Below are 72,089 nucleotides of genomic sequence, written 5' to 3'. Positions count from 1 at the left end.
AGTGTGTGTGTCACAGTGTGTGTTTGTGTAGCAGTTTGTGTGTGGTAGTGTTTGTGTCACTGTGTGTGTGTGTGGCAGTGTATGTGTGTGTCACACTGTGTATGTGTGTCAGTGTGTGTGTGTGTAGCAGTGTGTGTGTGTGTGTGTCACATTACAAGTGTGTGGGGGGGCAGAGTGTGTGTGTGTTTGTCACATTGTGTGTGTGTAACAATGTGTGTGTGGGGGGCAGAGTGTGTGTGTGTCTGTGTGGCAGTGTGTGTGTGTGTGTGTTTGTCACAGTGTGTGTGTGGGGGGCAGAGTGTGTGTCACAGTGTGTGTGTTTGTGTGGCGCTGTGTTTGTGTGTCACAGTGTGCGTGTGTGTGTGTCTGTCTTTGTGTGTCGCTGTGTGTGTGTGTGTGTGTGTCTGGCACTGTGTGTGTGTGGCTGTGTTTGTGTGGCTGTGTGTGTTTGTGGCAGTGTGTGTGTGTGGCAATGTGTGGGTGTGTGTGTGTGTGTGTGTAGTAGTGTTTGTGTCACAGTGTGTGTGTGTGTGTGTGTAGCAGTGTGTTTGTGTAGCAGTGTGTGTAGCAGTGTCTGTGTGTGTGTGTGTGTTGCAGTGTGTGTGTGTCACAGTGTGTGTGTTTGTGTGTGTGTGTGTGGGGCAGACTGTGTGTCACAGTGTGTGTGTGTCGCAGTATTTGTGTGTGTGTTTGTGTCTGGCAGTATATGTGTGTCACAGTGTGTCACAGTGTGTGTGTCACAGTGTGTGTGTGTTGCAGTGTGAGTGTGTGTCACAGTTTATGTGTGTGTGTGTCACAGTGTGTGTGTGTGTGTGTGTCTGTGTGTCTGTGTGTCGCAGTGTGTGTGTGTGTCTGGCAGTGTGTGTGGCAGTGTCACAGTGTGTGAGTGTGTGTGTGGCAGTGTGTTTGTGGCAGTATATGTGTGTGTTGCAGTGTGTGTGTCGCAGTATGTGTGCTTCACAGTGTGTGTGTGTGTGTCACAGTGTGTGTGTGTGTGTGTGTCACAATATGTGTGGGGTGCAGTGTGTGTGTGTGTGGGGCAGAGTGTGTGTGTGTTGGGCAGAATGTGTGTGTGTGTGTAACAGTGTGCCTGGGGGGGCAGAGTGTGTGTGTCAGTGTGTCGCTGTGTGTGTGCATGGCAGTGTGTGTGTGTGTGTGTTACTGTGTGTGTTACAGTGTGTGTGTCTCTGTGCATCACAGTGTGTGTGTGTGTGTGTATCAGTGGGTTTGTGTAGCAGTGTATGTAGCAGTGTGTGTGTGTGTGTGGCTGTGTGTGTGTTTGTGGCAGTGTGTGTGTGTGGCAGTGTGTGTCACAGTGTGTGTTTGTGTGTGTCACTGTGTGTGTGTGTGTGTAGCAGTGTGTTTGTGTCACAGTGTGTGTTTGTGTGGCAGTGTGTCTGTGTGTAGCAGTGTGTTTGTGTAGCAGTGTGTGTCACAGTGTGTGTGTCTGTGTGGCAGTGTGTGTGTGTTTGTCGCTGTCTTTGTGTGTCGCAGTGTGTGTGTGTGTGTGTGTGTCTGGCACTGTGTGTTTCTGGCAGTGTGTGTGTGTTTGTGTGGCAGTGTGTGTGTGTGTGTGTCACAGTGTGGGTGTGTGTGCAGTAGTGTGTGTGTGTGTGTGTGTGTGTGTCACAGTGTGTGTGTGTGTGTGTGTGTGTGTGTGTAGCAGTGTGTTTGTGCCACAGTGTGTGTGTCTGTGTGTGTGTGTAGCAGTGTGTTTGTGTAGCAGTGTGTGTTGCAGTGTGTGTGTGTGTGGCAGTGTCACAGTGTGTGTGTCTCTCTGTCTTTGTGTGTCGCAGTGTGTGTGTCTGGCACTGTGTGTTTCTGGCAGTGTGTGTGTGGCAATGTGTGTATGTCACAGTGTGTGTGTAGCAGTGTTTTTGTGTGGGAGTGTGTGTGTGTGTGTGTGTGTGGCAGTGTGTGTGTCACTGTGTGTCTGGCAGTGTGTGTGTGGGGGGCAGTGTGTGTGTGTCACAGTGTGTGTGTGGCAGTGTGTGTGTCACAGTGTGTGTGTGTGTGGCAGTGTGTCTGTGTGTGGCAGTGTGTGTGTGTGGCAGTTTGTGTGTCACTGTGTGTCTGGCAGTGTGTGTGTGGGGGGCAGTGTGTGTGTGTCACAGTGTGTGTGTGTGTGTAACAGTGTGTTTGTGTCACAGTGTGTGTGTTTGTGTGGCAGTGTGTCTGTGTGTGTTTGTGTAGCAGTGTGTGTGTCAGTGTGTTTGTGTAGCAGTGTGTAGCAGTGTGTGTGTGTGTGTGGCAGTGTCACATTGTGTGTGTTTGTGTAGCTGTGTGTGTGTGTGTGTGTGTGTAACTGTGTTTGTGTGTCACAGTGTGTGTGTCTCTGTCTTTGTGTGTCGCAGTGTGTGTGCCTGGCAGTGTGTATGTCGCAGTGTGTGTGTCTGTGTTGCAGTGTGTGTGTGTGTGTGTGTGTGTGTGTGTGGCAGTGTCTGTGTAGCAGTGTGTGTGTGTAGCAGTGTGTGTGTGTAGCTGTGTGTGTGTGTGTGTGTGTGTGTGTAGCAGTGTCTGTCACAGTGTGTGTGGTAGTGTGTGTTTGTGCAGCTGTGTGTGTGTGTGTGTGGCAGTGTCTGTGTAGCAGTGTGTGTGTTGCTGTGTGTGTGTGTGTGTAGCAGTGTCTGTGTCACAGTGTGTGTGGTAGTGTGTGTTTGTGCAGCAGTGTGTGTGTTTGTGTAGCACTGTGTGTGTCGTAGTGTGTGTGTGTGTGGGGAGCAGTGTGTGTCTCACAATGTGTGTGTGTCACAGTATGTGTGTGTGTTGCAGTGTGTGTGTGTGTCGCTGTGTTTGTGTGTCACAGTGTGTGTGTGTGTGTGTGTGTGTGTGTGTGTGTGTCTCTCTGTCTTTTGTGTGTCGCAGTGTGTTTCTGGCAGTGTGTGTTTCTGGCAGTGTGTGTGTGGCAATGTGTGTATGTCACTGTGTGTGTGTGTGTGTGTAGCAGTGTTTTTGTGTGTCTGTGTGTGGCAGTGTGTGTGTATGTGTGTAGCAGTGTGTGTGTCACAGTGTGTGTGTTTGTGTGTGTAGCAGTGTTTTTGTGTGGCAGTGTGTGTGTGGCAGTGTGTGGCAGTTTGTGTGTCACTGTGTGTCTGGCAGTGTGTGTGTGTGTAACAGTGTGTGTGTGTGGCAGTGTGTGTGTGTGTTTGTGTGTGTCTGTGGCAGTTTGTGTGTCACTGTGTGTCTGGCAGTGTGTGTGGGGGGGGGCAGTGTGTGTGTGTCACAGTGTGTGTGTGGCAGTGTGTGGCAGTGTGTGTGTCACAGTGTGTGTGTGTGGCAGTGTGTCTGTGTGTGGCAGTGTGTGTGTGTGGCAGTTTGTGTGTCACTGTGTGTCGGGCAGTGTGTGTGTGTGTGTGTGTCACAGTGTGTGTGTGGGGCTGTGTGTGGCAGTGTGTGTGTGTGTGGCAGTGTGTGTGTGTGTGTGTGGCAGTGTCTGTGTGTGGCAGTGTGTCTGTGTGTGGCAGTGTGTGTGTGTGGCAGTTTGTGTGTCACTGTGTGTGTGGCAGTTTGTGTGTCACTGTGTGTCTGGCAGTGTGTGTGTGTCACAGTGTGTGTGTGTGTGTGTGTGTGTGTGTGTGTAACAGTGTGTTTGTGTCACAGTGTGTGTTTGTGTGGCAGTGTGTGTCTGTGTGTGTTGGTGTAGCAGTGTGTGTGTCAGTGTGTTTGTGTAGCAGTGTGTGTGTGTAGCAGTGTCACATTGTGTGTGTGTAACTGTGTTTGTGTGTCACAGTGTGTGTGTGTCTGTCTTTGTGTGTCGCAGTGTGTGTGCCTGGCACTGTGTGTTTCTGGCAGTGTGTGTGTGTGTCGCTGTGTGTGTGTGGCAATGTGTGTATGTCGCAGTGTGTGTGTGTGTGTGTGTGGCAGTGTGTTTGTGTTACTGTGTGTGTGTGTGGCAGTATATGTGTGTCACACTGTGTGTGTGTGTGTGTGTGTGGGGCAGTGTGTGTTTGTGTAGCAGTTTGTGTGTGTGTGTGTGTGTGTGTGTGGCAGTGTGTTTGTGTTACTGTGTGTGTGTGTGTGTGTGTGTGTGGCAGTATATGTGTGTCACACTGTGTGTGTGTGTGTGTGTGTGTGTGTGTGTGTGTGGGGCAGTGTGTGTGTAGCAGTGTGTGTGTGTGTTGCAGTGCATGTTTGGCAGTGTGTGTGGCTGTGTGTGTGTCAGTGTGTTTGTCACAGTGTGTGTGTAGCAGTGTCTGTGTCACAGTGTGTGTGGTAGTGTGTGTTTGTGCAGCAGTGTGTGTGTTTGTGTAGCACTGTGTGTGTCGTAGTGTGTGTGTGTGTGGGGAGCAGTGTGTGTCTCACAATGTGTGTGTGTCACAGTATGTGTGTGTGTTGCAGTGTGTGTGTGTGTCGCTGTGTTTGTGTGTCACTGTGTGTGTGTGTGTGTGTGTGTCTCTCTGTCTTTTGTGTGTCGCAGTGTGTGTGTGGCACTGTGTGTTTCTGGCAGTGTGTGTGTGGCAATGTGTGTATGTCACTGTGTGTGTGTGTGTAGCAGTGTTTTTGTGTGTCTGTGTGTGGCAGTGTGTGTGTATGTGTGTAGCAGTGTGTGTGTCACAGTGTGTGTGTTTGTGTGTGTAGCAGTGTTTTTGTGTGGCAGTGTGTGTGTGGCAGTGTGTGGCAGTTTGTGTGTCACTGTGTGTCTGGCAGTGTGTGTGTGTGTAACAGTGTGTGTGTGTGGCAGTGTGTGTGTGTGTGTGTGTTTGTGTGTGTCTGTGGCAGTTTGTGTGTCACTGTGTGTCTGGCAGTGTGTGTGGGGGGGGGCAGTGTGTGTGTGTCACAGTGTGTGTGTGGCAGTGTGTGGCAGTGTGTGTGTCACAGTGTGTGTGTGTGGCAGTGTGTCTGTGTGTGGCAGTGTGTGTGTGTGGCAGTTTGTGTGTCACTGTGTGTCGGGCAGTGTGTGTGTGTGTGTGTCACAGTGTGTGTGTGGGGCTGTGTGGGGCAGTGTGTGTGTGGCAGTGTGTGTGTGTGTGTGGCAGTGTGTGTGTGTGTGTGTGGCAGTGTCTGTGTGTGGCAGTGTGTCTGTGTGTGGCAGTGTGTGTGTGTGGCAGTTTGTGTGTCACTGTGTGTCTGGCAGTGTGTGTGTGTCACAGTGTGTGTGTGTGTGTGTGTGTGTGTAACAGTGTGTTTGTGTCACAGTGTGTGTTTGTGTGGCAGTGTGTGTCTGTGTGTGTTGGTGTAGCAGTGTGTGTGTCAGTGTGTTTGTGTAGCAGTGTGTGTGTGTAGCAGTGTCACATTGTGTGTGTGTGTGTGTAACTGTGTTTGTGTGTCACAGTGTGTGTGTGTCTGTCTTTGTGTGTCGCAGTGTGTGTGCCTGGCACTGTGTGTTTCTGGCAGTGTGTGTGTGTGTCGCTGTGTGTGTGTGGCAATGTGTGTATGTCGCAGTGTGTGTGTGTGTGTGTAGCAGTGTGTGTGTGTGTGTGGCAGTGTGTTTGTGTTACTGTGTGTGTGTGTGGCAGTATATGTGTGTCACACTGTGTGTGTGTGTGTGTGTGTGTGTGTGTGTGGGGCAGTGTGTGTTTGTGTAGCAGTTTGTGTGTGTGTGTGTGTGTGTGTGGCAGTGTGTTTGTGTTACTGTGTGTGTGTGTGTGTGTGTGTGTGTGTGTGTGTGTGTGTGGCAGTATATGTGTGTCACACTGTGTGTGTGTGTGTGTGTGTGTGTGGGGCAGTGTGTGTGTAGCAGTGTGTGTGTGTGTTGCAGTGCATGTTTGGCAGTGTGTGTGGCTGTGTGTGTGTCAGTGTGTTTGTCACAGTGTGTGTGTAGCAGTGTGTGTTTATTTTGCAGTTTTTGTGTGTGTGTGTGTGGCAGTATATGTGTGTGTCACAGTGTGTGTGTGTGGCGCTGTGTTTGTCACAGTATGTGTGTGTGTGTGTGTTAGTGTGTTTGTGTAGTAGTGTGTGTGTGTGTGTGGCAGTGTGTGGGGGGGGGCAGAGTGTGTGTCACTGTGTGTGTGTGTGTGTGTCACATTGTGTGTGTTGCAGTGCATATTTGGCAGTGTGTGTGGCTGTGTGTCTGTGTGTCAATGTGTTTGTCACAGTGTTTGTGTCGCAGTGTGTGTGTGTCACAGTGTGTGTGTGTTGCTGTGTTTGTCTGTCGCAGTGTGTGTGTTTGTGTGTTGCTGTGTGTGTGTGTGTGTGTGTGTTGCAGTGTGTGTGTCACAGTGTGTGTCACCGTTTGTGTGTGTGTGTCACAGTGTATGTATGTCACAGTATGTGTATGTGTGTGTGGGGCAGAGTGTGTGTGTCACAGTGTGTGTGTGGGGAGCAGTGTGTGTGTCAAGATGTGTGTCACAGTGTGTGTGTGGGTGGCAGTGTGTGTGTGTTGCAGTATGTGGTAATGTGTGTGTGTGTGTGTCACAGTATGTGTGTGTCAGTGTGTGTTTGTTTAGCAGTTTTTGTATGTGTATGTGTGGCAGTATATGTGTGTCACACTGTGTGTGTGTTACACTGTGTGTGTGTGTGTGGCAGTGTGTGTTGCAGTATGTGTTTGTGTAGCAGTGTGTGTATAGCAGTGTGTGTGTTGCAGTATGTGTGTGTGTAGCAGTGTGTGTGTAGCAGTGTGTGTGTGTGGCAGTCTGTTTGTGTCAGTGTGTGGTAGTGTGAGTTTGTGTAGCAGTGTCTGTGTGTCACAGTGTGTGTGTGTGTGTGTGTGTGTGTGTGGCAGTGTGTGTGTGTTGCTGTGTTTGTTGCAGAGTGTGTGTGTGGGGCAGAGTGTGTGTGTCACAGTGTGTGTGGTAGTGTGAGTTTGTGTAGCAGTGTCTGTGTGTCAGTGTGTGTGTGTCGCAGTGTGTGGCAGAGTGTGTCGCAGTGTGTTTTTGTGGGTAACAGTGTCTGTGTGTCACAGTGTGTGTGTGGCAGAGTGTGTGTGTGTGTCACAGTATGTGTGTGTGTGTGTGTGTGGGGCAGAGTGTGTGTGTCGCAGTGTGTGTGTGTGGGGCAGAGTGTGTGTGCATCACAGTGTGTGTGTGTGTGTGTGTGTGTGTGGGGCAGAGTGTGTGTGTCACAGTGTGTGTGTGTGTGTGGGGAGCAGTGTGTGTGTGTGTGTGTGTGTGGGGCAGAGTGTGTGTGCATCACAGTATGTGTGTGTGTGTGTGTGTGTGTGTGTGTGTGTGTGGGGCAGAGTGTGTGTGTCAGTGTGTGTGTGGGGAGCAGTGTGTGTGTGTGTGTGGGGCAGTGTGTGTGTGCATCACAGTGTGTGTGTGTGTGTGTTGCTGTGTGTGTGTTGCTGTTTGTGTGTCGCAGTGTGTGTGTTGCAGTGTGTGGTAATGTGTGTTTGTGTGTCACAGTGTGTGTATGTGGCAGTGAGTGTGTGTGTCAGTGTGTGTACGTGGCAGTGTGTGTGGCAGTGTGTGTGTGTCACTGTGTGTGTGTGTCAGTGTCTGTGTGTGGCAGTGTATGTGTGTCACAGTGTGTGTATGTGGCAGCGTGTGTGTGTGTGTGTGTGTGTCACAGTGTGTGTGTGTGTGTGTGTGTGTCACAGTGTGTGTATGTGGCAGTGAGTGTGTGTGTCAGTGTGTGTATGTGGCAGTGAGTGTGTATGTCACAGTGTGTGTATGTGGCAGTGAGTGTGTATGTCACAGTGTGTGTATGTGGCAGTGAGTGTGTGTGTCACAGTGTGTGTATGTGGCAGCGTGTGTGTGTGTGTGTGTCGGTGTGTGTGTGTGGCAGTGTGTGTGTGTCGGTGTGTGTGTGTGGCAGTGTGTGTGTGTCACTGTGTGTGTGTGTCAGTGTCTGTGTGTGGCAGTGTATGTGTGTCACAGTGTGTGTATGTGGCAGCGTGTGTGTGTCACAGTGTGTGTGTGTGTGTGTGTGTCACAGTGTGTGTATGTGGCAGTGAGTGTGTGTGTCAGTGTGTGTATGTGGCAGTGAGTGTGTATGTCACAGTGTGTGTATGTGGCAGTGAGTGTGTATGTCACAGTGTGTGTATGTGGCAGTGAGTGTGTATGTCACAGTGTGTGTATGTGGCAGTGAGTGTGTGTGTCACAGTGTGTGTATGTGGCAGCGTGTGTGTGTGTGTGTGTCGGTGTGTGTATGTGGCAGCGTGTGTGTGTGTGTGTGTCACAGTGTGTGTATGTGGCAGTGAGTGTGTATGTCACAGTGTGTGTATGTGGCAGTGAGTGTGTGTGTCACAGTGTGTGTATGTGGCAGCGTGTGTGTGTGTGTGTGTGTGTCGGTGTGTGTATGTGGCAGCGTGTGTGTGTGTGTGTGTGTGTCACAGTGTGTGTATGTGGCAGCGTGTGTGTGTGTGTGTGTCACAGTGTGTGTATGTGGCAGTGAGTGTGTGTGTCACAGTGTGTGTACGTGGCAGTGTGTGTGTGTGTCACTGTGTGTGTGTCACTGTGTGTGTGTCAGTGTCTGTGTGTGGCAGTGTATGTGTGTCACAGTGTGTGTGTAGCAGTGTGTCGTAGTGTGTTTTGATTCATAAGTGTTGCTTTTATTCTTTGTTTTTTTATTCTTGTTGATTTTTATTCTGAGAGAAGAAACTGTTGAGTGATGAAGGAAGTGTGACTTCGTTTCAGAATCTGTCTGAATTTCACTGGAAGGAAATGATGCTTCTGTTTATTGCGCACAATTAAGCCTGAGACAAACCTTTCACACAACAACCACAGAGCTATTCATACCCCAGCCTGCCAGCTGCCCTGGACCTGCCCACTTGTTAGCCTCCTTGTTAGTGCACCTGCCTCCCACGCCGGAGACCCAGGTTCGAGACCCGCTTGGAGTGGTTGTGAGTAGGACCTGGGGATGTTACTTTAGCACGCATCTGATATCCAGTTTGATCTGTTACTCTAATACACTATTCTGTTGCTTTAACTATAACTAACTTCCAGACTAATCTTTTGACACGTTTCTTACCTTCTTTGTCTCCTCTTCATCTGATGCCTGATTGAGCTCCAGGTCACTGAAGAGTCCGACCTCCTCACAGTTCCTCAGGAATCGTGTTGGAGTTGGAGTCTGATCTACACAGCACAGATACACAACACACCAGCTGATGTATGAGGTTTAGGTGGGGGGTGGGGCAAATTAAATGGACTCCAATTGCAGAAACATGTAGGAATTAGCATAAGCTAACTAGCCAGCTAAGATACACAGCATGCTAAGTCAAGCCCCCATGGTTTGGCTAACTCAGCTAGTGTGTCTTTGTCTTAGTTTAGTTTAATGTGCCTTTACATTCTTTTAGAATTTACAAATGATATAATTCACAACAAATTCAGTGAAATTAGCATTAGTCTACGTCCCCCTATTTTTTTTTCTTTATTGACCCTGTGTGCTCCAGTTAGCACTGCCTCTATTAGTGTGTCCCAAAACTTAGGGTCCATTTTAAATCACATCCACCATCTGATCACACAAATACATTAGACATGCGGAAAACATGCTTATGTTCATTTCATATTTTACATGGAAGCAAAATATCCCTGAATATTTTGAATGTGTGGTCTCAGACTTTTGGATCTCACATGTAAATGTATAAAAAAAGTAACAGATTTCTTTTATTTCCTGTTTTATTTTACTGAAGTGATTCATTACTACAGGACATGAGATGAAAACCCACTCCAAGAGACGCTGTAACAGAGCTCACATCTGGTCCAAAGGAGGTTTTTGGAACACTGTGGGATGTTGGAGGAATGAAACAAAGAGGCATGATCACCTACACCAGCCATTAGTGAGACACCAGCATAGCGCCATCCACTGGCTCCTGTGCCAGCTACTTAAACACTCCTCCTAAAGGATCATCAGATTCACAGCAAAATATTTTCCACTACGATGTTCACCCATGAGGGAACTTCTGTATATCTGTGTGCGATTGGAAATGTCTTACCTGACAGCGTGTTGTCACACTTCATGGAAGAGAACTTGAGGGTCATCTCATGCTTGTGCCTGTGTATGATCAGATGATCTTCTCTTTGGAAGCGCTAGAGAAATCAGCAGAAATGCCTGGGATGAGCTGGTGCTGTGTTCATCTGTTTCAGCAGTGCTAACACTTTGAGATAGTGCTGGGTGCCAGTACATATGCACAGGAGGAAGTGAAGTGGAGGAGCTGGGAATCCAGGTGTGACTCACCTGAGTGCATCCAGGAGCAGTGCATACATATGGCCCATCCTGATCAGTGTTCATCACTGAGAGCTGAAGAGCCTACACACACACACACACACATACACACACACTCTGCTGTCACTTTTTAATAATAATCATATAAATAATAAACAGATGTATAAAGTCCAAGTATATCATTTCAAAGACCCCCTAAGGAATGGCTGATGCTGCTCAGAGGTTTTTCTCATACACACACTGTAAGTGTGTAACTGTCATCATCGGACCCTGCCTGACCAGTCCTTCTTCTAGTGAAGCCACTATAATCCGTCAAAACCCCACAGGTGGTGCTACAGGCCTTCCAGGTCATTTGGTGGCATGCTGTAATGCCACTACCCCTCAGTGCCAGAGTGATCCTAATACAGAGTGGACTAATATGTAAGTCACTCAGAGGTGATCAGCGTTCACATTAACTACAACCACTAATGAGGCTGAAGAGCTACTGGAATGAGGCTTAGTGCTGTACTGGCTCAGGCAGCAGTCCCCTGTTTAAACCATTATTACAGCATGAGGAGCAGTGCAGACTCTCTCTCTCTCTCTCTCTCTCTCTCTCTCTCTCTGACACATCTCAGTCATCCACAAGTCTGTCTAGCCGTGACATCAAACATGCCCCTCAACGAATCGACGTTTTATTCTTTTCATTTTATATATATTGAACTCGTTTACTGGGAGTAAACTGACATCATTAGAGTCTAATTAAACTGACGTACTTTTAGCCAAATCACACCGCAGAGTGACGTCATGCTCACCGACCCCGTAGAACTTCCAGTGAGATTCAGCGTCCCGAGGAAAGTTAGATAAAACACGTGTGTCACGGATGCACCTCTAGCGACATGACAAGCGCGTTTCTTTTATACGGAATAAAATAGTTCGGTTCATCTCAGTGGAACACACAAACACACGCGCGTCTGGGAGAAGTCTAGATCTCAGACCACCTGAACGCACTGCCTTGTATAAAGTGTAGCTTATTAAAGATCAAGACTCAAACCAACGCACTTCCACAAGTTGTCTGAATGTGTGTGTGTGTGTGTGTGTATGTGAGAGAGAGAAAGAGAGAGGGAGTCTGTCTGCCACATGCTGTCACAAGTCTTCAAATAGATTCATGAGCTCTGTCCATCAGCGGACACACTCACTCAGCTGTATAACACACACGTTCCGTTCGCTTTTTTTCTGTCTCTGAATATTCCTTGTTAGTTGAGTGTAAGCAGAGTAAAAGTAACTTACCTGAACGCGCGCGCAGACCGAGACGAGCGACGCTCCTCGCGCAAACCCCGAGCGCGCCTAACTGAAACGCGATTACGGCATGATCTATTTACAGAAGCATTACATCACCTCGCGGTGACGTCACACGGGATTCCTGAACTTCTAAATCATTGCGGTCCGTTTTTTAGGAAGTGGTGGGCGGGGGTTTTGGCTCTCGAGCTCCCGCCCAGCTAGAAGGTGAAGCATCCCATTGGTCCACCAGCTCAGCGGCTGCTAGGGGAGGGGGCGTAGCTTGGTGACGCTGCTGCGCCAACAGCTGCGTTGTAGTGTGCGCGGGACAGTCCCCAATCCTGACTGGCGAACCGTGCGCGTGCATGTCTGTGTGGCGTCACAGCTTTTCCGCTTCTCCTGCTAGTCAGTGACTGTTACTATTACTGTCGGGGTCTACTCTGTGTCTCTTCTTCTTATTATTATTATTGTTGTTGTTGATAAATGACTCAGTTGAGTATGATAGTCAATAAATGTCAACAAGTTGTGATTTATGACCAAGATGTCAATCAAATATAAAGGGCCGTGGTCTAATTCATTCAAACAACTCAAGATGAAATGTCTCACATGTCACAATACAAACAGTACCAGATTCAGTGTGTGAGAAAAAGTTGGCCTGCAATTGCAAAAGGTGAAAGAAAGTAAACAAAATCATTCAAAGGTAAGAAACCACTGTCACTCAGCACAAACAATACAACATTTTGCGTGTCTTTTACATCAACACATTACTTAATTTAGGTACTACAGTACTATCCAGATGTACATCCAGATGTTCTCTTTTATCACTGGGTGTGAATAACCGGGCAGCTTTCAGACTGTAGAATGGAGCTGAGAGTGAGTGTGTGTGTGTTCTCGGCGCTCTGGTGATTCAGACAAACATAGCCTTTTTGTAGTTGCTGCCAAGATTTGAGAGAGAGCGAGCGAGCGAGAGAGAGAGAGAGAGAGAGAGAGAGAGAGAGACCCTGAAAATAGGAAAACAAGCTGATGACTCATCACAAGTCTACTCTAACATGCTAGTAGTCGTTTCCCTGGCAACCTCACAAAACAGGAAGGTGTGATGATGTCATATCAAGCCCAGTCTGGGTCTCCTCCCGTATTTGTGAGTGTGAATCATTCACAAACACATGCACTGTAACACTGGGTTCAATCCAAATGCCATGCACCTCTAGAGCTATGTACATCATCTAGTCTTATCTCATAGAGCCTGACCTGATAAAAACACAGGGGTGGTCACAGAGCAAAAACACCGGGCAGTAACTATGAGGGGCTTGAAACCTGATGACCTGAACACCACAGAGAAGATCTACATAACTCTGTGATAAAAACTCTACATTACACATAGTATAGTATAATAGTATAATGTAGTATAATATAGAGTAGTATCATCAGATTACACTATACTATACTACACTACACTACATTATACTACATTATACTACACTACACTACATTATTCTACACTACACTACATTATACTACACTACACTACATTATACTACATTATACTACACTACACTACATTATACTACATTATACTACACTACACTACATTATACTACACTACACTACATTATACTACACTACACTACATTATACTACACTACACTACATTATACTACACTATACTACATTATACTACACTATACTACATTATACTACACTACACTACATTATACTACACTACACTACATTATACTATACTATACTACATTATACTACACTATACTACATTATACTACACTATACTACATTATACTATACTATACTACATTATACTACACTATACTACATTATACTACACTATACTACATTATACTACACTACACTACATTATACTACACTACACTACATTATACTACACTATACTACATTATACTACACTATACTACATTATACTACACTACACTACATTATACTATACTATACTACATTATACTACACTATACTACATTATACTATACTATACTACATTTTACTACACTATACTACACTACATTATACTATACTATACTACATTTTACTACACTATACTACATTATACTATACTACATTACTATACTACATTTTACTACACTATACTACATTATACTATACTATACTACATTATACTACACTATACTACATTATACTACACTACACTACATTATACTATACTATACTACATTTTACTACACTATACTACATTATACTACACTATACTACATTATACTATACTATACTACATTATACTATACTATACTACATTATACTACACTACACTACATTATACTATACTATACTACATTATACTACACTACATTTTACTACATTATACTATACTATACTACATTTTACTACACTATACTACATTATACTATACTACATTACTATACTACATTTTACTACACTATACTACATTATACTATACTATACTACATTATACTATACTACATTACTATACTACATTTTACTATACTATACTACATTTTACTACACTATACTACATTATACTATACTACATTACTATACTACATTTTACTACAATACACTACATTATACTATACTATACTACATTATACTACACTGCACTACATTATACTATACTATACTACATTTTACTACACTATACTACACTACACTACATTATACTATACTATACTACATTACACTACAATACACTACATTATACTATACTATACTACATTATACTACACTACACTACAATTTTCTATACTATACTACATTTTACTACACTATACTACATTATACTATACTATACTACATTATACTATACTATACTATACTACATTTTACTACACTATACTACATTATACTACACTACACTATATTATACTATACTACATTATACTACATTATACTATACTATACTACATTATACTACACTACACTATATTATACTATACTACATTATACTACATTATCCTACACTATACTACATTATACTATACTATACTACATTATACTACACTATACTACATTATACTATACTATACTACATTATACTACACTATACTACATTATACTATACTATACTACATTATACTACACTATACTACATTATACTATACTATAATACATTATACTACACTATACTACATTACTATACTACACTACACTACATTACACTATACTACATTATACTATACTACATTATACTACATTACACTATACTACATTATACTACACTATACTACATTACTATACTACATTACACTATACTCCATTATACTACACAACATTATACTACACTATACTACACTACATTATACTACACTACATTATACTACACTATACTACATTACACTATACTATACTACATTATACTATACAACATTATACTATACTATACTACGTTTTACTACACTATACTACACTACACTACATTATACTATACTATACTACATTATACTATACTACGTTATACTACACTATACTACATTTTACTACACTATACTACACTACATTATACTATACTATACTACATTTTACTACACTATACTACACTACATTATGCTAAACTACATCATACAACACTACATTATACTACATTACACTACATTACACTATACTATACTATACTATACTATACTATACTATACTACATTATACTACACTACATTATACTACACTATACTACATTATACTACACTACACTACATTATACTATACTATACTACATTATACTATACTACATTATACTACACTATACTACATTATACTATACTATAGAACATTATACTATACTATACTACATTTTAGTACACTATACTACACTACACTACATTATACTATACTACATTATACTATACTATACTACATTATACTACACTATACTACACTATACTACATTATACTATACTATACTACATTATACTACACTATACTACATTTTACTACACTATACTACACTACACTACATTATACTATACTATACTACATTATACTATACTATAGTACATTTTACTACACTATACTACATTATACTACACTATACTACATTCCTATACTACATTACACTATACTACATTATACTATACTATACTACACTATACTACATTATACTATACTATACTACATTATACTACACTTTACTACATTATACTACACTACACTACATTATACTATACTATACTACATTATACTATACTACATTTTACTACACTATACTACACTACACTACATTATACTATACTGTACTACATTATACTACACTACATTATACTATACTACATTATACTATACTACATTATACTATACTATACTACATTATACTACACTATACTACATTATACTATACTATACTACATTTTACTACACTATACTACATTATACTACACTATACTACATTACTATACTACATTACACTATACTACATTATACTACATTAAACTACACTACATTATACTACACTATACTACATTACACTATACTATACTACATTATACTATACTATACAACATTATACTATACTATACTACATTTTACTACACTATACTACACTACACTACATTATACTACACTATACTACATTATACTACACTATACTACATTATACTATACTATACTACATTATACTACACTATACTACATTATACTATACTATACTACATTATACTACACTATACTACATTATACTACACTATACTACATTGTACTATACTATACTACATTATACTACACTATACTACACTACATTATACTACACTATACTACATTATTACTACACTATACTACATTATACTACACTATACTACATTATACTATACTATACTACATTATACTATACTATACTACATTTTACTACACTATACTACACTACATTATACTATACTATACTACATTATACTATACTACATTACTATACTACATTATACTATACTACATTTTACTACACTATACTACATTATACTATACTATACTACATTATACTATACTACATTATACTATACTATACTACATTATACTATACTACATTACTATACTACATTATACTACACTATACTACATTATACTATACTATACTACATTATACTATACTATACTACATTATACTATACTATACTACATTATACTACACTACACTACATTATACTATACTATACTACATTTTACTACACTATACTACACTACATTATACTATACTATACTACATTTTACTACACTATACTACATTATACTATACTATACTACATTATACTACACTACATTTTACTACAATACACTACATTATACTATACTACATTATACTACACTGCACTACATTATACTATACTATACTACATTTTACTACACTATACTACACTACACTACATTATACTATACTATACTACATTACACTACAATACACTACATTATACTACATTATACTACACTACACTACATTATACTACACTATACTACATTATACTATACTATACTACATTATACTACACTTTACTACATTATACTACACTATACTACATTATACTATACTATACTACATTTTACTACACTATACTACATTATACTACACTATACTACATTACTATACTACATTACACTATACTACATTATACTACATTATACTACACTACATTATACTACACTATACTACATTACACTATACTATACAACATTATACTATACTATACTACATTTTACTACACTATACTACACTACACTACATTATACTACACTATACTACATTATACTACACTATACTACATTATACTATACTATACTACATTATACTACACTATACTACATTATACTATACTATACTACATTATACTACACTATACTACATTATACTACACTATACTACATTGTACTATACTATACTACATTATACTACACTATACTACATTATACTATACTATACTACATTATACTACACTATACTACATTATTACTACACTATACTACATTATACTACACTATACTACATTGTACTATACTATACTACATTATACTACACTATACTACATTATACTATACTATACTACATTATACTACACTATACTACATTATACTACACTATACTACATTATACTATACTATACTACATTATACTATACTATACTACATTATACTATACTACATTTTACTACACTATACTACACTACACTACATTATACTATACTGTACTACATTATACTACACTACATTATACTATACTACATTATACTATACTACATTATACTACACTATACTACATTATACTATACTATACTACATTATACTACACTATACTACATTATACTATACTATACTACATTTTACTACACTATACTACATTATACTACACTATACTACATTACTATACTACATTACACTATACTACATTATACTACATTATACTACACTACATTATACTACACTATACTACATTACACTATACTATACTACATTATACTATACTATACAACATTATACTATACTATACTACATTTTACTACACTATACTACACTACACTACATTATACTATACTACATTATACTACACTATACTACATTATACTACACTATACTACATTATACTATACTATACTACATTATACTACACTATACTACATTATACTACACTATACTACATTGTACTATACTATACTACATTATACTACACTATACTACATTATACTATACTATACTACATTATACTACACTATACTACATTATTACTACACTATACTACATTATACTATACTATACTACATTATACTATACTATACTACATTATACTACACTATACTACATTATACTATACTAAACTACATTATACTACACTATACTACATTATACTATACTATACTACATTATACTATACTATACTACATTATACTACACTACACTACATTTTACTACACTATACTACGCTACATTATACTATACTATACTACATTTTACTACACTATACTACACTACATTATACTATACTATACTACATTATACTATACTACATTACTATACTACATTATACTATACTACATTTTACTACACTATACTACATTATACTATACTATACTACATTATACTATACTACACTATACTACATTATACTATACTATACTACATTACATTACACTATACTACATTATGCTCTACTATACTACACTATACTACATTATACTATACTATACTACATTATACTACACTATACTACATTATACTACACTATACTACATTATACTATAATATACTACATTACACTATACTATAATACATTATACTAAACTGTACACTATACTATATCTACAACTTTGTCTTTGAGTAACTGTCCAAAACTATTTTATCAAGTCTACTTTCTCCATGTCCTGCATGCGAAGGATAATAAAAATAAGTTAATCTATGTCTTTAAAAGTCTTCTTGTTGACAGCAGATTTCAATATTTCAACTTTGTGAGCTATTAAAGATCAATTTGCATCCATGTTTAATATCATGACAAAATATTTACTTTTGATTTCCTTGATTTTTAGAGATTTGCCTCACTTCAGATCTTTAAACAAAAGTGCTTGTATGATGAAGAGCACCTGAGTAATCACAAAACACACTTTTTAATTGTGGAGACTAAAGTTATTGAAATAAATCAGCCATTTTAAAGACTCTGGGACTCACAGAGAGAGCCAGTGCTCTGGAACAGTTGTGAATCTTCAGTGAGGTGTCCAGCTCACTAAAAGGCCACACTGATGACTAGGAATAAACCAGACGAATGTCTAAGGAGCTGCAGGCCTCAGGCTGCAGGTTCAGCTGCAGGTTCATGGTTCCACCTGTAGAAAGAGACTGGGCGAAAAATGGTATTCATTTGAGTTCAATCTTTTCAATTTTAATAATTTCATTTTATTTGTATTGCGCTTTTAACAATGAACATTTTCTCAGTTTCTCGCTTTTCAAAATAATTCTCCTATAAAAATCATCACACAAAAACGTCAAACATTAATTTTTATTATTGTGTGTATGAATGAGTGTGTGTGCCTTGTGCTATTGTCTGTCAAGGACACATCTAATCCAGTGAAGGACTGAGTATGTAATGTGCTCTTTAATCTTTTAGCCAGGCCTAGCTTGACGTCACATCTGCTAACATCTAGCATGAGCATCCTGGGCTTGAGCTGTGGGTGAGCAGATGGTTACATTTACTCCGGCTTCATGTAATGAAGTAATAAAATACCTCACACACACTGCGCTGTCTGGGAATGCATTTATCAAGTGTGTGCATCTGTAAGGATGAGGAGGAAGGACTAGACTGTGTATGTATGTTCTATACATTTTATTTATGGCTTGAATAATTTTAAAATATAAATCCATGTATACAGATGTTGTTGAAACATGTGTCCTGAGGTGGACACATACTTACACAGAAATGTGCAATTTTGCAATTTCCCATGAACATTGGCTATAGTTTTAAAATGATCATGCTGTCTTAGACAAAACCTGTTTTAACTAAAACTGTAATAAGGAACTGCATGTACACTGTATTGCCAAATGTTTTGGGACATCTGCCTTTACATGCACATGAATGTAATATGGAGTTGTCCTGCCTTTCTATTTCCACAATGTTTAGGAGTGTGTTTATGGGAATTTCTGATCATTCCTCTAGAAGCGCATTTATGAGGTCAGGCACTGATGTTGGACGAGAAGGCCTGGCTCACAGTCTCCACTCTAATTCATCCCAAAGGTGTTCTATGGGGTTGAGGTCAGGACTCTGTGCAGGACTTTGTGCACTGATGTGCAGTCATGTTGGAACAGGAAGGGTTCATCCCAAAACTGTTCCCACAAAGCATGAAATTGTCTAAAATGTCTGATGAAGCATTAAGAGTTCCTTTCACTGGAACTAAGGGGCTGAGCCCAACCCCTGAAAAACAACACCTGAACTGATTTGGAGGGGTGTCCCAAAACTTTTGGTAATATATTGTATGTTGAGTGTGAAAGAATAGACAGAGCCAGTGGAAGAGATATTCATAACAGATTGGAATCACACCACATGATATTTCCCAGTTTACTCAGATTCAACATTGACAGAACAGACCACCAAAGCAAAACATATGCAAAAGGCATATGTATTCCAGCTACCTAGAAGTAGTAGAAAAGGTGAAGTTTCCAAATGTGATAACACCTTACCGAGTCATAGATGTTGCTTGGCATGTTGCTGTATGATGTCACTTTTCTGATATTGAATTGTTTTCAACATACACTCACCGTCCTCTTTAATAGAAACACCTGTATGCCCGCTTATTTACATAGTTATCCGATAATTCAATCACGTGGCAGCAACACAATGCATAATATCATTCAGACACAGGTTGATCATACACCGGATGATATTTCCTTACAGAATTATGAAAGTGCTATACATGCAATGCTTTGCAGTAAGTCAGTATTAGTATATGTATTATTAGGCTTATCATGCATATTCTTTAAGATAGCAGAAGACCCTAGAAGATCTTTATAATCTTGAGTTCAAAGATTAATTAGATGGCGATGCACGGGACATTCCGTTATCTCTAAGAGGCTGGTTTGGACCACACCAGTGATTACAGTTTCATCTCTTAGAGCTACAACATGCATTAAAAAATATTAACCAGGCAGCAGGCAGTCATGGTGACTGACATTATTAGCAAGTAGATGGGATGATACGTTTCACAGTATTCAATTAAATCAAAGTAGAAGAAAATCTGGATAAAAGATGACCATATGAATCAAATCTTTTTTTAATAGGAATTGTGCTGCAGGGATGAACACTGTTCTCCTTCAGTTGGTATTTAGATGATGGTGGACTCGAACTGTCTCACTGCTAAAAGTGTGTACACTGTTTAATCCTGGACAATTATGATGCATATCTCTACACTTTAAACGAAACACTTTAAATGGCAGAATATGCATAAGGCTGTGGTCTGCTTATCGTGAATTATCCTGCACTGAATGTAAAATAAACATGAGACATATGAATGCTTACCACGTGTCCAAATATTACTGAGTGGGAAAAAATTACATTAATTAATAATAATAATATGATCATAATTATAATAATATTTACAGTAACAGTTATTATTTAAATGCTTTCCCAATGCCGTATGGAAGTGTTGTGTTACCTAAATGCATTATTTACAATTATATTATCAGTGTGAGTCAAATTAATCAAAACACGCACAGTTCGATTCACCCAAAGAGTCGGCTCAGTCAAGTGACTCGTGATGCCCATCAGTGAGGTGTATCGCTCACTCCTCCTCAGTCACGATCCGCCCCCTCCCCCCTCCTCCAGCTGCTCCCGCGCCGCTGCTTCTCCTCCTCTCCTCTTCCTCTCCTTCGCTGCTCCTCATCCTCTCCTCTACACCGTGGTGGAGATGGCGGGCGTCGCAGCCGCCTCGTTCTTCTCGAACGCGTGTCGTTTCGGTGGCTGCGGGCTGCACTTCGACTCCCTGGCCGAACTCATCGCTCACATCGAGGACAACCACATCGGTGAGTGCCGCTAGCTCTGTACGGCGACTAGCCTGTTCCGCTAGCTAACCGGAGCAGACGGAGGAAGCTGCCAGTGTGTGTGTGTGTGTGTGTGTGTGTATATGTATGTATGTATATGTGTGTCAGTGTGTGTGTGTACAGTTGTGATAGCAGTATGTAGAGAAATACATGTCGCCATTGCGAGGCAGTGTGTCCCAGCGTTACTATAAACATTCTTGCTAAAATTCCGCTTCGGCTAAGACTGTAACGATGCTAATTCGTGCATGTTTGTTTGTGTGCGCGCTCGCGTGTGTGTATACGTGTGTGTGTTTGTGTGTGCGCGCGTGCACCGAGGCCTGAGCCGTAATTAGCGCCGCTGCTTTCAGCTTTGTTTTGCTTGTTTATTCAAGCTGTCTGTCGTCTCGTCTCCCCAAACACACACACACACACACACTCACACTGGTGTCTGCCTGATTCTGGTTTAATGGTTTAGCTTGTGTTTATATTTATATATATATATATATATATATATATATATATATATATATATATATATATATATAAATTAAACGTGTATGTGTGGAGTCAGGTAGCTGAAGTCCAGGGAAAGTTCTGTTCTGTTCAAGCATCATATGTACTTTATATGGCCAATAAAATATTTGCCCCCTGACCATTCCACTCATGAGCTTCTTCTCCAAACTGTTCATACATAGTTTTAATCACACCCTCATACAGAATGTTTGTGTGTGTGTGTGTGTGTATATATGTGTGTGTGTGTGTGTGTAACATTACTAACTCCTGCTCCAGCATGACCATGTCCCTGTGCACAAAGCAGCTCCATGAAGACATGGTGTGGAGGTGAAGGTTGGAGAAAGTGGAAGAACTGGATTGTCCTGCGCAGAGCCTTGACTCTGACTCAACCCCACTGGAATGAACTGGAACTGGAGCATCCTCAACATCCCAACATCAGAGTCTGATCTCACTAATGTTCCTGTAGCTGAAAGATCACTAATCCCCACAGACACAATCCAACATCTAGTGGAGAACCTTCACAGAAGAGTGGAGCTAATTAAACCAGCAGAGGGAATGAACCAGGAATTAGAAGTTCAGCAAGGTCGTACAGGTGTGACGGTCAGGGGGCAGATACTTTTGGCCATATATTCAATTCAGTTCAATTTATTTTGTATAGCGCATTTTACAATGAACATTGTCTCAAAGCAGCTTTACAAAAGAAGAGAAACAGAGAAAGGGGAGGGGGAAAATGAAAATAAAAAAAAATAACATAAAAATGACTAGAAATAAGAATAGATTATTAAATTTAATTATTAAACTATTTTATCCCTATTTTATCCCTAATGAGCAAGCCTGTGGTGACGATGGCAAGGAAAAACTCCCTGGGATGGTACAGTGAGGGAAAAAATGATTTGATCCCCTGCTAATTTTGTACATTTGCCCACTGACAAAGAAATGATCAGTCTGTAATTTTAATGGTAGGTTTATCTGAACAGTGAGAGACAGAATAACAACAAAAACATCCAGAAAAACACATTTCAGAAAAGTTCTACATTGATTTGCATTTTATTGAGTGAAGTAATATTGAAATATTGAAGTTTATTGAAATAAGTATTTGACCCCTTTGCAAAACATGACTTAGTACTTGGTGCCAAACCCTTGTTGGCAATCACAGACGTCAGACATTTCTTGTAGTTGGCCACCGGGTTTGCACACATCTCACATCTCAAGGAATTTGGGCCCACTCCTCTTTGCAGATCCTCTCCAAGTCATTAAGGTAAAGACCCTTCAGCTCCCTCCACAGATTTTCTATGGGATTAAGGTCTGGGTTTGTTGCCTTGGCCGTGTGTTTTGTGTCATTGTCAGGCTGGAATATCCATCCACGACCCATTTTCAATGCCCTGGCTGAGGGAAGGAGGTTCTCTCAAGATTTGACGGTACATGGCTCTGTCCATCGTCCCTTTGATGCGGTGCGGTTGTCCTGTCCCCTTAGCAGAAAAACACCCCCAAAGCATAATGTTTCCACCTCCATGTTTGACGGTGGGGATGGTCTTCTTGGAGTCATAGGCAGCATTCCTCCTCCTCCAAACATGGCGAGTTGAGTTGATGCCAAAGAGCTGGATTTTGGTCTCATTTGACCACAACACTTTCACCAGTTCTCCTCTGAATCATTCAGATGTTCACTGGTAAACTTCAGATGGTCCTGTACATGTGCTTTCTTTAGCAGGGGGACGTTGCGGGCGCTACTGGATTTCAGTCTTTCACGGCGTAGTGTGTTACCAATTGTTTTCTTGGTGACTGTGGTCCCAGCTGCCTTGAGATCATTGACAAAATCCTCCAGTGTAATTCTGGGCTGATTCCTCGCCGTTCTCATGATCATTGAAACTCCATGAGGTGAGATCTTGCATGGAGCCCCAGACCGAGGAAGATCGACAGTCCTTTTGTGTTTCTTCCATTTGGGAATAATCGCACCAACTGTTGTCACCTTCTCACCAAGCTGCTTGGCGATGGTCTTGTAGCTCATTCCAGCCTTGTGTAGGTCTACAATCTTCTCCCTGACATCCATGGACAGCTCTTTGGTCTTGGCCATGATGGACTTTTCTGAAATGTGTTTTTCTGGATTTTTTTGTTGTTATTCTGTCTCTCACTGTTCAAATACACTGACCGTTAAAATTACAGACTGATCATTTCTTTGTCAGTGGGCAAACGTACAAAATCAGCAGGGGATCAAATCATTTTTTCCCTCACTGTATGAGGAAGAAACCTTGAGAGGAACCAGTCTCAGAAGGGAACCCATCCTCATTTGGGTGAAGCTAAACAGTAAATAATGTAACTGATTAATGTTGTTTCTACAACAGCAATCAATGGCCCATGAGGAACTATTAGGTCAGTGTAGTTTCTAAGGTCATTAGAGACACTAGTTCTTTGCTGTCACAAGCTGACAGAGGAAATGGCAGATCTGTGATGGTGTGAAAGTCCCCAAGTGGCTCTGTCCATGGCTGTCTCCTGGTCCACACAGATCCATCCACAGCATCAGTGGGCACCTCCAAGCGACGAGACTCTGACCAGGGGTAGGGCAGTGGTCACAATGGAAACTAGCAAACACTGGGAGCTCAGGAGTGGGGCCATATAGTGTCCAGGGTCACTGGTTTGATGCTGGATCTGGGTTGTGGGGTGGTGTGTGTGTGTGTGGCATGTTTTTTTTATAACACATATCACATATGCTGTCATCTTAGTAATGTCCTGAGTGTACACACATGAGCAGTGTCACACAGCCCTGCCCCTGCCCCTGCCCCAGAGTCATTACTGAAGTTATTAGAATTTAGTCAATATTAGTTGAACTTTATTTTAAACCGTGATGCAGATGTGTAGCAGCCAGACACACAGCTATTTCAAGACCTTCTGTGCACGTGCATAGCTTTCAGAAGAAGCTTTTGATTATAAATGCAGTGACAGGGTTATGAGTGTGGGATGATGAGCAGGGATTTAGTCTGTCCAGGGGATCTGCGTGACTCCACGTGAACATGACTTTGGTGTCAGTTTGAGTATTTGAAGAAAATCTGCTGGGATTTTCACACACACATCAGTGTGGTGTGTTGTTGAGAGGTCTGAGGAGAATAATGACCGGGAGAGCTGATAGGATCCTCAGCTGTCCAGCTGCAGCGTGATTGAGTATGATTATTATAGGGAATGCTTGGATTATGGTTATAAGTATAGTTATACTGAGTTCATCCAGAGCTGGTCAGAATCAGGCGGAGGCATCAGTGCACTTCTGTGTGTTTGCTTGCCTGTTTGTCTAAGCACGCAGGAATGCTGTATGAAGTCATGCTTTCCTTCTGTCTTTCACTGCATGGATTCTCACTTGTGTTTGTGTGAGTGTGTGTGTTTACGTGCAAACGTGTGCAGGAGAAGAGCATGTAGCCACATGTCCAGCAGATCTCTTCTCAGGTTATTGTTATATTGTGAACAGGTAACGGGTGAGCTCATGCAGTTTCCCATGGTGTGTTCAGGACATACTATAAAGTATTTACCGTATTGATGAAATCATTTCAAATCACAGGGAAAAGCTTTCCACACATGATTATTAAACACTACAGAACCCTTCTGCATGGAGCAGTCCAGGATGAGGAGAAAAATGGCTCTTAAGATATTAAAGAAAGAGAATATAAACAATTAGCTATAGAAATAGTAATTGGTGTAACTGTCATGTAGCTATAGAAGATTTTTACACAGATTCATTCTTTCTCTCTAACACAAGGCCTCATTCATCGAGCAGGATAGGAATGGATTTATATGTAAATTGTTTGTCAGTCAGGAAATTATATATATTTATATATCGTGTGTGTGTGAATCTGCTACAGTACAATTAGAGCCATTAACGATTCTATAGCTACAGTTTAATTACAAATGTACACCATTCATCTAGTAGAATATCTTCTAGATGCTTCAGAGCGGTTGGAGCAGGAAACCTGCTTCTCACTCTTCTCTCCAGAATTTCCCACAATGGTTTGATGTTGATATTGAACTTGTGCTCCTCAAACCAAAACTGAACTGTTTTTACATCTTGACAAATGAAATCATCGTTTGGAAACAACATTTGGACCATAGGATACACCTGATCACTGAGAATTTCCTAATACTTGCTGGCAGGAACTTCTTCTTTCTTCATCTCTCTCCACCTATCCCTATCTTCTGCATCCTCAACACTTGCACCCACTAGCTTCATATCCTCATATTTATATATTTATTACATCCATATTCCTCCTCTTTGGCCTTCCTCTTCTCCTCCTGCCTGGCAGCTCCATGTCCAACATTCTCCTACCAATATACTCACTCTCCCTCCTCTGGACATGTCCAAACCATCTTAATCTGTCCTCCCTAACTTTGTCCCCCAAACGTCCAACATGAACTGTCCCTCTGATGTACTTGTTCCTAATCCTTACACTCCAGAGGCCAGTTACACTCCTCTCCTCTCCTTACACTCCAGAGGCCAGTTACACTCCTCTCATTACACTCCAGAGGACAGTTACACTCCTCTCATTACACTGCAGAGGACAGTTACACTCCTGTTATTACACTCCAGAGGACAGTTACACTCCTCTCATTACACTCCAGAGGACAGTTACACTCCTCTCATTACACTCCAGAGGACAGTTACACTCCTCTCATTACACTGCAGAGGACAGTTACACTCCTCTCCTCTCATTACACTCCAGAGGCCAGTTACACTCCTGTTATTACACTCCAGAGGACAGTTACACTCCTCTCCTTACACTCCAGAGGACAGTTACACTCCTCTCCTTACACTCCAGAGGACAGTTACACTCCTCTTATTACACTCCAGAGGACAGTTACACTCCTCTTATTACACTCCAGAGGACAGTTACACTCCTCTTATTACACTCCAGAGGACAGTTACACTCCTCTTATTACACTCCAGAGGACAGTTACACTCCTCTTATTACACTCCAGAGGACAGTTACACTCCTCTTATTACACTCCAGAGGACAGTTACACTCCTCTTATTGCACTCCAGAGGACAGTTACACTCCTCTCCTTACACTCCAGAGGACAGTTACACTCCTCTCCTCTCATTACACTCCAGAGGACAGTTACACTCCTCTCCTCTCATTACACTCCAGAGGACGGTTACACTCCTCACATTTACACTCCAGAGGACGGTTACACTCCTCACATTTACACTCCAGAGGACAGTTACACTCCTCACATTTACACTCCAGAGGACAGTTACACTCCTCACATTTACACTCCAGAGGACAGTTACACTCCTCACATTTACACTCCAGAGGACAGTTACACTCCTCACATTTACACTCCAGAGGACAGTTACACTCCTCACATTTACACTCCAGAGGACAGTTACACTCCTCACATTTACACTCCAGAGGACAGTTACACTCCTCACATTTACACTCCAGAGGACAGTTACACTCCTCACATTTACACTCCAGAGGACAGTTACACTCCTCACATTTACACTCCAGAGGACAGTTACACTCCTCACATTTACACTCCAGAGGACAGTTACACTCCTCACATTTACACTCCAGAGGACAGTTACACTCCTCACATTTACACTCCAGAGGACAGTTACACTCCTCACATTTACACTCCAGAGGACAGTTACACTCCTCACATTTACACTCCAGAGGACAGTTACACTCCTCACATTTACACTCCAGAGGACAGTTACACTCCTCACATTTACACTCCAGAGGACAGTTACACTCCTCACATTTACACTCCAGAGGACAGTTACACTCCTCACATTTACACTCCAGAGGACAGTTACACTCCTCTCCTCTCATTACACTCCAGAGGACAGTTACACTCCTCTCCTCTCATTACACTCCAGAGGACAGTTACACTCCTCTCCTCTCATTACACTCCAGAGGACAGTTACACTCCTCTCATTACACTCCAGGGGACAGTTACACTCCTCTCCTCTCATTACACTCCAGAGGACAGTTACACTCCTCTCCTCTCATTTACACTCCAGAGGACAGTTACACTCCTCTCCTCTCATTTACACTCCAGAGGACAGTTACACTCCTCTCATTTACACTCCAGAGGACAGTTACACTCCTCTCATTTACACTCCAGAGGACAGTTACACTCCTGTTATTACACTCCAGAGGACAGTTACACTCCTCACATTTACACTCCAGAGGACAGTTACACTCCTCACATTTACACTCCAGAGGACAGTTACACTCCTCTCCTCTCATTACACTCCAGAGGACAGTTACACTCCTCTCCTCTCATTTACACTCCAGAGGACAGTTACACTCCTCTCATTTACACTCCAGAGGACAGTTACACTCCTCTCATTTACACTCCAGAGGACAGTTACACTCCTGTTATTACACTCCAGAGGACAGTTACACTCCTGTTATTACACTCCAGAGGACAGTTACACTCCTGTTATTACACTCCAGAGGACAGTTACACTCCTCTCCTCTCATTACACTCCAGAGGACAGTTACACTCCTCACATTTACACTCCAGAGGACAGTTACACTCCTCACATTTACACTCCAGAGGACAGTTACACTCCTCTCCTCTCATTACACTCCAGAGGACAGTTACACTCCTCTCATTACACTCCAGAGGACAGTTACACTCCTCTCCTCTCATTACACTCCAGAGGCCAGTTACACTCCTGTTATTACACTCCAGAGGACAGTTACACTCCTCTCCTTACACTCCAGAGGACAGTTACACTCCTCTCCTCTCATTTACACTCCAGAGGACAGTTACACTCCTCTCCTCTCATTTACACTCCAGAGGACAGTTACACTCCTCTCCTCTCATTTACACTCCAGAGGACAGTTACACTCCTCTCCTCTCATTTACACTCCAGAGGACAGTTACACTCCTCTCCTCTCATTTACACTCCAGAGGACAGTTACACTCCTGTTATTACACTCCAGAGGACAGTTACACTCCTCTCCTCTCATTACACTCCAGAGGACAGTTACACTCCTCACATTTACACTCCAGAGGACAGTTACACTCCTCACATTTACACTCCAGAGGACAGTTACACTCCTCTCCTCTCATTACACTCCAGAGGACAGTTACACTCCTCTCCTCTCATTACACTCCAGAGGACAGTTACACTCCTCTCATTACACTCCAGGGGACAGTTACACTCCTCTCCTCTCATTACACTCCAGAGGACAGTTACACTCCTCTCCTCTCATTTACACTCCAGAGGACAGTTACACTCCTCTCCTCTCATTTACACTCCAGAGGACAGTTACACTCCTCTCATTTACACTCCAGAGGACAGTTACACTCCTCTCATTTACACTCCAGAGGACAGTTACACTCCTGTTATTACACTCCAGAGGACAGTTACACTCCTGTTATTACACTCCAGAGGACAGTTACACTCCTCTCCTCTCATTACACTCCAGAGGACAGTTACACTCCTCACATTTACACTCCAGAGGACAGTTACACTCCTCACATTTACACTCCAGAGGACAGTTACACTCCTCTCCTCTCATTACACTCCAGAGGACAGTTACACTCCTCTCATTACACTCCAGAGGACAGTTACACTCCTCTCCTCTCATTACACTCCAGAGGCCAGTTACACTCCTGTTATTACACTCCAGAGGACAGTTACACTCCTCTCCTTACACTCCAGAGGACAGTTACACTCCTCTCCTCTCATTTACACTCCAGAGGACAGTTACACTCCTCTCCTCTCATTTACACTCCAGAGGACAGTTACACTCCTCTCCTCTCATTTACACTCCAGAGGACAGTTACACTCCTCTCCTCTCATTTACACTCCAGAGGACAGTTACACTCCTGTTATTACACTCCAGAGGACAGTTACACTCCTCTCCTCTCATTACACTCCAGAGGACAGTTACACTCCTCACATTTACACTCCAGAGGACAGTTACACTCCTCACATTTACACTCCAGAGGACAGTTACACTCCTCTCCTCTCATTACACTCCAGAGGACAGTTACACTCCTCTCATTACACTCCAGAGGACAGTTACACTCCTCTCCTCTCATTACACTCCAGAGGCCAGTTACACTCCTGTTATTACACTCCAGAGGACAGTTACACTCCTCTCCTTACACTCCAGAGGACAGTTACACTCCTCTCCTCTCATTTACACTCCAGAGGACAGTTACACTCCTCTCCTCTCATTTACACTCCAGAGGACAGTTACACTCCTCTCCTCTCATTTACACTCCAGAGGACAGTTACACTCCTCTCCTCTCATTTACACTCCAGAGGACAGTTACACTCCTCTCCTCTCATTTACACTCCAGAGGACAGTTACACTCCTCTCCTCTCATTTACACTCCAGAGGACGGTTACACTCCTCTCCTCTCATTTACACTCCAGAGGACGGTTACACTCCTCTCCTCTCATTTACACTCCAGAGGACGGTTACACTCCTCTCCTCTCATTTACACTCCAGAGGACGGTTACACTCCTCTCCTCTCATTTACACTCCAGAGGACGGTTACACTCCTCTCCTCTCATTTACACTCCAGAGGACGGTTACACTCCTCTCCTCTCATTTACACTCCAGAGGACGGTTACACTCCTCTCCTCTCATTTACACTCCAGAGGACGGTTACACTCCTCTCCTCTCATTTACACTCCAGAGGACGGTTACACTCCTCTCCTCTCATTTACACTCCAGAGGACGGTTACACTCCTCTCCTCTCATTTACACTCCAGAGGACGGTTACACTCCTCTCCTCTCATTACACTCCAGAGGACGGTTACACTCCTCTCATTACACTCCAGAGGACGGTTACACTCCTCTCATTACACTCCAGAGGACAGTTACACTCCTCTCCTTTCTTTGGCCTTCCTCTTTTCCTCCTGCCTGGCAGCTCCATGTCCAACATTCTCCTACCAATATACTCACTCTCCCTCCTCTGAACATGTCCAAACCATCTTAATCTGTCCTTCCTAACTTTGTCCCCCAAACGTCCAACATGAGCTGTCCCTCTGATGTACTTGTTCCTAATCCTTACACTCCAGAGGACAGTTACACTCCTCTCCTCTCCTTACACTCCAGAGGCCAGTTACACTCCTCTCCTTACACTCCAGAGGACAGTTACACTCCTCTCCTTACACTCCAGAGGACAGTTACACTCCTCTCCTTACACTCCAGAGGCCAGTTACACTCCTCTTATTACACTCCAGAGGCCAGTTACACTCCTCTCCTTACACTCCAGAGGACAGTTACACTCCTCTCCTCTTATTACACTCCAGAGGACAGTTACACTCCTCTTATTACACTCCAGAGGACAGTTACACTCCTCTCCTAACACTCCAGAGGACAGTTACACTCCTCTTATTACACTCCAGAGGACAGTTACACTCTTCTCCTCTCCTAACACTCCAGAGGACAGTTACACTCCTCTTATTACACTCCAGAGGACAGTTACACTCCTCTTATTACATTCCAGAGGACAGTTACACTCCTCTTATTACACTCCAGAGGACAGTTACACTCCTCTTATTACACTCCAGAGGACAGTTACACTCCCCTTATTACACTCCAGAGGACAGTTACACTCCTCTTATTACACTCCAGAGGACGGTTACACTCCTCTCCTCTCCTTACACTCCAGAGGACAGTTACACTCCTCTCCTCTCATTACACTCCAGAGGCCAGTTACACTCCTCTCCTTACACTCCAGAGGCCAGTTACACTCCTCTTATTACACTCCAGAGGACAGTTACACTCCTCTTATTACACTCCAGAGGACAGTTACACTCCTCTTATTACACTCCAGAGGACAGTTACACTCATCTCCTCTCCTTACACTCCAGAGGACAGTTACACTCCTCTTATTACACTCCAGAGGACAGTTACACTCATCTCCTCTCCTTACACTCCAGAGGACAGTTACACTCATCTCCTCTCCTTACACTCCAGAGGACAGTTACACTCCTCTCCTCTCCTTACACTCCAGAGGCCAGTTACACTCCTCTCATTACACTCCAGAGGACAGTTACACTCCTCTCATTACACTCCAGAGGACAGTTACACTCCTCTTGATTAAAATATATTGAAAGTTGAATTGAGATCATGATTTTTTAAACAGTTAATTCTGCAGCTTTATTATATATTAGTAATTTTTTGCCATAGAGATGAGTCAGAATATCGTCCAGTTCTGTTTCTGGGTCTTTGATTGTTTATTTCATGCCCCAGTTGTCTGTGCACTTCTCCAGAGGACAGTTACACTCCTCTTATTACACTCCAGAGGACAGTTACACTCCTCTCATTACACTCCAGAGGACAGTTACACTCCTCTTATTACACTCCAGAGGACAGTTACACTCCTCTTATTACACTCCAGAGGACAGTTACACTCCTCTCCTCTCCTAACACTCCAGAGGACAGTTACACTCCTCTCCTAACACTCCAGAGGACAGTTACACTCCTCTCCTAACACTCCAGAGGACAGTTACACTCTTCTCCTCTCCTAACACTCCAGAGGACAGTTACACTCCTCTTATTACATTCCAGAGGACAGTTACACTCCTCTTATTACACTCCAGAGGACAGTTACACTCCTCTTATTACACTCTAGAGGACAGTTACACTCCTCTTATTACACTCCTGAGGACAGTTACACTCCTCTTATTACACTCCAGAGGACAGTTACACTCCCCTTATTACACTCCAGAGGACAGTTACACTCCTCTCCTCTCATTACACTCCAGAGGCCAGTTACACTCCTCTCATTACACTCCAGAGGCCAGTTACACTCCTCTCCTTACACTTCAGAGGACAGTTACACTCCTCTCCTTACACTCCAGAGGACAGTTACACTCCTCTTATTACACTCCTGAGGACAGTTACACTCCTCTTATTACACTCCAGAGGACAGTTACACTCCTCTTATTACACTCCAGAGGACAGTTACACTCCTCTTATTACACTCCAGAGGACAGTTACACTCCTCTCCTTACACTCCAGAGGACAGTTACACTCCTCTTATTACACTCCAGAGGACAGTTACACTTCTCTCCTCTCCTTACACTCCTGAGGACAGTTACACTCCTCTTATTACACTCCAGAGGACAGTTACACTCCTCTTATTACACTCCAGAGGACAGTTACACTCCTCTTATTACACTCCAGAGGACAGTTACACTCCTCTTATTACACTCCAGAGGACAGTTACACTCCTCTTATTACACTCCAGAGGACAGTTACACTCCTCTTATTACACTCCAGAGGACAGTTACACTCCTCTTATTACACTCCAGAGGACAGTTACACTCCTCTTATTACACTCCAGAGGACAGTTACACTCCTCTTATTACACTCCAGAGGACAGTTACACTCCCCTTATTACACTCCAGAGGACAGTTACACTCCTCTTATTACACTCCAGAGGACAGTTACACTCCTCTCCTCTCATTACACTCCAGAGGCCAGTTACACTCCTCTCATTACACTCCAGAGGCCAGTTATACTCCTCTCCTTACACTCCAGAGGACAGTTACACTCCTCTTATTACACTCCAGAGGACAGTTACACTTCTCTTATTACACTCCAGAGGACAGTTACACTCCTCTCCTCTCCTTACACTCCAGAGGACAGTTAAACTCCTCTTATTACACTCCAGAGGACAGTTACACTCCTCTCCTCTCCTTACACTCCAGAGGACAGTTACACTCCTCTTATTACACTCCAGAGGACAGTTACACTCCTCTCCTTACACTCCAGAGGACAGTTACACTCCTCTTATTACACTCCAGAGGACAGTTACACTCCTCTTATTACACTCCTGAGGACAGTTACACTCCTCTTATTACACTCCAGAGGACAGTTACACTCCTCTTATTACACTCCAGAGGACAGTTACACTCCTCTTATTACACTCCAGAGGACAGTTACACTCCCCTTATTACACTCCAGAGGACAGTTACACTCCTCTCCTCTCATTACACTCCAGAGGCCAGTTACACTCCTCTCATTACACTCCAGAGGACAGTTACACTCCTCTCCTCTCCTTACACTTCAGAGGACAGTTACACTCCTCTCCTTACACTCCAGAGGACAGTTACACTCCTCTTATTACACTCCAGAGGACAGTTACACTCCTCTCCTCTCCTTACACTCCAGAGGACAGTTACACTCCTCTTATTACCCTCCTGAGGACAGTTACTCTCCTCTTATTACACTCCAGAGGACAGTTACACTCCTCTTATTACACTCCAGAGGACAGTTACACTCCTCTTATTACACTCCAGAGGACAGTTACACTCCTCTTATTACACTCCAGAGGCCAGTTACACTCCTCTCATTACACTCCAGAGGCCAGTTATACTCCTCTCCTTACACTCCAGAGGACAGTTACACTCCTCTTATTACACTCCAGAGGACAGTTACACTCCTCTTATTACACTCCAGAGGACAGTTACACTCCTCTCCTTACACTCCAGAGGACAGTTACACTCCTCTTATTACACTCCAGAGGACAGTTACACTCCTCTCCTCTCCTTACACTCCAGAGGACAGTTACACTCCTCTTATTACACTCCTGAGGACAGTTACACTCCTCTTATTACACTCCAGAGGACAGTTACACTCCTCTTATTACACTCCAGAGGACAGTTACACTCCTCTTATTACACTCCAGAGGACAGTTACACTCCTCTTATTACACTCCAGAGGACAGTTACACTCCCCTTATTACACTCCAGAGGACAGTTACACTCCTCTTATTACACTCCAGAGGACAGTTACACTCCTCTCCTCTCATTACACTCCAGAGGCCAGTTACACTCCTCTCATTACACTCCAGAGGCCAGTTATACTCCTCTCCTTACACTCCAGAGGACAGTTACACTCCTCTTATTACACTCCAGAGGACAGTTACACTTCTCTTATTACACTCCAGAGGACAGTTACACTCCTCTCCTCTCCTTACACTCCAGAGGACAGTTAAACTCCTCTTATTACACTCCAGAGGACAGTTACACTCCTCTCCTCTCCTTACACTCCAGAGGACAGTTACACTCCTCTTATTACACTCCAGAGGACAGTTACACTCCTCTCCTTACACTCCAGAGGACAGTTACACTCCTCTTATTACACTCCAGAGGACAGTTACACTCCTCTTATTACACTCCTGAGGACAGTTACACTCCTCTTATTACACTCCAGAGGACAGTTACACTCCTCTTATTACACTCCAGAGGACAGTTACACTCCTCTTATTACACTCCAGAGGACAGTTACACTCCCCTTATTACACTCCAGAGGACAGTTACACTCCTCTCCTCTCATTACACTCCAGAGGCCAGTTACACTCCTCTCATTACACTCCAGAGGACAGTTACACTCCTCTCCTCTCCTTACACTTCAGAGGACAGTTACACTCCTCTCCTTACACTCCAGAGGACAGTTACACTCCTCTTATTACACTCCAGAGGACAGTTACACTCCTCTCCTCTCCTTACACTCCAGAGGACAGTTACACTCCTCTTATTACCCTCCTGAGGACAGTTACTCTCCTCTTATTACACTCCAGAGGACAGTTACACTCCTCTTATTACACTCCAGAGGACAGTTACACTCCTCTTATTACACTCCTGAGGACAGTTACACTCCTCTTATTACACTCCAGAGGACAGTTACACTCCTCTCCTTACACTCCAGAGGACAGTTACACTCCTCTTATTACACTCCAGAGGACAGTTACACTCCTCTCCTCTCCTTACACTCCAGAGGACAGTTACACTCCTCTTATTACACTCCTGAGGACAGTTACACTCCTCTTATTACACTCCAGAGGACAGTTACACTCCTCTTATTACACTCCAGAGGACAGTTACACTCCTCTTATTACACTCCAGAGGACAGTTACACTCCTCTTATTACACTCCAGAGGACAGTTACACTCCTCTTATTACACTCCAGAGGACAGTTACACTCCTCTTATTACACTCCTGAGGCCAGTTACACTCCTCTTATTACACTCCAGAGGACAGTTACACTCCTCTCCTTACACTCCAGAGGCCAGTTACGCTCCTCTTATTACACTCCAGAGGACAGTTACACTCCTCTTATTACACTCCAGAGGACAGTTACACTCCTCTTATTACACTCCAGAGGACAGTTACACTCCTCTTATTACACTCCAGAGGACAGTTACACTCCTCTTATTACACTCCTGAGGCCAGTTACACTCCTCTTATTACACTCCAGAGGACAGTTACGCTCCTCTCCTTACACTCCAGAGGACAGTTACACTCCTCTCCTCTCCTTACACTCCAGAGGACAGTTACACTCCTCTCCTCTCCTTACACTCCAGAGGACAGTTACACTCCTCTTGATTAAAATATATTGAAAGTTGAATTGAGATCATGATTTTTTAAACAGTTAATTCTGCAGCTTTATTATATATTAGTAATTTTTGCCATAGAGATGAGTCAGAATATCGTCCAGTTCTGTTTCTGGGTCTTTGATTGTTTATTTCATGCCCCAGTTGTCTGTGCACTTCTTTTCTATGCATTTTTTTTTAACATGTACACAAAATTTTACTTAAAGATGGCTGAAATGAGGTGTGGTGTCAGTGCTGTAAAGGGAACAAACCCATGCTGTGCTCCTGCAGTGTGACCTATTGTACAGAGCAACAGGTGCAAGTGTACCTAATAAAGTGACCAGTGAGAAGCATATCTGGTGTACAGGATGTTCAGCTGTCCCATTATCTGTGTGTAGTGCAGTGTTTAACACGTGTTTTAACACACGCTGATAGATGGCATGTTTAGTGAAGGACAGCAGTCAGATATCAGTACAGGTACAACAGGATTAAAGATGAACTGTTGTGGTAGCGCCCTCTTCAGGACAGCAGAACACATTTCAGTTCCTAATAAATGAGAGGGAGATGGTGGAGAGGGGTCATGGCTGGGGTGAAGGGGCGTGGTTTACATACATGAGGGAGACTGAGGAGCCTGAGTGAGCTGGTTTTGAAGAGATGTTCTGTACTTATCTGTTGTATTCATTTACTTCCTGTAAATCTCACAAGCCTGCTGTCTGCCCCGAGAAGCCCTGCTCCATTAGGAAGGTGTGAACACGGTCAACACTCGAACACACCACTGGAGTCTGTTCCATTATGGACAGCACCAATACATGTGTCATCAGCATCATCATAGCTGCTCTGGGATTGTGTTTGTTAGTTTACAGCAGAAATGAAATGGGAAAGAACCTCTCAGATCTCAGTAGAACTTCCACAAAGGTAATGGTCATAGAATGCCTTTGAAGTGCTGCTTATACAGTGTGTGTGTGTGTCTGTGTGTGCGCTACACTTTTATAGGCCAATTAGTGTGCTGTGGAGGAAATTCCCTCATACCAGCCTGCAGTGTGTGTGGGGTGGGGGGTTTATTTTGTATGTACGCTTTCTTGTGTGTGTGTTTGTGTGTGTGGGGTGGGGGGGTTTATTCTGTATGTACGCTTTCTTGTGTGTGTGTGTGGGGGGGGTTTATTCTGTATGTACGTTTTCTTGTGTGTGTTTGTGTGTGTGGGTGGGGTGGGGGGTTTATTCTGCATGTACATTTTCTTGTGTGTGTGTGTCTTGTCTGTATGTGTATTGGTGCAGCTTCCTGCAGGAGTGTTGTGTACCGCTGTGCTTTGGAAACTGTAATTACAGTCCTGTGTGTAGCTCTTGCCGTGCCTCTGCTCCTCTATCCGGAGACCTGCTGATCTCACACACGTTTAAACAGTACACTGCTTTTTAATTAGCCATCTGGAAAACGAGCTTACTGCCCCATGCTATACCAGGCTTTTACACACACACACACACACACACACACCAAACCTTTTCCCAGGCCCGTACCCTTATGCACCACAAGGTGGCGTATTTGCTCTTTGCTAGTTAACACTAACGCCTTTCACTTCTCTCATACAGCCTCTGCTCCAGCACAGGCTTTAGCTCCACCCACTTTCAGAACTGGTCATTTCTGTTCTGTTCTCACTCTTCTTGCTGGAAGCTTGAGTGTGTTTCATGAATAATTTGTTCTGAATGTTGTGTTTTCAGATGAACGACTGAACCCCTAGTTTCTTTGAAGTTTTTGAGGAAACCTTCAGCTTTTTAACCTCAACACTTTAAAGGAGTCACTTCTAAAAACTCTCTAAGTCATAGGTTTCTACATCACCTAATTCTTACACGTGTTTATATGTCACTGCAGCTGTAGCATATCTGTGGAATATCTGTGTGTGTGTGTGTGCTTTGGCTCTCCACCATTTCTCTCTGTTCCACATACCAGGAGGCACGGCCCTGTGTCTCACCTGCTAATTTATTTTCTACACTCACTCACTCACTCCTTTCCCTTTGTGTCTGTATCCTTTTCAGTATTTCTGTGTGTACTTCGGTTTCTGTTTCAAACTTCCACAGGTTACCACATGGGGGCAGGTACAGCACACAAATTTTAAACCAATGACACACACACACACACACACACACACATTTAGGATTGTTTGAAATTGTGCCTGGTGTCCCTCAGGCAGTGGAAATTGCCTCCTGTCTCTGAAGCAATGGGGTGGGGAGGAGTGTGTGTGTGTGTGTGTGTGAGGTGAAAAGACACAGTAGTCTAGATTTACAGTAAAATCTCAGCAGGTGATGAAAGTGTGATATATATTTTGTGTAGCTGTGTGTAATGGAGCCGTGAGTGTGTAGCCGGTGTAGTTGTAACGTCTGCTGTTAGTGTATCAGTCTGTACTTCAGTGTAGCTTCTCCATGGGAATGAGAGCTGATGTCCTCCTGGTGTCTGATCTCCCTGTTACTCAGAGCTAGTGCCTTGTGCTCATATCACTGCTTGCAGCTATATTAATATCTTTCATTTATTTGTAATTAAATGCCCCACTGCTCCTCTCTGGCTCCCTGTGTTACAGATACAGATCCTCGAGTTTTGGAGAAACAGGAGCTGCAGCAGCCCACCTATGTTGCCCTAAGCTACATTAACAGGTGCGTCTGTGTGTGATGACTGCTAAACTCTATACACCTATAATACATAATAAAATCAATCACTCTGTTAATTGACCTTTGGGGAAAAGAAAGATCAAACATCAAGATTAGCGTGAGGGAATAAAACCATTTCTGAAGCTTTGAATGTTCCTCAGTGAGCTTCATCACTGTGAAATGGAAAAGGTTTGGAGTCATCAGGACTCTGCCTAAAGCTGGGCATCTGGCTAAACTCAGTAACCGGACCAGAAGGGCCATGGCCAGGGAGATGACCAAGAACCCAGTGTCCACTCTAACAGAGCTTCAGAAGTCTTCCACAGAGATGAGAGAACCTGCTGGAAGAACAACCATCTCTAAAACACTCCATCAGTGAGACCTTTAGAGGTAGAGAAGCTGCAATAAAGCCATTCCTGAGCCACTAGTCATCAGCCTGCTAATATCAGCTTTACAGTGAAGCATGGTGGAGGTAGCATCATGTATGACTTCTCACTGGCAGGGATGGAGAGACCGGTTAGAAAAGAGAGTAGGACGAATGCAGCCAGAAACAGAGAGCTTCTTGAGTGCACACAACCTCAGGTGAAGGTTCACCTGTCAGCATGACAACGGGCCAAAGCATACAGAAGGTTCAGGTCAGAGTGTAGTGGCTTTAGGACAAGTCTCTGAAGGCCCTTGAATGGTCCAGGAATAGCTCAGACCTGAACCCCAAAGAACATCTGGAGAGAGAGCTGAAGATGCAGATGCTCCACATCTGCTCTGATTGACCTTCAGAGGATCTGCAGGAAGAACTGGACAAACGACCCAAATGCAGGAGTGTAGACTACAGAGTACTGAAGAAAAGCTCTGAATTTACATCTAAATGAGAGTGCAGTTTTTAAAGAGTTTTCATTCTGCCACTATGGGTTATTGTGTGCAGGTCATGTTGAGAATGTGTGTGTGTGTGTTTGTAGATTCATGACTGAAGCAGCACGCAGGGAGCAGGAGAACCAGAAGAAAAAGGTGCAGCCAAAACTGGCGCTTTCAGTCACTGGAAATGTCTCCCGTAACAGCATGTCCACACCCCCTCGCCATAGCAACGGCAGTCTGACCCCACCTGTGACTCCGCCCATCACACCTTCATCTTCCTTCCGCAGCAGCACACCCACAGGTTTGTGTGTGTTTGTTGGTGTATTTATGTTAGTTGGTGTATTTGTGTGTGTTTGTGTGTGTGTATGTTGGTGTGTTTGTGTGTGTTGGTGTGTTTGTGTGTGTTGGTGTGTTTGTGTGTGTGTATGTTGGTGTGTTTGTGTGTGTGTTGGTGTGTTTGTGTGTGTGTTGGTGTGTTTGTGTGTGTTTGTGTGTGTGTGTGTTTGTGTGTGTTGGTGTATTTGTGTGTTTGTGTGTGTGTTGGTGTGTTTGTGTGTGTGTTGGTGTGTTTGTGTGTGTGTTGGTGTGTTTGTGTGTGTTGGTGTGTTTGTGTGTGTGTTGGTGTGTTTGTGTGTGTTGGTGTATTTGTGTGTGTTGGTGTATTTGTGTGTGTTTGTGTGTGTGTATGTTGGTGTGTGTGTGTGTGTTGGTGTGTTTGTGTGTGTGTGTGTTGGTGTGTTTGTGTGTGTGTATGTTGGTGTGTTTGTGTGTGTGTTGGTGTGTTTGTGTGTGTGTGTGTTGGTGTGTTTGTGTGTGTGTGTGTTTGTGTGTGTGTGTGTTGGTGTATTTGTGTGTTTGTGTGTGTGTTGGTGTGTTTGTGTGTGTGTTGGTGTGTTTGTGTGTGTGTTGGTGTGTTTGTGTGTGTTGGTGTGTTTGTGTGTGTGTTGGTGTGTTTGTGTGTGTTGGTGTGTTTGTGTGTGTGTTGGTGTGTTTGTGTGTGTTGGTGTATTTGTGTGTGTTGGTGTATTTGTGTGTGTTGGTGTATTTGTGTGTGTTTGTGTGTGTGTATGTTGGTGTGTGTGTGTGTGTTGGTGTGTTTGTGTGTGTGTATGTTGGTGTGTTTGTGTGTGTGTTGGTGTGTTTGTGTGTGTGTGTTGGTGTGTTTGTGTGTGTGTGTTGGTGTGTTTGTGTGTGTGTGTTGGTGTGTTTGTGTGTGTGTTTGTGTGTGTGTGTGTTTGTGTGTGTGTGTGTTGGTGTGTTTGTGTGTGTTGGTGTATTTGTGTGTTGGTGTGTTTGTGTGTGTGTTGGTGTGTTTGTGTGTGTGTTGGTGTGTTTGTGTGTGTGTTGGTGTGTTTGTGTGTGTTGGTGTATTTGTGTGTGTTGGTGTATTTGTGTGTGTTGGTGTGTGTGTATGTTGGTGTGTGTGTGTGTGTTGGTGTGTTTGTGTGTGTGTATGTTGGTGTGTTTGTGTGTGTGTTGGTGTGTTTGTGTGTGTGTGTTGGTGTGTTTGTGTGTTGGTGTGTTTGTGTGTGTGTTTGTGTGTGTGTGTGTTGGTGTGTTTGTGTGTGTTGGTGTATTTGTGTGTGTGTTGGTGTGTTTGTGTGTGTGTTGGTGTGTTTGTGTGTGTGTTGGTGTGTTTGTGTGTTGGTGTGTTTGTGTGTGTTGGTGTGTTTGTGTGTGTGTTGGTGTGTTTGTGTGTGTTGGTGTATTTGTGTGTGTTGGTGTATTTGTGTGTGTTGGTGTATTTGTGTGTGTTGGTGTGTTTGTGTGTGTGTTGGTGTGTTTGTGTGTGTGTTGGTGTGTTTGTGTGTGTTGGTGTGTTTGTGTGTGTTGGTGTGTTTGTGTGTGTTGGTGTGTTTGTGTGTGTGTTGGTGTGTTTGTGTGTGTGTTGGTGTGTTTGTGTGTGTGTTGGTGTATTTGTGTGTGTTGGTGTATTTGTGTGTGTTGGTGTGTGTGTATGTTGGTGTGTGTGTGTGTGTTGGTGTGTTTGTGTGTGTGTATGTTGGTGTGTTTGTGTGTGTGTTGGTGTGTTTGTGTGTGTGTGTTGGTGTGTTTGTGTGTTGGTGTGTTTGTGTGTGTGTTTGTGTGTGTGTGTGTTTGTGTGTGTGTGTGTTGGTGTGTTTGTGTGTTGGTGTGTTTGTGTGTGTGTTGGTGTGTTTGTGTGTGTGTTGGTGTGTTTGTGTGTGTGTTGGTGTGTTTGTGTGTTGGTGTGTTTGTGTGTGTTGGTGTGTTTGTGTGTGTGTTGGTGTGTTTGTGTGTGTTGGTGTATTTGTGTGTGTTGGTGTATTTGTGTGTGTTGGTGTGTTTGTGTGTGTGTTGGTGTGTTTGTGTGTGTTGGTGTGTTTGTGTGTGTTGGTGTGTTTGTGTGTGTTGGTGTGTTTGTGTGTGTGTTGGTGTGTTTGTGTGTGTGTTGGTGTGTTTGTGTGTGTGTTGGTGTGTTTGTGTGTGTTGGTGTGTTTGTGTGTGTTGGTGTGTTTGTGTGTGTTGGTGTATTTGAGTGTGTTGGTGTATTTGAGTGTGTTGGTGTATTTGAGTGTGTTGGTGTATTTGAGTGTGTTGGTGTATTTGAGTGTGTTTGTGTTTGTGTGTGTTGGTGTATTTGAGTGTGTTGGTGTATTTGTGTGTGTTTGTGTGTGTTGGTGTGTTTGTGTGTGTTGGTGTGTTTGTGTGTGTTGGTGTGTTTGTGTGTGTTGGTGTGTTTGTGTGTGTTGGTGTATTTGATTGTGTTGGTGTATTTGAGTGTGTTTGTGTTTGTGTGTGTTGGTGTATTTGAGTGTGTTGGTGTATTTGTGTGTATTTGTGTGTTTGTGTGTGTTGGTGTGTTTGTGTGTATTTTAGTTTGTTGGTGTCTGTTTGTGTGTGTCGGTGAGTTGGTGTGTGTTTGTGTGTTGGTGTGTTTGAGTGTGTTGGTGTATTTGTGTGTATTTGAGTGTGTTGGTGTATTTGAGTTTGTTGGTGTATTTGAGTGTGTTGGTGTGTGTTTGTGTATTTGAGTGTATTTGTGTGTGTTGGTGTGTTTGAGTGTGTTGGTGTATTTGAGTGTGTTGGTGTATTTGTGTGTGTTACGACCCCGAAGTAGGCCTAGGGGAGACTCAGGGTCAGCAACCGGTGGTTTATCAAGCTGACAGTGGGTGAAAGAGTCCAAACCGGGTCTAAACAATGACACACAGTGTAGACTGGCTGAATAAAAAAAACAAGGTTTCGCGACACAACCTGTAGTGCTTAATCAGTTTACTGTGCTGTACAACAGAAAACACGTATTTACAATATTTACAAATTTCACAAACAAGCCAAACACGGGGCTGGACAACGGCGGTGCTGAAGAAAAGAAAACCAAGTAAAAGAAAAAATGATACTTCCCTCACGCTGCTTTATGTTTAATACATCCTGGACTACAAACAAAAGTGAAACCAAAAACCTGCCTATACTGCGCTTCCCTTACAAACTTAAATACAGGGGGTGGCACCCGCCCCTTTCCTAAAGTGTCTAGACAGTGTGACGTCCTACGTGTTGCACAGTGTATGAGCGCGCTCTTTCTTACCTGTCCGAGCCCCGTCAGCACAACACTACACAAACACACACAGCTGTACATACACCTCAATACACCAAGTATTTAGATAGACAAACAAACCACGCGATTGCACACACAAGCAGAAACAAAACGCCGCGCCCGATGCGGTGTCAGTGTCTCGCTTTTATAGCCTGACTCTTCTTCCGGTTAATCACCCGGGGCGGCGATAGCGCGACTCAGCTCCTCCCATCAGCGGCAGGTAGATGGCATGCGGCCAACTGCATCACGTTCCTCCCAATCGGTTACGCTGTAAACAAAGCCATCATAATAACCGAATAACCGAAAATAAAAATAACCGAAATACGTGCCGTGGCACGTAACAGTGTGTATTTGAGTGAGTTGGTGTATTTGTGTGTATTTGAGTGTGTTGGTGTATTTGAGTGTGTTGGTGTATTTGAGTGTGTTGGTGTGTGTTGGTGTATTTGAGTGTGTTTGAGTGTGTTGGTGTATTTGAGTGTGTTGGTGTATTTGAGTGTGTTGGTGTGTGTTGGTGTGTTTGAGTGTGTTGGTGTATTTGAGTGTGTTGGTGTGTGTTGGTGTATTTGAGTGTGTTGGTGTGTATTTGAGTGTGTTGGTGTGTATTTGAGTGTGTTGGTGTGTATTTGAGTGTGTTGGGGTGTATTTGAGTGTGTTGGTGTGTGTTGGTGTATTTGAGTGTGTTGGTGTATTTGAGTGTGTTGGTGTGTATTTGAGTGTGTTGGTGTGTATTTGAGTGTGTTGGTGTGTATTTGAGTGTGTTGGGGTGTATTTGAGTGTGTTGGGGTGTATTTGAGTGTGTTGGGGTGTATTTGAGTGTGTTGGTGTGTGTTGGTGTATTTGTGTGTGTTGGTGTATTTGAGTGTGTTGGTGTGTGTTGGTGTATTTGAGTGTGTTTGAGTGTGTTGGTGTATTTGAGTGTGTTGGTGTGTGTTGGTGTATTTGAGTCTGTTGGTGTCTGTTGGTGTATTTGTGTGTGTTGGTGTGTTTGAGTGTGTTGGTGTATTTGAGTGTGTTGGTGTGTGTTGGTGTATTTGAGTGTGTTTGAGTGTGTTGGTGTATTTGAGTCTGTTGGTGTCTGTTGGTGTGTTTGAGTGTGTTGGTGTGTTTGAGTGTGTTGGTGTATTTGAGTGTGTTGGTGTGTGTTGGTGTATTTGAGTGTGTTTGAGTGTGTTGGTGTATTTGAGTCTGTTGGTGTGTGTTGGTGTATTTGAGTGTGTTTGAGTGTGTTGGTGTATTTGAGTGTGTTTGAGTGTGTTGGTGTATTTGAGTCTGTTGGTGTCTGTTGGTGTATTTGTGTGTGTTGGTGTGTTTGAGTGTGTTGGTGTGTTTGAGTGTGTTGGTGTATTTGAGTGTGTTGGTGTATTTGAGTGTGTTTGAGTGTGTTGGTGTATTTGAGTGTGTTTGAGTGTGTTGGTGTATTTGAGTGTGTTGGTGTGTGTTGGTGTATTTGTGTGTGTTGGTGTGTATTTGAGTCTGTTGGTGTATTTGTGTGTGTTGGTGTGTATTTGAGTGTGTTGGTGTATTTGAGTGTGTTGGTGTATTTGTGTGTATTTGAGTGTGTTGGTGTATTTGAGTGTGTTGGTGTGTATTTGAGTGTGTTGGTGTGTATTTGAGTGTGTTGGTGTGTATTTGTGTGTGTTGGTGTGTATTTGAGTGTGTTGGTGTGTATTTGTGTGTGTTGGTGTGTATTTGTGTGTTGGTGTGTATTTGTGTGTGTTGGTGTGTATTTGAGTGTGTTGGTGTATTTGTGTGTGTTGGTGTGTATTTGAGTGTGTTGGTGTGTATTTGTGTGTGTTGGTGTGTTTGTGTGTGTTGGTGTATTTGTGTGTGTTGGTGTGTTTGTGTATTTGAGTGTGTTTGTGTGTTGGTGTATTTGAGTGTGTTGGTGTGTATTTGAGTGTGTTTGTGTGTGTTGGTGTATTTGAGTGTATTTGAGTGTGTTTGTGTGTGTTGGTGTATTTGAGTGTGTTGGTGTGTATTTGAGTGTGTTGGTGTGTATTTGAGTGTGTTGGTGTGTATTTGTGTGTGTTGGTGTATTTGAGTGTGTTGGTGTGTATTTGAGTGTGTTTGTGTGTATATGTGTGTGTTGGTGTATTTGTGTGTATTTGAGTGTGTTGGTGTGTATTTGTGTGTGTTGGTGTGTATTTGTGTGTGTTGGTGTGTATTTGTGTGTGTTGGTGTGTTTGTGTGTGTTGGTGTATTTGTGTGTGTTGGTGTATTTGTGTGTTGGTGTGTTTGTGTGTTGGTGTATTTGTGTGTATTTGAGTGTTGGTGTATTTGAGTGTGTTGGTGTGTGTGTGTGTGTGTTGGTGTGTTTGTGTGTGTTGGTGTATTTGATTGTGTTTGAGTGTGTTTGTGTGTGTTTGTGTGTGTTGGTGTATTTGTGTGTATTTGAGTGTATTTGAGTGTGTTTGTGTGTGTTGGTGTATTTGAGTGTGTTGGTGTGTATTTGAGTGTGTTGGTGTATTTGTGTGTGTTGGTGTGTATTTTTGTGTGTTGGTGTATTTGAGTGTGTTGGTGTGTATTTGAGTGTGTTGGTGTGTATTTGTGTGTGTTGGTGTATTTGAGTGTGTTGGTGTATTTGTGTGTATTTGAGTGTGTTGGTGTGTATTTGAGTGTGTTTGTGTGTATTTGTGTGTGTTGGTGTATTTGTGTGTATTTGAGTGTGTTGGTGTGTATTTGAGTGTGTTGGTGTGTATTTGTGTGTGTTGGTGTGTTTGTGTGTGTTGGTGTGTTTGTGTGTGTTGGTGTATTTGTGTGTGTTGGTGTATTTGTGTGTTGGTGTGTTTGTGTGTTGGTGTATTTGTGTGTATTTGAGTGTTGGTGTATTTGAGTGTGTTGGTGTGTTTGTGTGTGTTGGTGTATTTGATTGTGTTTGTGTGTGTTGGTGTATTTGTGTGTATTTGAGTGTGTTTGTGTGTGTGTTGGTGTATTTGTGTATTTGAGTGTGTTTGTGTGTGTTGGTGTATTTGTGTGTGTTGGTGTATTTGATTGTGTTTGTGTATTTGAGTGTGTTTGTGTGTTTTGGTGTATTTGTGTGTGTTTGTGTATTTGATTTTGTTTGTGTATTTGAGTGTGTTGGTGTATTTGTGTGTGTTTGTGTATTTGAGTGTGTTGGTGTGTTTGTGTGTTTGAGTGTGTTTGTGTGTATATGTGTGTGTTTGTGTGTGTTTGGGTGTGCTGGTGTGTGTTGGTGTGTTTGTGCATGTTGGTGTGTGTTTGTGTGTGTTGGTGTATTTGTGTGTATTTGAGTGTGTTGGTGTATTTGTGTGTATTTGAGTGTGTTGGTGTATTTGTGTGTATTTGAGTGTGTTGGTGTATTTGTGTGTGTTTGAGTGTGTTGGTGTGTTTGAGTGTGTTTGAGTGTGTTGGTGTATTTGAGTGTGTTGGTGTGTGTTGGTGTATTTGAGTGTATTTGTGTGTGTTGGTGTGTTTGAGTGTGTTGGTGTGTATTTGAGTGTGTTGGTGTATTTGTGTGTGTTGGTGTGTATTTGTGTGTGTTGGTGTGTATTTGAGTGTGTTGGTGTATTTGTGTGTGTTGGTGTGTATTTGAGTGTGTTGGTGTGTATTTGTGTGTGTTGGTGTGTATTTGTGTGTGTTGGTGTGTATTTGAGTGTGTTGGTGTGTATTTGTGTGTGTTGGTGTGTATTTGAGTGTGTTGGTGTGTATTTGAGTGTGTTGGTGTGTATTTGTGTGTGTTGGTGTGTATTTGTGTGTGTTGGTGTGTTTGTGTGTTGGTGTGTTTGTGTGTGTTGGTGTATTTGTGTGTGTTGGTGTGTTTGTGTATTTGAGTGTGTTTGTGTGTTGGTGTATTTGTGTGTATTTGAGTGTTTGTGTGTGTTGGTGTATTTGTGTGTATTTGTGTGTTGGTGTATTTGTGTGTATTTGAGTGTGTTTGTGTGTGTTGGTGTATTTGTGTGTATTTGAGTGTATTTGAGTGTGTTTGTGTGTGTTGGTGTATTTGAGTGTGTTGGTGTGTATTTGAGTGTGTTGGTGTATTTGTGTGTGTTGGTGTGTATTTTTGTGTGTTGGTGTATTTGAGTGTGTTGGTGTGTATTTGAGTGTGTTGGTGTGTATTTGTGTGTGTTGGTGTATTTGTGTGTATTTGAGTGTGTTGGTCTGTATTTGTGTGTGTTGGTGTGTTTGTGTGTGTTGGTGTGTTTGTGTGTGTTTGTGTGTGTTGGTGTGTTTGTGTGTTGGTGTATTTGAGTGTTGGTGTATTTGAGTGTGTTGGTGTGTGTGTGTGTTGGTGTGTGTGTGTGTTGGTGTGTTTGTGTGTGTTGGTGTATTTGTGTATTTGAGTGTGTTTGTGTGTTGGTGTATTTGTGTATTTGAGTGTGTTTGTGTGTGTTGGTGTATTTGTGTGTGTTTGTGTGTTTTGGTGTATTTGTGTGTGTTTGTGTATTTGATTTTGTTTGTGTATTTGAGTGTGTTTGAGTGTGTTGGTGTATTTGTGTGTATTTGTGTGTTTGAGTGTGTTTGTGTGTATATGTGTGTGTTTGTGTGTGTTTTGGTGTGCTGGTGTGTGTTGGTGTCTGTTTGTGTGTGTTGGTGTATTTGTGTGTATTTGAGTGAGTTGGTGTATTTGTGTGTATTTGAGTGTGTTTGAGTGTGTTGGTGTATTTGAGTGTGTTGGTGTGTTTGAGTGTGTTGGTGTGTATTTGAGTGTGTTGGTGTATTTGTGTGTGTTGGTGTGTATTTGAGTGTGTTGGTGTGTATTTGAGTGTGTTGGTGTGTATTTGAGTGTGTTGGTGTGTATTTGTGTGTGTTGGTGTGTATTTGTGTGTGTTGGTGTGTATTTGAGTGTGTTGGTGTATTTGTGTGTGTTGGTGTGTATTTGTGTGTTGGTGTGTATTTGTGTGTTGGTGTGTTTGTGTGTGTTGGTGTGTTTGTGTATTTGAGTGTGTTTGTGTGTTGGTGTATTTGTGTGTATTTGTGTGTATTTGAGTGTGTTTGTGTGTGTTGGTGTATTTGTGTGTTGGTGTATTTGTGTGTATTTGAGTGTGTTTGTGTGTGTTGGTGTATTTGTGTGTTGGTGTATTTGTGTGTATTTGAGTGTGTTTGTGTGTGTTGGTGTATTTGTGTGTATTTGAGTGTGTTTGTGTGTGTTGGTGTATTTGATTGTGTTGGTGTGTATTTGAGTGTGTTGGTGTATTTGTGTGTGTTGGTGTGTATTTGAGTGTGTTGGTGTGTATTTGAGTGTGTTGGTGTATTTGAGTGTGTTGGTGTATTTGAGTGTGTTGGTGTGTATTTGTGTGTATTTGTGTGTGTTGGTGTGTATTTGAGTGTGTTGGTGTGTATTTGAGTGTGTTGGTGTGTATTTGAGTGTGTTGGTGTGTATTTGTGTGTGTTGGTGTGTATTTGAGTGTGTTGGTGTGTATTTGAGTGTGTTGGTGTGTATTTGAGTGTGTTGGTGTGTATTTGAGTGTGTTGGTGTATTTGAGTGTGTTGGTGTATTTGTGTGTATATTGAGTGTGTTGGTGTGTATTTGAGTGTGTTGGTGTATTTGTGTGTGTTGGTGTATTTGTGTGTGTTGGTGTGTATTTGTGTGTGTTGGTGTGTATTTGAGTGTGTTGGTGTATTTGAGTGTGTTGGTGTATTTGAGTGTGTTGGTGTGTATTTGAGTGTGTTGGTGTGTATTTGAGTGTGTTGGTGTATTTGAGTGTGTTGGTGTATTTGTGTGTGTTGGTGTGTATTTGAGTGTGTTGGTGTGTATTTGAGTGTGTTGGTGTGTATTTGTGTGTGTTGGTGTGTATTTGAGTGTGTTGGTGTGTATTTGAGTGTGTTGGTGTGTATTTGAGTGTGTTGGTGTGTATTTGTGTGTGTTGGTGTGTATTTGTGTGTGTTGGTGTATTTGAGTGTGTTGGTGTATTTGAGTGTGTTGGTGTGTATTTGAGTGTGTTGGTGTGTATTTGAGTGTGTTGGTGTATTTGTGTGTGTTGGTGTGTATTTGAGTGTGTTGGTGTGTATTTGTGTGTGTTGGTGTGTATTTGAGTGTGTTGGTGTATTTGAGTGTGTTGGTGTTTTTGAGTGTGTTGGTGTGTATTTGAGTGTGTTGGTGTGTATTTGTGTGTGTTGGTGTGTATTTGAGTGTGTTGGTGTGTATTTGAGTGTGTTGGTGTGTATTTGAGTGTGTTGGTGTGTATTTGTGTGTGTTGGTGTGTATTTGAGTGTGTTGGTGTGTATTTGAGTGTGTTGGTGTGTATTTGAGTGTGTTGGTGTGTATTTGAGTGTGTTGGTGTGTATTTGTGTGTGTTGGTGTGTATTTGAGTGTGTTGGTGTGTATTTGTGTGTGTTGGTGTGTATTTGAGTGTGTTGGTGTGTATTTGTGTGTGTTGGTGTGTATTTGAGTGTGTTGGTGTGTATTTGTGTGTGTTGGTGTGTATTTGAGTGTGTTGGTGTGTATTTGAGTGTGTTGGTGTATTTGTGTGTGTTGGTGTGTTTGTGTGTGTTGGTGTGTTTGTTTATTTGAGTGTGTTTGTGTGTTGGTGTATTTGTGTGTATTTGTGTGTATTTGAGTGTGTTTGTGTGTGTTGGTGTATTTGTGTGTATTTGTGTGTTGGTGTATTTGTGTGTGTTGGTGTTTGTGTGTGTTGGTGTATTTGTGTGTGTTGGTGTATTTGAGTGTGTTGGTGTATTTGTGTGTGTTGGTGTATTTGTGTGTGTTGGTGTATTTGAGTGTGTTGGTGTATTTGTGTGTATTTGTGTGTGTTGGTGTATTTGAGTGTGTTGGTGTATTTGTGTGTATTTGTGTGTTGGTGTATTTGAGTGTGTTGGTGTATTTGTGTGTTGGTGTGTTTGTGTGTGTTGGTGTGTTTGTGTGTGTTGGTGTGTTTGTGTGTGTTGGTGTGTGTGTGTGTTGGTGTATTTGTGTGTATTTGAGTGTTGGTGTATTTGTGTGTATTTGAGTGTGTTGGTGTGTGTGTGTGTTGGTGTGTGTGTGTTGGTGTGTTTGTGTGTGTTGGTGTATTTGATTGTGTTTGTGTGTGTTGGTGTATTTGTGTGTGTTTGAGTGTGTTTGTGTGTGTTGGTGTATTTGTGTATTTGAGTGTGTTTGTGTGTGTTGGTGTATTTGTGTGTATTTGAGTGTGTTTGTGTGTGTTGGTGTATTTGTGTATTTGAGTGTGTTTGTGTGTGTTGGTGTATTTGTGTGTGTTGGTGTATTTGATTGTATTTGAGTGTGTTTGTGTGTTTTGGTGTATTTGTGTGTTTGTGTATTTGAGTGTGTTTGTGTTGGTGTATTTGTGTGTGTTTGTGTATTTGAGTGTGTTGGTGTGTTTGTGTGTATTTGTGTGTGTTTGTGTGTATATGTGTGTGTTTGGGTGTGCTGGTGTGTGTTGGTGTGTTTGTGCATGTTGGTGTGTGTTTGTGTGTGTTGGTGTGTTTTGTGTGTTTGTGTGTGTCTGTATGTTGGTGTGTTTTGTGTGTTTGTGTGTGTCTGTATGTTGGTGTGTTTGTGTGTTTGTGTGTGTCTGTATGTTGGTGTGTTTTGTGTGTTTGTGTGTGTCTATGTTGGTGTGTTTGTGTGTGTCTGTATTTTGGTGTGTTTGTGTGTGTCTGTATGTTGGTGTGTTTGTGTGTTTGTGTGTGTCTGTATGTTGGTGTGTTTGTGTGTTTGTGTGTGTCTGTATGTTGGTGTGTGTGTGTGTTTGTGTGTGTCTGTATGTTGGTGTGTTTGTGTGTGTCTGTATGTTGGTGTGTTTGTGTGTGTCTGTATGTTGGTGTGTTTGTGTGTGTCTGTATGTTGGTGTGTTTTGTGTGTGTCTGTATGTTGGTGTGTTTGTGTGTGTCTATGTTGGTGTGTTTGTGTGTTTGTGTGTGTCTGTATGTTGGTGTGTTTGTGTGTGTCTGTATGTTGGTGTGTTTTGTGTGTTTGTGTGTGTCTGTATGTTGGTGTGTTTGTGTGTTTGTGTGTGTCTGTATGTTGGTGTGTTTGTGTGTGTCTGCATGTTGGTGTGTTTGTGTGTGTCTGTATGTTGGTGTGTTTGTGTGTGTCTGTATGTTGGTGTGTTTTGTGTGTGTCTGTATGTTGGTGTGTTTGTGTGTGTCTATGTTGGTGTGTTTGTGTGTTTGTGTGTGTCTGTATGTTGGTGTGTTTGTGTGTTTGTGTGTGTCTGTATGTTGGTGTGTTTTGTGTGTTTGTGTGTGTCTGTATGTTGGTGTGTTTTGTGTGTTTGTGTGTGTCTGTATGTTGGTGTGTTTGTGTGTTTGTGTGTGTCTGTATGTTGGTGTGTTTGTGTGTGTCTGTATGTTGGTGTGTTTTGTGTGTTTGTGTGTGTCTGTATGTTGGTGTGTTTGTGTGTGTCTATGTTGGTGTGTTTGTGTGTGTCTGTATGTTGGTGTGTTTTGTGTGTGTCTGTATGTTGGTGTGTTTTGTGTGTTTGTGTGTGTCTGTATGTTGGTGTGTTTTGTGTGTTTGTGTGTGTCTGTATGTTGGTGTGTTTTGTGTGTTTGTGTGTGTCTGTATGTTGGTGTGTTTTGTGTGTTTGTGTGTGTCTGTATGTTGGTGTGTTTGTGTGTTTGTGTGTGTCTGTATGTTGGTGTGTTTGTGTGTGTCTGTATGTTGGTGTGTTTGTGTGTTTGTGTGTGTCTGTATGTTGGTGTGTTTGTGTGTGTCTGTATGTTGGTGTGTTTGTGTGTGTCTGTATGTTGGTGTGTTTTGTGTGTTTGTGTGTGTCTGTATGTTGGTGTGTTTGTGTGTGTCTATGTTGGTGTGTTTGTGTGTGTCTGTATGTTGGTGTGTTTTGTGTGTGTCTGTATGTTGGTGTGTTTTGTGTGTTTGTGTGTGTCTGTATGTTGGTGTGTTTTGTGTGTTTGTGTGTGTCTGTATGTTGGTGTGTTTTGTGTGTTTGTGTGTGTCTGTATGTTGGTGTGTTTTGTATGTTTGTGTGTGTCTGTATGTTGGTGTGTTTTGTGTGTTTGTGTGTGTCTGTATGTTGGTGTGTTTTGTATGTTTGTGTGTGTCTGTATGTTGGTGTGTTTTGTGTGTTTGTGTGTCTATGTTGGTGTGTTTGTGTGTGTCTGTATGTTGGTGTGTTTTGTGTGTTTGTGTGTGTCTGTATGTTGGTGTGTTTTGTGTGTTTGTGTGTGTCTGTATGTTGGTGTGTTTGTGTGTTTGTGTGTGTCTGTATGTTGGTGTGTTTGTGTGTGTCTGTATGTTGGTGTGTTTGTGTGTTTGTGTGTGTCTGTATGTTGGTGTGTTTGTGTGTGTCTGTATGTTGGTGTGTTTGTGTGTGTCTGTATGTTGGTGTGTTTTGTGTGTGTCTGTATGTTGGTGTGTTTTGTGTGTGTCTGTATGTTGGTGTGTTTTGTGTGTTTGTGTGTGTCTGTATGTTGGTGTGTTTTGTGTGTTTGTGTGTGTCTGTATGTTGGTGTGTTTTGTGTGTTTGTGTGTGTCTGTATGTTGGTGTGTTTTGTATGTTTGTGTGTGTCTGTATGTTGGTGTGTTTTGTGTGTTTGTGTGTGTCTGTATGTTGGTGTGTTTTGTATGTTTGTGTGTGTCTGTATGTTGGTGTGTTTTGTGTGTTTGTGTGTCTATGTTGGTGTGTTTGTGTGTGTCTGTATGTTGGTGTGTTTTGTGTGTTTGTGTGTGTCTATGTTGGTGTGTTTGTGTGTGTCTGTATGTTGGTGTGTTTGTGTTTGTCTGTATGTTGGTGTGTTTGTGTGTGTCTGTATGTTGGTGTGTTTTGTGTGTGTCTGTATGTTGGTGTGTTTTGTGTGTTTGTGTGTGTCTGTATGTTGGTGTGTTTTTTGTGTGTTTTGTGTGTGTCTGTATGTTGGTGTGTTTTGTGTGTTTGTGTGTGTCTGTATGTTGGTGTGGTTTGTGTGTTTGTGTGTGTTGTGTGTGTTGGTGATTGACAGGAACTGTGACACCTATGATGCACTGTGTTGTAGTAGACTGATGATGGTTGGTGCTTCCCCTCAGGCAGTGAGTGTGATGAAGAGGATGTAGAGTATGAAGACTCGGACAGTGATGAGTCGTGGACTACAGAGAGTGCTATTAGTTCAGAATCCATCCTGAGCTCCATGTGCATGAACGGGGGAGACGAGAAGCCTTTCGCCTGTCCAGTGCCTGGCTGCAAGAAGAGATACAAGGTGTGCACACAGACACAGCCACATGCAATGCAAAGCTAATAATTATTAGTGTTCTAATAACTAGCCATCTTTAATAATAACTAGACAAAGGTATTTATTTAGGCTAAGTTAGGCTACAGAGCTCAGCTTCACTGCACTTACAGCTCCTGGGAAACATGTACCCTATGGATGACCACGCCCCTGTGTTAGCACAACGCCTCAGTTCTAGTCCTGAAGGAGTGCGTCACCTTTCATTTGAATCTGTTTGTATCATGTGTGAGAGCTTTTTGAGGAAAGCTAGCATCAACCTGTCATAACTGAACGCTACGTGGCGCTGATTATTTAATTCGCCACATATGTTGTGAAGCTCTGCTAAAAATTCTAGCAGCAGTTAACAGAAGAAACCCGTTATTACAGAGTAATGTTTTATATATTATATACATTTGATATAGAAAATGTTGCACTTTTCTCACATCAGCATGCATAAAATTGCTGTTCACTTCTTGGTTGTTTCTAACTCTTTGTGGTTTTCTCGTTGAAGAACGTGAACGGTATAAAGTACCACGCTAAGAACGGACACAGGACACAGATCAGAGTGAGGAAGCCCTTCAAGTGCCGCTGTGGGAAAAGCTACAAAACCTCTCAAGGGCTCAGACACCATACCATCAACTTTCACCCCCCACTGTGATCTCACACACACACACACACATTTCAGAACATATATCACACACGTCCTGGCAGTTACTCACCTGCACACAATATGACAGAAGATTCCAGCTGGTACCTTTTCTCTTCTCTTTTTTTTAAACAGGTCTGTAAGTGTGTACTGTTTTGCACAAACCGGTCATATCATTCCTCTGTACATGCAGTGAGAATGGATCTGACCCTATGCTGGTTCTGGATGACCGTTCACTGACAGGATACAGGATATATTCTGCTTAAAAGTCAACATGTTTATATTTTTATTTACACATATGTATATAATATCTATTAAGAACTCTTTAGCATGTGCATGTCTTAGTAGTGTTACTTCATATGTTTTAATGGATTTTGACACACACACACACTATTTTAAATGAAATCTGTAACAGTATAATGTGTAAATTCGTAAGGGGTCTGAATCTTTTGAATCCTGTCATATTTATCATAAATCAGATTGAATGGATTCAGACAGCATTGAAAGACCCCTTGCACACACACTAAGCCATAATGACAAAACAAATGTTGCAAATGTTTTTTTTTTGTTGCTGCTGTTGTTTTTTTTTGTGTTGTTGTTGTTTTTTGTTTGTTTATTCATCAGAAACCAAAATCTCTCATTTAGATGCATCAAACTTTAATTCAGTACTGTGTAGAAGCACTTCAACAGCAGGTCCAGCTCTGAGTCTTCTTGGCTCTTCTTGGACTCTACATATCTCAAGAGTTCCACGCCTGCATTTGAGTCATTTGTCCAGTTCTTCCTGGCAGATCCTCTGAAGTTCAATCTGATCCGATGTGGAGCATCTGCTTCTTCATCTCTCTTCACAGATGTTCTCTGGGGTTCAGGTCTGAGCTATCCCTTTACCACTCAAGGACCTTCAGAGACTTGTCCTAAAGCCACTGCAGAGTTGCTGTAGGGTTGATGGTTGTTCTTCCAGCAGGTTCTCTCATCTCTGTGGAAGACTTCTGAAGCTCTGTTAGAGTGGACACTGGGTTCTTGGTCATCTCCCTGACCATGGCCCTTCTGGCCCGGTTACTGAGTTTAGCCAGATGTCCAGCATTAGGCAGATGACCTGATGACTCCATCATTGTGAAATGGAAGAGGTTTGAAGCTCACTGAGGAACATTCAAAGCTTCAGAAATGGTTTTATTCTCTCACGCTGATCTGTGTCTCGTAAAGGTCTACAAACAATTCCTTACGCTTCATGGCTTGGTTTTTGATCTGACCTGCACTGTGAATTGTTCGATCTGATACACACAGGTATGTGCCTTCCTACAACATTGGCCACAGGTAAGATAATCATAGCCAACAGGACACAGCTGAGCTCAGCCTGGAGTCCCTTTAGCACACGGTCTGAGTACGCAGCTAAATGAGAGATTTCAGTTTTTTTTTTTTTTTTGAAAGAATTTGCAAACATGGTTTCCATTGGCCATTCTGGATCATTCTGTATAGATCAGTGCCCCCAAAAATCATCCACATTAATTTGAATCTGTAACACTGCAGTAGTCACTGCTCAGTGAAAGAGCTACACCTCACATTGCAGAACGATCTGCAAAAAATCCATAAATACAGAGAGAGAGCTTCAGTTACTGTTCACATCAAACATCAGAACAGGGGAAATCTTTCAGTGGCTTTGATCTGATGAGCAGGTTTGTGTCAGTTCTGTGGGCAAAAACGGCTTGATGATGAGATCAGAGGAGAAGCTCTACAGGAAGGCTAGGTGACTTAGATTACCACTCTGTACATCAAACCTTGAGGTAGATGCCTACAACAGCAAAAGACCACATCACATTCCTCTCCTGTCTGTCAAGAACAGAAACCGGACAGCTGGAGATTGGACAAAGATCACAGCAGTCGAGTCACAGTCACACAGATCCCATTTTCCCCATTCTGATGTTTGTGGTGAACATCACCTGGAGCTCCTCACCTGTATCCTGACTGGATAAATACCTGAGGAGCAGGGGTACAGGTGAATCCACTGGGCTTGTGTGAGATTGATGTTGATTTGACAAAAACAATCAAGAGAAATGATTTAACTGTCCAGAACCAAGAAGCTTGATGAAGCCAAGTAAAGACAGGAAACAAGGCATTTCCACCGTTTCAGAATAAAGGAGAATAGCAGCAGGTGGAAGGCGGGAATAGAGTTAAATCAATTATTATTCAGTTCAATTCTGATTTATTTATATCATGCTTTCAACAGCTTTCTTCTGCTGGGTTCAGGGAGATTCTATATACGAGGCAGAGTCAAATGAAAAACCACACTTTTTATTGCATTGGTGCTTGCTCACACGTGTCTGAAAAGTGTATGAATTTCCTATGTAATCTCCATTTTGTTTAAAGCAGGTGTTCTCCTGCATCATAAGGTTCCTCTGATAACTGTGTGTGTGCAGAAACTAAAGCGAAGTTTTCATTTATCTCGCCTCTGTAACTGGATTGTACCATGAGAACAGATCAGAAACAACAGAAATCTCAAGTAAATACACCTGCATTCCAACCGCACAAACCGCAGGTCTAATCTAATCCGATTGCAGGAGTATCACAGCAGTATTATTTTGTGTAGAGATCTCGGTTGTGGCTTTATGTTTGTTTATTTTTTATGTTTCTCATGACTTCATTTTCCTCCATGTTGGAGAAAGGTTTCATTAGAAAGACATTAATCTCAGGTCCCAACACTGCCACTGCCAACACCACCATGTGATCCCCAGTGATGAACAGTGAGAGACAGGGACGACTCCACCCAGGGCTCCATCCGCATGTTCTCTAGTGAAACATCTGGAGAGTAAGGGGATGATTAAGTGACTTCATGTCACTGGTTTTGTCTTGTGTTTTAAGTAAGTGTGAGTTGTTGTGTGTGTGAGAGAGAGAGTAAGCAGTGGATTGGTGGAGTAACCCAGCTGAACAGACCTGATTCTAGTGTGTAATGCACTCTGCACTGTTGAGTGGACATGTAGCTGTCACTTCTTCATAGCTTTGTTGTGTTGTGGTTGAATCCTGCTGCTTGTTTGTGTCATGGGGTGAAGAGTGTATTCCTGCCTCACTGCTCTGCAGGACCTCTTCTAGTGTTTCTCTGAAGTATTATGCTGATATGTTGCTGCCTCTTGTTATAAGCTACGATGCCATGAAGATAGATATTCCCCCAGAGCAGTTAACCTGCCCCATTTCACATGTACTGTATGATTTATAGTGTAAGCAGTGCATTTGACTTGCTGATTGTCAACCTAAAGGGTGTTGAGTGCCATCTTCTACAGCAAAGAACGACTGACATGGCTGAACTAAGGCCCTGCCTCAACTCCAATCTCACTGAAGTCACTGAGAGTGTGATGTAGAGTAAAGCCTTCAGTAGAGAAGCATCTCCTGGTGCTGCAGTCCAGTATTGTTTTTTTTCTTGATGTCCCATCAGCACCTGCTGCACAAAGCTGAGGTAGAACCTGAACCCTGGAGTCAACCACACTGTCGACTTCAAGAATAGAACCCAACCTCAAGGCACCGAGTTTGGAAAAGAAAAATGTTACGAATGTGCAATAACCGTCTTCAAAAACATCAGCACCCATGCCACCTTCACGCTGCCTCTCCATCACCCTGCTGGCACACTAACTGGTTACCTAGCCAGCTTCACTCTGCTTGCACTACAAAGAAAGTCACCAGTACAATCCATTACTGACTGAAACACACACACACACACACGTCACAGCCAGGGCAAGGTGGTGTACACAGTACAGGAATGTGTGAACATGTACCATAACGGATCTGTGTGAGGGAACTGCCTCACGCTGCTGCTCTGGCGTGTCAGCCATCACCTGCTGGATGCACAGTGAACGTTACTCTCAATAAACCGTTTATACATGCGTCTGATTCCTGCAGCAGTATTTAAATCGTAGTGTTTTTTTAAACTCTACACAATGTGTGTCTAGTCATGGACCACATTTCAGGTCATGTGAGTTGTTATTGTAATGATCGTTGTATGAGCTGATGGACTGTCTAGATGCCAAAAAACCCACAGAGGATAAGCAGTGTGTGTGTGTGTGTGTGACAGTACAGTGACCAGTGCCAATTTTAATACTTGAACAGATGTAGTTCTGATTTCCTGTCGACATGGTGTCACTTTTGGTGTGTGTAGAAGCTTTTTTCCACTTTCGAGCCACACTTTGTGTACGTGGGAATCACTCGTACATATCATTTTGTAGAGCAGCACCTTCACAGAGAGGATCCGTGTCTCAGTAACTTTATACTTTGTACGTTTGGACTTCGGCTGCCTCTACAGCACAGCCTACAGTGCGAGAGGTGGTCTGATGTCCTGTATAGTGAATGTATTGTAACCTCTTTGTAAAGTAGTTTTGAAGTTCTATTTTCATACTACGTTTTGTGATATATTTTTTCTGTGGCCAAATTTGTATTACTGGTTCTTGTGAATATGAAAGATTTGTTCAGGTGTCTTTATTTTAAAAGCTGTTTATGATATTTTGAAAAGGTGCAAAAAAATAAAGACAAAAAGTGAATGAACGACGTCTCTTAGTACTGAATCTGTAACAATGCTGAATGAATCAGCACCAATTAAATATCACTTAGTGAAAGCACCATTGTCCTGCGAGAATACAAGACTTCTGACTGTTAAGAGTTTTTCATCTGCTAATTTGTCAGACTGAACACACAAAAATCACGAACTTCATGTGATTCTTTTATTTCTCTCATGTCATAGCCAGGACACAGGATTCAGAGACCTGATGTCCCCCTCAAGTGAAATCCTTTTGCAACTTCAGGATGGTCTGTGTGGATTTTCAGGAAATAGTGTCACAAGACCAGCTACAGAACGAAGCTGTTACATATCACACGGCAAAAATGTTCAACACGACCTGCGTCGTCATATCAAATCAATCAAGCATAAATACACCGAGTGTTCATCACACCTCTCTCCAGAGATTCTAGATTTATACATGTAAAGCTCTTAGCTATCATTTTACAGTGCAACCAAATCTCATAGCAGCTTTAAATGCATTCGGAATAAATAAAGTGTTTGGAAAGAAAAGAGTTAATTAAAAAAATTAAAGATCCATACCGGACACTTAGCAACCAAACATGTCTTTACGAGACAGTATCGTGTATGTGCAAATCTCAAATGTTTGTGATGTAAAAACATGCGGGCATTAGCACACAGGCAAGTAGCATCATCATCTTCATCATCATCATTTAAAAAGTGCTGAACTAAGCATGAACGCTCGCCTCCACATTACAGTCGGGACTTTTCTAATCGAAGTTGAGCACGTTGCTGTCGAAGTGAGTGAGGACGTGTTTCTCATAGAGGTGCTGCTGACAGTCCAGAGGGAACTGCTCACTGCACACTGGACACTCCCTCCAGTGCGACTCCACATGACGCTCGAAACTGCGCTGCTCAAAGTGTGGAGGGAAAATGACTTCACACAGAGGACAGCGCTTATGAACATCCGTCCTGAAACACACACACGCAGGGTATCATCATCATCACTTTTGACTTCATTACCCCACTCAGTCTCGGTGAGTCTATCAGCACCTTGACCTTAACATTCCAGATCCGTTAAGTTTGATATTCCTGTGATTGTGTCTTTGGTCTAGAAAACAGAATCTAGCAGTTTGCATATCGAAGTTCTTTAACAAAAATCAAACTGACCTTGCTGAAAAGTAAAGTTTCTCTCAGTTTCACTGGGATCACAGTGAGGAAGTGCAGACTGACCACAGTGTGAGGTCTTACCTGGTGTCAAAGCAAAAGCTGGAGCCGCTCTCATTTGACTCTGGACTCTGATGATCGCAGACTGCAGGAGCTTCACCATCACCTCCCTGTTACAAGACAACAGCACTCAGTTAACACACACACCCCTTCCTTTCCTGTTAACACATACACTCAATGCCAGTCTTCAGTAATATCTAACTGCTGCTTCACTTAATGAGACTGATCTCATATTCTCACACACACACACACACACACGTTCTGCTAAAAGCCACAGCTGTCTGCACGCAGTCGGTTCCCTGCAAAGGTTAATGGGTCTTTAATGCAGCAAATGAGAGAAGAAGAGAAACAGGTCATGGTGGAATGGCAGCCTTGCAGAGCACAGGCCAACACCTCCACCAATTAGTACAGAGCACGTCAGCCATGCTCGTTAACGAGTCTCTGCCCTCGTCACTCTGATCCACTAATGAGCTGAAGAGGAAATGCCTTAATTGTGCTATTATGCAAATTCACCGTTCTAGTGCTCCCCTTTAACCTGAAACATCTAGCCGTAAAGAGCAAGAGGATAGAGGAGAGAAAGAGGGAAGGAAAAGAGGAAAAAATCTGACAGGGCTGCAGATGTAGAAACAAGACAGGCCCGGAAATCTCAGCGATCGCAAAAACCTAATAATAATTGAACAAAAGCGCTTCTGACGTTGGGCCGCTCCTCGGCAGGGTTCTCCAGGCCGTCAGGAGGGCTGAGACTCCGCAGCGGCTGACTGCACACCACAGGACCCACCCACGGAGGCAGAGCTACAGGAGGGGGATGGCAACTTTGCTGTGGGGACAAAGCCCCGTCTGCTCCGTCTAGGAGAAACAAACACAGGTTTCCATCATGTGAGAAGTCACACTATCTCGGTGCTGAGCTGAGTAGCTGATACACACCGCGGGTGTTCTGGTCACAGTACGGGTTTCCATACTGCAGCTCGGCAGGTTGCTGGGGCACAAGCGGAAGAGGGGGAGAGTCGTGAGGGTAGGGCAGAGGGTAGCGCAACACCACGGGCTCCCTGACCTCTGACCTCTGTCCACAAGCCCCTTCCTCTCTGCCTGCAAGTGAACACAGCTCCTGAAAGGCAGAAACATGATCAGCAGTGCTAAGGGTGTACAGCTTCCTGTCTAGGTTTAAAAGCTTTACAATAAAAAAAAAACAACACTACAATTAAAGAGTAAAAAAAAAAAAGCTCAGTCTTTATGTATCTCTGGTGTGGTGAAGTCTCTCTTTTTCTCTTCTCCCTCAGTCACCCTCCATTTAACCAGAGAACTGGGGATCATAATTAGAGGAATTATTCCTCCAGTTAACATTTAACACAAGTGCTGGAGCTAATAAGGGAGCTGCTGGTGGCATTTAGGCTGCTCTAATCAAAATACAGCTCTGGAAAAAAATGAGAGCACTGCCCAATCTCCAGATGTGAACCCTATTGAAAACCTCTGGAATGTCATCAAGAGGAAGATGGATGATCACAAAACATCAAGTAAAGCTGAGCTGTTTGCTTTTTTGGTATAAATTTCCCTAACAGCAGTGTGAGAAACTGGTGGAGATCATGGAGCTAAAACCCATGCAGATCGGGGTTATTCCACCAAATACTGATCTCTTAATGTTATTTACACAAAGCATTAACACAATCTGTTTACTAATTATTTGCATTTTGTTTTATTTGAGTTATTAAAGCTCTGCAAATACTGCATGATCTTGGGTTATTTTGATGTGATGTCATTTCCTATAAATATACACCCTAAATAACAATAGTTATATTTTGAATTTAGAAATATTGTCAGCAGTTCACAAAAAATCAAACAAAACAGTTCATCTCACCAATACATGACCCTGGAAGAAAAAACAGAAGAAACTCATTATTTTGCAGTGGGCTCTGATTTTTTCCAGAGCTGTGTCTCATTTTTTTCATCATCTCAATTTAAATACACCAGTGTTAGCCTTCTGGACCAGAGCAAATAGAGCTAACAGCTTTACCAGTGACTAATGAGACAAAAGATATTTTGTCAAAAGACAAAAAATATTTCTAGAAACTGGGAAAACTCTTACCTCTTCCAACTTCTCCTTTTCTTTCGTCACCTCAGCTAGACTCTCTCTCAGAGAACAGACCTCTCGATCCTTCTCGGCTAACTGTGCCTTTAAACACATCGACAAACACACACACATTAATCAAAAAGCGTGCAATTATAATCCCTGAGGAATTACATGTTCAGGTATCTACAACGTATTCCATTAACTGGAGATGAACCAGTACAAACCAGTCAACTCTAATCATCAGAAACACTCCAGGCTCTACACGCTATCTGCTGTATCTGAAGGACATTCAGGAGTAAATTCACAATCTGAACCTAAAAACTCTAAGTCTCCTAACTGGAAAATCCATCTTCATCTTCATTTATCTTTATTTATTTATCAATTAAAGATTATCCTTTAGAATTATGTTTGTTTGTCCAGTTACTACTGAGGCTGAGAAAAGAAAGGGATTGTAAAAAAAACTTCAATACTTCATTCCACACAGTGTGGTGGTGTACTGGGGCAGAATGGTGTATGTGGGGACATGGGGTACAAAGTGTGTTCCTGCTGCTGGTCAAAGGTGAGTGTGACCACCTGGTCTGATCTACTGGACTTCTCTCCTTCTACAAGAGAAAAGAGACTTCATGTCTGTGTGCACTGATGAAAAGGTTCGACCAATAAAGTGTGTGTGTGTGTGTGTGGGCGTGTGATGTTATCTTCTGCTCAGTCTATGCACTCAGACTTGGGCAGCTCTTTATGACCTGCTCTCCCCTCCACTCAATCAGTCCAGTATTTTATGAATTCTTACACACGCACACACACACAGAAACTTGATATCAATGTGAGTCGGGAAGTATGAATGAGGTCAGATTAGCTGAACACACTAGAGTGATGTGTGTGTCGTACCTGAAACCGTTGCTCTTCATCAGCTAGCAGGAGTTTTAAGTTGTTGCTGATCACACACTGCTCTCTCCACCTCTCCTCCATCCGAGCTAGCTCCACCTCAACCGACACACTAGTCTCCTCCCCTTCCTGTTGCTGCTCGTCCTTGCTCGTTTCTGTTTTTTCTCCCTCTACCTCTTCCCTTTCTTCATTAGTCTTTTGCTGGGCACACTCCTGAGTCTCAGGCTGCTTTGCTGTAAGACATGAGAATGCAGTTAAAGCCTTGACCACAACACCCCAGTTCACACAGTAAGGATGTGACTCTGCACACCTTGAGCAGGTAACTCAGCATTCATCAGATTCGGCTCCTGGGTGCTATCTGTGGATGTGTCATTCCTGCTGCAGTCCTGTGCAAACAAATAATGCACTTAAAAATGCAGGACGTTTATTACACACGCACACAGACACACACACAGACACACACACCTCCTGCTGTGTTTCCTGCCTCTGTGTAAGTTTGGTGACTTGTCTGCGCAGCCGCTGACACTCTCTGTACTTCTCCTTGTAGTGCTCTGCAGCCATCTGCAGTCTGAGCTTCAGCTCTTCCACCTCCTTCTGCAGTTCAGCCTCCAGCTCTGAGACGGCTTCTGCCCCTGCCTATGAAGGGGTTTTTAAGACAGCTGTAAGCATTCTGAGCAGATGTGGAGCTAGTATTCTCCATTGTCACTGCTCTGTACAGCAGAGCTGGCTTTGAATATAAAGTGGCACTCAGTTCCTGTTAGTCCAGTGATGAAGGGGAGTCTTGTGATAGTATAGTATGTTTCATTTGTTAGCTTTTTAAGCTGTTAGATAAAGCATGATGTGAATTCTATCATTTCTGGAGTGATGAGACTTTGTTCGATTACCGTTTTTTGTAAGGTTTGGTTCCTCAGCTCATACAGCTGGTTCTGGTTGATCCGGCACTCCTCCTGGACTTCGGCTAAGCTGGTGCGGATGAGCTCAGCCTCTTGACAGACACGGTGAAGCTCTGCCTTTGTTCGTTCATGCTCACTGGAGGCCTCATGTAGTTGTGAATCCAGCATGGCCGCTCGCTGGTACGTGGTCTCCAGCTGCTCCTTCATCTGACGCAACTGCTCTATTAAATTCTACACACACACACACACACAGAACAATCATTCAGGTGGACATACATAATGTAAACCTTGACCACTGAGCACTCTAAAAGTAGTGTATGTGTGTGAGAATGTTATGTTAAGAAGTGTTCATTTCTGCTGTGTATGGAGTCTTTTGAGACACTCTGTAATAATATACATTATCATATAAACTAATACATGATAATACATTTAATTATTTTTAGTTGTGGCCTTCCTGTTAGAAATGGTGTAGAACTCTGTGAGGGTGAATTAGTGCCAGCGCAGGACTTCTAACTCACACTGTACACAGACCTATAGCTTATAGCTTGTGTGTGTATGTGTGTGTGTCATACTGCATCTGCAGGGTGTGTGTTTCTTTCTGCATGGAGTCTGTGTAGCTCCTCTTGGTACTGTGAGATGGTGACCTCTCGGTTCAGCTCCACTGCCTTCAGCATCTGCAGCTCTGCACTCAGCTTAGTGTTTTCCAGCTCAGCACTGCGCATGTGAGACTATACACACACACACACACACACACACACACAGTTGCTGCTGCAATGTGAACTTCGCCAGAAGATGCTGAAACAGTGCACTCATGAGCATAAGTGACATTCAGAGTAACACACAAACAAGTACCCTGAGACCAACATTCAGAAATACACTGACATTCTACACACCTGAACACCACACACACACACACACACACACACGGTCAGTGTAGTACTCACTTTATACAGCTCCCTTTCATCTCTCTCGTTTTTCAGCTGAATCTCCAAATTATCCCTCTCCAGGGTCACCTTTTGTAACTTGCTCCTCAGACTGCACAACACACACACAGGTTACAAAGTAGTAAGCGTATAAAAAGCTGTTTATTAAATGCTGTAGTAGACTAGGTGTGTACAGTATACTCTTATGTACCTACTGACATATATGTGTAAAAACATTGCTTTGTGCATTTGTGTGTGTGTGTGTGTGTGTGTTCCCTACCAATCCAACTCAGTCTCTTTAAGCACAGCTTTCTGTGTGATTCCTAGCAGGTCCTGCTCCAGCTGTTTCACTCCAGCTTGAGCTTTCTCTCTCTCCTCTCTCAGCCGCTGCTGTCGCTCCTGCCATTGGAAGAAGCAGCAGTGGATAAGACACTGATGTCAATCACAGAGCTCCATGTAGATGATAACACACACGCGCACACACACACACACACACACACACGTCCTAGACATCAAGAGCAGCGTACTGCTTTCAGTTCACTTTGTTCTAACATGCCCATATATAACCAGATCTGGCAACATCTGGATCTGACATCACACACACAGACACACAGACACACACACACTCTTCCCGCAGGGGTTTAGTGACTCTCATATAGCTAATTAACTTCAGCATTACTACACGTGCGTATAAAAGGCTTATAAAAATGTTGTAAAATTTGCATCCACACAACTCTCAAACGAGTAACTATATTCACTGGTTAGAGTGCACCAGAGTGATACACACACTACACACACTCTTTAGTGTGTTTATGACACAACTATAAGTGAATGTGTGTAGCTGTGTAACTCCCACTCTATTATGGGAGTGTTAATACTTTATATAGATATTATGATGGAGACACCCACCCACACACACTATTAAACCCATTACACAGGAGACACAAGGGGGTGCCGCAACACCACTATACTGCCCCCTGACATCCTGCTTCTCCAGCACTTTTTACTACTCTGAGTGCCTGCTAGTGGAATCTCCACAGGAAGCACTAAAGCCTGAACATGACTGAAAGAGCATTACAAGCAATAAAGCCTCATATTTACTCAAGCTTAGGAGCAGAGACAGAACGTGTAAATAAGAAAATTGTAACAGCATGTGGGTGAAGAGAGAGAGAGAGAGAGAGAGAGAGAGAGAGAGAGAGAGAGAGAGAGAGAATAGAGAGTAAAAGAAACAAGTAAACAGTCTTGATATGAATCAGAGCCTCCTAATCACTATTTATCAGCTTTTTCTAACTCACATTACTCACTCTCTCTCTCTCTCTCTCTCTCTCTCCCTCATCAACATCCCCCATTTCTCCCTCTCTCTCATACTTATGCAATCACTGCACTCACACTCATTCATTTTCACTCAATGGGTTGAGAAAGGTCACACACACACACACACGTTATCTGAACAACTAAAGTGCTTTCTGGGAGTGCACTGTGTGTTCTCACTGGCAGACATATAGACAAATGGAGATAGTGAGTCTTCCTTCAGACATGCATGTGGTGGAAACAGCAGTGTGTAACAGTGTGTGTGTGTACCTGATTGTGTTGTCTCTGTTCTTCTTTAAGTTGGTCTCTCTCATGCGTGAGGAGACAAACAGCTTTTTGCAGCTCCCTGCATTCCTGCTGAACTTCCTCCACACGCCGCTACACATACACACACACACAAGACATATTGTGATATGCATTTATATCATTGTGTGAATCTATGTAAAGATAGATAGATAGATAGATAGATAGATAGATAGATAGATAGATAGATAGATAGATAGATAGATAGAGGTGTAAGCATACCATGAATTATCTGCATTAATCAGTATTTTAATAAAAGGCTAGCAAGACAAACATGTGTGTGTGTGTGGGTGTGTGTGTGTGTGTGTGTGTGTACCTCAAGTAGTCCAGTTTTGGTTGTGACCACCAGTATGTCTGAATTCCCATCATCCTCCACAGTCAGTAGCTCCTCCCCTGTGGGGGTGGCCGGTCGGAACTGGAAGGGTGTGCTGGCCCCTCGGATTTCCCCCATGTGTGTGACATAGCAGAACTGATAAAACTCGCCATCGCTACGGGGAACATAGTAACCTGTGAACCCAGACAGAGTGCTGTCAAGCTGCTAGCGGTGGCGTAGAGAAACACTGCTCAGGTTTACAGAGCTGATTCTCTCACAATACACGTGGCGTGTGTGTACCTTGGAAGACAAGAACCCTGTGGACTGTGGAACCTTCAGTGTAGTTCTCAGGCATGGGAGACCAAAGGAAAGTGTAGTAGTCTCGTGCACTGCTCCAACCCACCTACACACACACACACACACACACAAGATGAAGCTCCTATGTTAAAAGCTTACAGAAAATAACAGATGATTTAATAACCTAATAAAATGATAATAAAAGCAATAGAACTGAGAAAAAAAGAAAGTGTGACTGATAATAACGGCATTAACACAAAGTTCCCCTGTTAGCCTCAGATTTAATGATTAGAATGATGGCAACCTCCACATGTATAAACTTCAGACATGTTAAAGGTGTCACTAGGGATAGCTGTGTTATTATCATATTCTCTTTTACAGCCCGTAAATATCACAGACATGGAGATATGGGGGAATGTGTAGCTGTTAGACAGCTGTTAAAAGGTGTGTGTGTGTGTATGAAAAAGAGAGATTTGGAATGATTATGGCTGAGTAGCAGTTTCAGGTGAAAGCCTGTACCTGTGCACAGATCCAGCATGAACAGACAAACACACACACACACACACACACACCCTCACATTACACCTCTGACAATAACAATATATCATGACTATCTCTCTGCTTTGTGGAAAAATATTCAGCTTTCATCTGGAACACAGCAAAGCGTAAATAACCGGATAATTATACAGCAGGAGTGTGTGTGTGTATGTGTGTGTGTTCGCAGGTGTGCGTGTGTGTGTGTGCTTCACACAGTCGGTGCTTGCAGGTACAGGACTGATAAATGAAGAATAAAATAATAAGAGGGTGGATGTGACCATCAATCATGTGTGTGAGGAACATTCCACAAGTGTGTGACAGCTTAATTACACACTGCCTGCTCATCTGAAGGAGAGAAAGATAAGCTAGTCGGAGACAACCAGCAAGACACACAACACAGCTCGATTACACACAGCGCTCTGGTGTTAAAAGAAGGTAAACTGTGGCATCCGTTCTTCACGTGGAAGTTTTACGTGGGTCTGTTACACGTGTAGGTGATCCATCTTTCACTCGGTATCTACAGGACGCTTTCGGACACACCCACCTACCATAGCTACACAGGTGCATACACAACAGCCAAATGCTACAAACCAAATCTAACTTGATTTGTTTGACTTTAACGAGTTCATGAAATAACCCAGAGCCATGTTTAGGTTTTATAGCAAATCTTATTTCTGAATAAGTTCCTCTTATTCTGAGCAATAACAAGCAAATAAAAAAAAATCAATCCAAAAAATTACAGTTCTCAGTATTACAGCAGAGGAAGATGGATTCAGATGGAATGATGACTACCACATGGGGGAGCCAGTGGCACACTGAGTGTATATATGTGTGTGTGTGTGTGTGTGTGTGTATGTGTGTGTGTGTGTATGTGTGTACACTCAGCATGTCCATTCACTTCAAAAGACTTTTGTTAAATAGAGTATAAATTAAGCTGCACTTCATTTGCTGAAGGTAAAGAAAGCTGCGGTCTGGCTGCCGGAGCTTCCCCAGGGGATGAACCTCAGTGTGGTCATGTCTATGTGGTTCCAGACTTAATAACAAGTAATAAAAATGAGTGTGCGTTTGTTCATGACTGTAATTTCAGCAATAAAATAATAACAGTATTGCTGGACCGGAGAACATTAACCCAGTGCTTGTGACAGCAGAACTGCCTCCCTATTGCCCCAGGACCCTAAACTCAGGTTACTGTCCATCAGGGGTTCTGCATATTCTACCTGTGTCCACCTGGGTTTTCTAGTTGCCTCCCACAAACATGCTTTGCCACCTCTAAATTGCTCCTTGATGAGAATGAGTGTGTAAATACCTAAGCCGTTCAGTCGACCAGTGGCTCATCTATGGCAGATTCTCAGCTCTCACCTGGATCCCTGAGGTAAGGAATGGAGTCACCGCAAATCCGGTGTTTCACAGTCAGTGCTGTGTCCAGAGGTTTGTTTTCTAAGTAGTCTATAATGTGGACATGACCTTAACTGTCCTTTAACGCATGCTCTTTTTCCCCCAAAAAGAAGAAAGCTTATAAAACTTGAGACTGATTAAACACAAGAAAGTGTAAGAACAGGTGACTCAAACAGTTATACACACACACACAGACATATATATATATATATATATAAATACAAGAAACATCTAGAAAACGCAGTCCACTCCACTGGATCTTACTCCGTCTAACAGCTAGTTAACTTCCAAAGAAATGCCTGCCACCTGCAGCTATGAAACAAGCAATCACACACACACACACACACACCCTATAAACTGAGTGACCCAACTCAAAGCTAACCATCAAAAGACTAACAGTGTGTGGATTAAACATGTATTTCCAAATCACTTTTCCTCCCATTAACCTCTAGGCTTATCCCAGCTCTGTCAGATCTGGTGGATTTGAAGTGAGTTTTTTTACGCTGTCTATAAACTGTGGCTTTAACCTCACAAGATGCCAAGTTTCCACTCGTCTGTTTCAATTGAAGCACGATTAAATGCCTTAATGAAAGTGGAAGTGGGGTGAAGATGAGAAAAAGGGGAAAGGGGCAGAGACACTGAAAACCCATTCCAGCTGTAACGCACAGAGACACAAAATAAAGTTCACACTCACACTGGGTCTGACGAGTTAAAAAGAAAGAGTGTATGTGTGTGTGTGTGTGTGTATACGTGTCTACATGCTAACCTTAAAGATGCCAACCCAGTCTTTGGGGTGGGGGGTGATGAAAGGTGTGAGCGTGTAGTGGCACTCCAGTGCTGCCTGAGGCAGGAAACTCTTCCCCACATTCTGGAAGATCACATGGGCGAAGTTCGACATCTCCATGACTGAACTTCCACCTCCACCTGGAGGTACTGCTGTGTCACTGCCTGATGACATCATAGACGCTTGTTGCTTGTTGTCTACCTACGTACACAAAAAACAAGGAGAGAAAACCAAACCTGAACACACAGATCACTAGGGATATGTTTACATACATTATATGGGCAAAAGTATGTGCACCCCTGATCATCACACCCATATCTGGTTCTATGGAAAGCCTTGGAGCTTATCATAACAGCAAAGCTGAAATAATGTATGAGTGGGATGGTCAGGGGTGCACATACTTTATCGAATCAGCCATTACGTGGCAGCAGCACAATGCATAAAGCCATGCAGGTAGAATGTGATCTAGGTGCTTCTTTCCACAAGGTAAATTATCCTGAAGCTGGCTTTCTCTTGCCACGACCTTTCGATAATCAGTCTCCAGGTGTCATAGCTGGGGTATCATCTCTGTTCTGTACTCCAGAAATGCTGACCGCACCAACACGTGAGATGGACAGTGCTCTGTCCTGACATCCCTCAGCACAGGAGATCAGACATGACGCTGAGGGAGGTGTCTGATGCAGCAGATGACACAAAGCTCAACTTCATCTGATCCGGACCTGGCCTTAGATCATTCGATTTTTATCACAAATGCTCCCATGGACCATACCCCTCTGACATGACTGGACACTGAGGAACTTCTTCCAGAATGACCAGTGTGCTGTAGATCCAGTGCACTGAGGCCAAGGGCTTGTGCGGATGATTAAGCTAGGACAATAAGCCCCGTAACCCAGGTGACGTGGTATGAAGCGTGCACACGTGAGCTAGTTTAATGCGGTGTTAGTGATGTGGGAGACGGACAGCAGCACGAGCTCTACTCGGTCACGAGGAACAACTGCGTATCGCGCGCTGTGTCATCGCCCACTGTCACGGAGCTAACAAGCTATCTAACGTTAGCCACAGAGCAGAGACGCGTCTTCAAGAGCAGCACGCTAACGCTGATTTATTTAGTAAATTAAGTTGTACCTCTGGTCCATGTTTGCCGGCGCACAGATGAGCTAAAAGCGGTCTGTTAGCAACACATGAACCTGACAGCTCCACTGCGCGGACTCTCTGTGACGTCACATCCGTTCCAGTGGCTCCTGCTCTCCGATTGGTCCGGCCCGAGTCTGCCTCTACATACTACAGTACTACAGAGTATGTGAGGATAGTACGGAGCGGTCAGCTGCTCACCGGTAGGGCTGCACTCTCCGTCCTGACATACTGTTTAGTAGGGTAGTGTGCGCTGCCGGATGTACACTGAGCTTAATAAACGAGCTATGATTCACACACACACACAAAAAGATCCTTAAATGCACTATAGGGTCAAAAGTATGTATCCTGATCATCACACTCATGTTAGCTTCATCTCCACAATGCTACCACTGCGTGATGATGGGTTCTCCTGACTCCTTCTGCTCTCCAGATCTGATCCATCCTGATGCTCTGCTTCTGCTCTGTTTCTTCCTGAAACCCTGGCCTAAAGTTAAGATTGCTGTGGATGCTACCACATAGACACCAGAGACAGCTGTGGACTTTCTTATTTAGACAGGATCCACATCATTTTACACTCAATGTCCATCACTGAACAGTTGAGAACTTCACTTTGATCAAAGTCAAAGCTTTATTGACACTTTAACCATATATAGCTGATGCAGTACACTGTGAAATGAAACAACGTTCCTCCTAAACCAGAGGTGCTACACAGAACAAAAACAAAGTACAGGGTGATGTGGACAAACATAGAGCTGAACTATACAACAAGGTGCAGAATTTTTAAACTAAACATACAACATAAGTGCACAGAATGACAAGACAGTACAGACAAACAAGACACATAACACTGACTATTTGCAAAAAAAATAGGGTTGGGACAGTGAATATAGCAGCAGAAATAGTTATTTTAGTTATAATAGTTCAAGTGTAGTTAATTGATATAAATATAATACAATATCAATATCAATAAAAATATTGATACTGATATATTGATATATTGATATTATAGACTTAGAGATAAAATAAAATAAAAAATGACCGGTACTCATGTCATGACCTTTTCAGCAGACTTAGGAAGTTCTTCCTTGCCACTCTCGCCTCTCAGTTTGGATTCAATTGCAGTGTAGATATT

General features: G+C 42.4%; 3 protein-coding genes across 6 annotated transcripts in view; 1 reads left to right on the top strand and 2 right to left on the bottom strand.

Annotated features, from left to right (window-relative positions):
* creb5a (cAMP responsive element binding protein 5a) overlaps positions 1-11,425 on the bottom strand; it is a 23,043-nt gene extending 11,618 nt beyond the window's left edge. The window contains exons 1-4 of one of the 2 annotated variants that reach the window (XM_058377766.1): positions 11,311-11,425; positions 10,057-10,128; positions 9,815-9,908; positions 8,851-8,954 (exon numbers count right to left, since the gene is read on the bottom strand). In XM_058377766.1, coding sequence (XP_058233749.1) covers positions 8,851-8,954; positions 9,815-9,908; positions 10,057-10,110 — 252 coding nt within the window. In that variant the 5' untranslated portion in view covers positions 10,111-10,128; positions 11,311-11,425. The remainder of the gene's footprint in view (positions 1-8,850; positions 8,955-9,814; positions 9,909-10,056; positions 10,129-11,310) is intronic. The other variant, XM_058377765.1, reaches the window with a different exon arrangement.
* A 10,118-nt stretch (positions 11,426-21,543) lies between these two features.
* On the top strand, positions 21,544-58,922 carry jazf1a (JAZF zinc finger 1a). 3 transcript variants are annotated; one of them, XM_058377619.1, is made up of 6 exons: positions 21,628-21,768; positions 22,555-22,870; positions 39,189-39,261; positions 40,206-40,402; positions 53,577-53,746; positions 54,267-58,922. In XM_058377619.1, exons 2-6 carry the CDS (start codon positions 22,678-22,680, stop codon positions 54,411-54,413), a joined length of 780 nt encoding a protein of 259 aa, XP_058233602.1. In that variant the 5' UTR covers positions 21,628-21,768; positions 22,555-22,677; the 3' UTR covers positions 54,414-58,922. The 3 variants fall into 3 exon arrangements, with proteins under 3 accessions (XP_058233604.1, XP_058233602.1, XP_058233603.1); XM_058377620.1 differs by having other exon boundaries at positions 21,630-21,768; positions 22,583-22,870; XM_058377621.1 differs by lacking the exon at positions 22,555-22,870 and having other exon boundaries at positions 21,544-21,768.
* A 160-nt stretch (positions 58,923-59,082) lies between these two features.
* On the bottom strand, positions 59,083-71,060 carry tax1bp1a (Tax1 (human T-cell leukemia virus type I) binding protein 1a). Its single transcript, XM_058377618.1, has 17 exons — positions 70,949-71,060; positions 69,806-70,024; positions 67,111-67,213; positions 66,814-67,004; positions 66,465-66,572; positions 65,164-65,282; positions 64,905-64,995; positions 64,533-64,688; positions 63,952-64,191; positions 63,533-63,703; positions 63,378-63,453; positions 63,071-63,300; positions 62,201-62,287; positions 61,045-61,225; positions 60,815-60,966; positions 60,145-60,230; positions 59,083-59,865 (listed from the first exon to the last, which is right to left on the bottom strand). Exons 2-17 carry the CDS (start codon positions 69,998-70,000, stop codon positions 59,664-59,666), a joined length of 2,388 nt encoding a protein of 795 aa, XP_058233601.1. The 5' UTR covers positions 70,001-70,024; positions 70,949-71,060; the 3' UTR covers positions 59,083-59,663.
* Between the last annotated feature and the right edge of the window lie 1,029 nt (positions 71,061-72,089).

The sequence above is a fragment of the Hemibagrus wyckioides genome, linkage group LG24, assembly GCF_019097595.1.
Source record: "Hemibagrus wyckioides isolate EC202008001 linkage group LG24, SWU_Hwy_1.0, whole genome shotgun sequence".
Classification (NCBI taxonomy): Eukaryota; Metazoa; Chordata; class Actinopteri; order Siluriformes; family Bagridae; genus Hemibagrus; species Hemibagrus wyckioides.
Note: the sequence above shows the minus strand (reverse complement) of the source record. Positions and strands in the feature narration are given on the sequence as shown.

Excerpts from the sequence above, each read along its gene's own strand:
- jazf1a (XM_058377619.1), top strand. The coding sequence starts at position 22,678 with ATGAACTGGAACTGGAGCATCCTCAACATCCCAACATCAGAGTCTGAT. Across the intron at positions 22,871-39,188 it reads AGTTCAGCAAGGTCGTACAG|ATACAGATCCTCGAGTTTTG; the intron begins GTGTGACGGTCA and ends CCTGTGTTACAG. Across the intron at positions 39,262-40,205 it reads GCCCTAAGCTACATTAACAG|ATTCATGACTGAAGCAGCAC; the intron begins GTGCGTCTGTGT and ends GTGTGTTTGTAG.
- tax1bp1a (XM_058377618.1), bottom strand. The coding sequence starts at position 70,000 with ATGATGTCATCAGGCAGTGACACAGCAGTACCTCCAGGTGGAGGTGGA. Across the intron at positions 63,704-63,951 it reads ACCAAACCTTACAAAAAACG|GCAGGGGCAGAAGCCGTCTC; the intron begins GTAATCGAACAA and ends ACCCCTTCATAG. Across the intron at positions 62,288-63,070 it reads ATGAAGAGCAACGGTTTCAG|GCACAGTTAGCCGAGAAGGA; the intron begins GTACGACACACA and ends ATGTGTTTAAAG.